General features: G+C 35.3%; 2 protein-coding genes and 1 long non-coding RNA gene across 4 annotated transcripts; 2 read left to right on the forward strand and 1 right to left on the reverse strand.

Moving 5' to 3' along the window:
• The first annotated feature begins 218 nt into the window (after positions 1 to 218).
• Positions 219 to 34665, forward strand: fam149a (family with sequence similarity 149 member A). Its single transcript, XM_056472302.1, has 15 exons — positions 219 to 490; positions 6442 to 6534; positions 6657 to 6777; positions 7658 to 7800; positions 8653 to 8781; positions 19170 to 19334; positions 20545 to 20729; positions 23134 to 23276; positions 23360 to 23454; positions 26622 to 26801; positions 28306 to 28429; positions 30361 to 30489; positions 32522 to 32600; positions 33656 to 33799; positions 34186 to 34665. The coding sequence occupies exons 1-15, from the start codon at positions 285 to 287 to the stop codon at positions 34260 to 34262; spliced, it is 2013 nt and encodes a 670-aa protein (XP_056328277.1). The 5' UTR covers positions 219 to 284; the 3' UTR covers positions 34263 to 34665.
• On the reverse strand, positions 4330 to 17441 carry LOC130240682 (uncharacterized). Its single transcript, XR_008838792.1, has 3 exons — positions 17264 to 17441; positions 8611 to 8755; positions 4330 to 4628 (listed from the first exon to the last, which is right to left on the reverse strand). It is a non-coding gene; the product is annotated as an uncharacterized LOC130240682 (long non-coding RNA).
• A 2485-nt stretch (positions 34666 to 37150) lies between the features above and the next one.
• On the forward strand, positions 37151 to 49979 carry LOC130240747 (cytochrome P450 4V2). Of its 2 annotated transcripts, none has more exons than XM_056472379.1 (11): positions 37151 to 37504; positions 37574 to 37686; positions 37793 to 37878; positions 39558 to 39748; positions 41288 to 41357; positions 42529 to 42655; positions 44786 to 44956; positions 45060 to 45162; positions 46636 to 46770; positions 47180 to 47359; positions 49497 to 49979. In XM_056472379.1, exons 1-11 carry the CDS (start codon positions 37312 to 37314, stop codon positions 49658 to 49660), a joined length of 1533 nt encoding a protein of 510 aa, XP_056328354.1. In that variant the 5' UTR covers positions 37151 to 37311; the 3' UTR covers positions 49661 to 49979. The 2 variants fall into 2 exon arrangements, with proteins under 2 accessions (XP_056328354.1, XP_056328355.1); XM_056472380.1 differs by having other exon boundaries at positions 37574 to 37632.
• Positions 49980 to 72089: the final 22110 nt, after the last annotated feature.

Consider the following 72089-nt stretch of genomic DNA (forward strand, 5'->3'; position numbering starts at 1 on the left):
ACTGCCAAAATGAACAGATTCCTTACTGTACTTTTTCAATGGACAATCAGTTTAATCAGTAATTATTATTTTGAGAGTTGCCTTCATCTATTTATCTAGACTTCAGTTGAGCGGTGCAAACTTATGACAATTTGACAATTTTTCACTGTTGTAGTGCCCGGTAAGGTATGCTAATTGAAGACAGTGACGGAGTTCCGTTCGGTGAGTGACAGCTCGTCACCTGCTTTGTCCGTATAGTGCGGCTCTCGTTGTCAGCGCGGTCAGGCTGTCGGTCACGTTTATTAATGCAGGTGACCGTCGAGCGCATCGAGCCGAGCGGCGGCTCTACCGGCCCAAACTACCTGCACGCCTTTCCGGTCCGAAGTGTTCGTTGTGGTTTAGAGTTCGAGAAGTCTTCGCTTGACTCGGAGCGAACACTTCAATGGAAGAAGACAAGAGCAGCTCAGGACAGGATGAGTCCGGTTCGAGAGAGGAAGGATGACAGTTTGAAGTAAGCGTTTTGTCTGTCGCCTTCATGCCTAAGCTAGCATTAAATGACGTTTTAGAGCAATAACCTGTTGATACTTTAGTCTGTATTTTCGGTCTGTTTAAGAAAAAGTTTTGTCTGTTACCTACACTTGACAACAGGAGACAACATTTATTGTTGTGAAGTTAAAATGAAGCAGATAATACAGTCAAAACTGTGTTCTTTCATGGCAAGACCTTCAATATTTAATTGAATTGTGCTCACTACTTGATAACTAATTAATACAAGACTAATGTCAGGGAATCAGGGTGTAGTCTTTCCTCTGGCACGAGCAGATCTAATTGCTCAATCTACACCAGCAGTTAGTTGCGACTGAAGTCTCTCACTAGAGCTGATCTTAGAAAAATTATGGATCTTATACAAACTTTAAAATGTAAGGCTTTGGAAATAGTTTCTTTGCTGAGCTTTATTGGGCTTAAGGTGAGTTTAAATGTTTGTCATGACTATACCACGTATACAATTGAAATATGACTAGTATAGTACTGCTCTAACCATTATATAGATTTCCTCACTTCACATTTTAGTGACTGACTTAAATATAAAACATTTTATTATTTTATTAACAAAGGAATAAATATAGTCTTTTTGTCCAATTCTTGGGATGCCAGCCTTTGTTATGGTCACAATTTGGTGCATGATGCAACAAGTGATGCTGCAAGTTGTCCATACAAACTGATACCATTAAAATATGAAATTACCATAAACTAACATTTTGTATATAAATAACTAAGAAGCTATTTTTTTATACATTTATTTTTTAAATAATTTTTTTAAGTAATTATGTCATAATTAATAAACTCAAAGGTTGGCACAGTGACTCCTCACAACAAGAAGGTCGCTGGTATGAGTCCCGGCTGGGACAGTAAGCATTTCTGTGTGGAGTTTGCATGTTCTCCACATGTTAGCGTGTGTTTCCCCCACAGTCCAAAGACATGCGCTATAGGTGAATTGGATGAGTTTAACAGGCCATAGTGTATGTGAATGTTCATTAGTGTGATTCATTTATTGACAGTTTTAAATTGAATGACCTTAGTCTCAGCTTAGACAACTTTTGATGTTGAAGAGTTTAACAAAGTGATATTTATTGACATTTTTATAATTGAAACAATATTTCATCTGATGTTTCCTCCGGGTGCTCTGGTTTCCCCCACAGTCCAAAGACATGCGGTATAGGTGAATTGAATAAACTAAATTGACTGTAGTGTATGTGTGTGAATGAGTGTGTATGGGTGTTTCATAGTACTGGGTTGCAGCTGGAAGGGCATCTGCTGTTTAAGACATATGCTGGTTAAGTTGGCGGTTCATTCCACTCTGGCGACCTCTAATGAATAAATGGTCTAGGCTGAAGGAAAATGAATGAATGAATATTTCATCTAGGTTGGCCAAGTAAATTATGAGCAACTGTTAATTAATATGCAGCACTTATTTTCATTGTCCAATGCAGAAAATGACAAGGGATGTTGAATGTTATTCAAGTCCTGCAATGGTGTAAAACTTGACATGGTTGTCCTGAATGAAATCACTGTCTGGTCGTGCTTGGTGCTAAAAGGCAGACAAGAGAAAGAATCCATGTCAGTCAGCCGAGGCTTTCTGCTGCCATGCTGGTCATACATGTTTCATTGGGCCCTGGCGGACGACCTGCTGAAATTATTTGCTGCTTGCTCTGTGAGAGAAACCTGAGCTCCTACTGATGTTGGGCTTCCTCAGTGACCCCTGCCAGCCGTTAAAGCCCTCACCCACTGCTAATTAGTTTTTTCCTTTCTCTGTGCTACTTCTTCTGTAGCCGTGGTGTCAGTTTGTGCTCCTGTGCACATGGAGAGGTTTTGTTTTCTTGATCTGTTGACTTGACGTAAAATACTTTTTTAAAGCGGTCATGTCCTGTGATGACACTCTGCGCACAATCTAATGGTGTGTCCACCCATTGGTTTGATTTAAATAGTTCAATTGAATAAATGTGAGCACTACTGATTCAGTAGTACTGAACCTTGATGTACACCAAACAAGAAGTTCAAGATCAATGAAAATATGGATGTAGGTTCTAGAGTTGCTATTATATTGAATCATTCGGTATGATCTCCGCAGTGGAATACGCATATAGATATTGAAATTTTTTTTGGTTTGCATTTAAAATTTAAAAACTGTATTTTACATTTCCCTCGTTCCTTTTATTACTTGTCCATGTGCTGAAACAGGGCTACCCACGAGTAAGTGCCCCATCATTGAGCACTAAAGTAGCAAGATGCTTTCACATGAAAATTAATTGCATTTCACAATCTTGGAAAGTAAATAAATAAACAAACAAACAAGTAAATAAATAACAGACATGACAATTCGATATCAGTTCAGTAATAGATCATAACCGGTTATTACTGTCACATCCCCGGCTCGTTCCTGCTCACCCAATCACCGCTCTCCCTCACAAACCACCTCCATCCAATCCCGCAAACCCTCACCGGCATTCTAATCACCTGCACCTGTTCCCCATAATCAAAGGACACTAAATAAGCTCACCTCATCCTCACATTCCTTGGCTGGTATTGAAGTCAGATGGTTGTCCTCCCCTTCGCTCCTTCGTCTTCTCCTCTTCTTCCATGGATGTTCCTCATGTGCTTTCGGATCCTTCACACTGATCAAGGGAAGTGTTTCTCTCACATGGTGTTTACAAGAAGATCTGCCATTTACCTGATGAACTGAATGTCTGTATTTCAACTTGCTGATGTTCCCAAGAATGAACTATGTATGAGATTGCTAACATCAGATATTTACATTGCAAGCTGTTTGAAGAAGATTGCTAACAGCTCTAACTCCACTCTCCCACTTCCTCACTGACAACTGACAAAAGATAACCTTCCTTGTCTACCAGCGTGACAGTTACGTACTGACGTCATTTATCTCATGTGCGCTATATTGTGGTAGCTTACTTTGGCGAGGGAGGCGAGCATGAGTAATTAAAACACTGCAACTACTTAAACAGAAACTCTGCACAATTCACTGCGTGTGTGCTTGTTGGACAGTCTTTCACGGACACGGAAGTTACAGCAGAAGCCCCTATTTCACTGCGATTGAGAAAATGAAAGTAAACTCCATTTCTTTCTCTCACTGTCGCCCTTTGACCTGCTGGCCTGAATTGTCCTCCTCTCGACTGTTACAGTGATACTTCTAGATACTGACATGAGCGTGTCCACAAAGCGAGTTTTTTCCACTGCCTCTATCATGGATCAGCTGTGATCACCACTGCCATTTAACAGTGTCAATCATTGGTGAACAGCACCAGAGCATTGTAGCCAATCGCAGCCTTTCCTGTTGAGCGCGTGACCAATCAAAGGGGTATAAAAACTCACTCAACATCGCTCATACAGTGAGTAGGATATTTACATTTGTTTATTTGCTATAAATGCTCATGTTGTTTTGCGCATGTACTTGAGTTTTTAAAGGGACAGTTATTATATCTGACTGTATTAAAGGACAAAATTGTATTACAAATATTATATAAATATATTTATACATTTTATTAAAAGAATTGTTGTGCTGTGAAGTAAAATATAAAATTGGGTATGGAAAGCATCATCAATGTACCGTGATGCACTGAGATATCGTATTGAACCGAATCGATGGCATGATAATTGTAACCAAACCATGAGACCAGAGTAGGTCCACACCTCCAATAAATAAATACATAAATAACACATGAAATGATACATATTTCCAAATATATAAGCTGTAGCTTACACTAAAAAATGCTGCTTGTTCAAAATACATATTTAAAATGAGCTGAATAAACACAATTCTTCAGTTTTTCGAGACAACTTAATTATTTTATGTTCAATCCACTTGAATTGTGTGGAACCCAGCATCTTTTACAGTCTGAGTAAGCTTATTGTGGCTTATTTAAACTTTAAATAAGCTGCAGACCAAGAGTCTTCTTTTCCTGGGAGGAGCTTATTCTGCATTTTTATTATTGTTTAATATTCAAAAAGGTCAGACGTGCATGGATAAGGTACACCTGTGAATCATCCAGGGGAGGGTGGGGAATATCAGGCACCTGTACTGTGCTAATGTAGTGTGTCCAAACACTCTCTTGATGGAGCTGAAGGAACAGATCCTGGAGGAAGACAAGGACATGTTGACCCTCAGAAGACGACAAATCCCACATGTTGCTGATTGGTTCGGTAACGACTGATAGGAAAAATTTACACATGCAAGGTGCACTAGGGTTGGGTTGGCCCTCATCTTTGGCTACATTACCTTCTGTCTTCACTTGCTACAAAGACAGCTACAGGGCAGCCTGTCTTGGCAGATATGCTGAACTCATTGTGGTTGGGTAAGTTTTTTTGCAGGGTTTTTTTTTTGAAGGAAAAATGATTAGAAGTGTTAACATTATGCTTGATTGGAAACTTGAAAATGTGTTTGTTATATTAGCAATCTTACTTGTATGCTTGCTAGAGCTTCAATAATTCTATAAAAAGCCTCACAGGTTACTGTCATTTGATTTTAAATGCTGAAATGTCCAGTAAAGCAACTTTTTTGAAGATGGGTGGGTTATAGTTATAATCAGGACCCATTTTGTTGTCAGAGGTCTGGACGAATTATGAAACTATGATGGATTTTAACACTCTCAAATCTTTATGTTATATTAAACAATGTAAAATATACACTGACAGGCTTTGAAGAATGAATCATATAAACATTATGTATTCTTGTGTAAATTTGAAATGTCTTTTTTAACTTAGTAATGTTTGTATAATGTATGCATGTGAGAAATTCAGTAATTCCATAGCAATCATCATTAATATGCCATATTGCTGCCATTTGTTTGAAAATTTTTTAAATATATTTAGTTTAAACTTTATTTTTGTGGGTTACAGTTATTACAAACACCCATTTAATTCTCAAAGGTCTTGATAAATTATGAAACTAAAGCTAGTGAATTCTAAGACACACAAAAAAATCTTTCAATTACACAAAACAATGTACTTCTTTTGCCAAAAAGAACGGTCTCATTTCCCTATATCCTTTACCCATAACGTTTCTTGTTGTCATAGTGATAAATGTTACACTCCCAAATGCTTGCATGCATTGTTCTTTGATGTTGTACTGTTTAAAATATTCATGGCATAATTGTCAGATAGATTAGCAGCAGTTTGAGACAAAGAGTGAAAGCTTGGAGGCGACAGCATCATGTGACCTTGCACAGTGCCTGATGGTGGATATGCTTTTCATAACAAAAGCCCTTTTCACTCTTTGACCTTGATTAGTTTCATTCTCAATGGTCTTACCATGCACAAATATAATAAGGTTATAAAAGCTTTGCATACACTGTAAAAAGCAATTAGTAGAGTTATTTTGAAAAGTGAGTAAACCTGTTGCTTTTAAAGCGATTAGTTGACTTTACTTAAAAAAAAAAATAGTGAAACCATTGTCTTAAAACATTTAAAAACTTACTTTTGCTTCTTGTTTAAACTACTTATTTAAACTGAGTTGAAACAAAACAATTCTGAGGGTTGTTTTGGGGGAATCTTAATTGTTTTATGTTCAATCCACTTAAATTTGTAAAAACAATTAAGTGAACTTAATCAATTTGTGTTGAGACAGCACGAAGGAATTGTGAGGAACACGGCAATTTTGATTAAATAAATTATGCGCATAGTTATAAAAAGTTAACACTACAGGTTTACTCACTTTTTTAAGTAAATATACATCTTGATTTTTGCAATGTTATTAATTGTAAATAAAAAGAAATGGCACAATGCATTTTAAATAGGTTTATATGGAGATTAGAGTGCTGACCACACATAGAATGCTGTTTATTGTGCTTTCAATTCAGCAGCGTCTCTGAAGGCATCACTGCAGCATAAATGGAGCTTTTCATTAACTGGATGATTGATTTTCATTCTTATTCCCTTATCATGCATTAGGAAAAAGCTGCTCAATGAACCTGATAAAAGCATCAGTTCAGTGCCTGCCCCGTTCACCAGGAGTGTCAGCAGGGTACTAAAAAGTGGCCTCAGGTAATGCAATCATTATATTTGTTTCAGAATATTCACATTGTGAGGTTTTTAGTCTGTAATGTCCTCAAGCATTAGTAACCTCTGAAAGTAGTAATGTTTTTGCCTCATTTCTTTATTGCTAGTGTCTCATCATGTGGTCAGTCATCTACCCCTGTGAGTCACCTTCCGTCCCGCTCAGGCAGTCCAGGCACTGGTCCTGGGCTCTCCACAGAGCACAGCTCCATCTGCTCATGGAGATATGATGTAATGCTATTCTGCTGATTCCAGATGCTTTGTAGTTCAGTAAAGTTTAGCTTCTGTTTGGTTCATGTATTTGAATTAGAATGACAGGGATTTTATTGAATTGAAAATATGAATTGAAATTATATATGAGTACATTCTCTTTCAATTATTTAATACAATTTAAATATTTTATAAAATAAAAATATTATTTTATGTTATATTGACTTATATTATATTACATTATAAATAATTTCAAGATTCAATGACGAATAGTACGTTTTAAAATAAAAATCCTTTTCATAAGCATTTATAATTAAAATTTGTTCAAAATGTGTTTATTTTTAAAAAAAAATGCTTTTAGAAATTAATACTTTTTGCCAGCAATGATGAATTAATTTGATCAAAACTGACAGTAAAGATGTGTAATCTTACAAAATGCTGTTGTTTAATCTAAAAAAACTAAATCTGTTCATCTTAAAGAAACTTAACATTCATAATCATTAGAAATGTTTCTTGAGCAGCAAACCAGTGATTTCTACAGGATCATGTGACACTGAAGGCTAGAGCAAATAATGGTATTAAAATTCATAATAACAGTGTTCATTTCATTTTAGTTTGACTTAAAATAACATTTTAATTAGAATATCAAATCCTATTTCCTCCATCAGTTCTAAAAAATTCTTGGAAATGGACTAGAATGCAAAATAAGTTAGCTGAGAACACAACATGCTATTTACTATACTTATAATGTACCACATAAACACATAAGAGACCTAATCTATAACAGAATTTTTATCTCTTTATCATTTTTTAAAACTTTTCTGTTTTCAGCGTCTGTGTCTAACTGTTGTGTTCCAGCTGTGAAAGTTAAAGTGTAGTGTCGGGTTTGGTTGGTGTGCAGGAGTTTGAGCGGGCGAATACACAGCATGTGCGGCAGCTCTTTAACTCTGTGGATGAGCTTCTGTATGAGGGGAGAGTCAGCAGCCGCTCAGAGTCTCTGCAGGAGGAATGTGAAGAATGGAACGGACACACTCCACATCTCAGGTATACAGCTCATTTAGGTGATAAACGATTTGTGAGAGAACAAACCTGACCACTCTTTAACTTCTAAAAAAAGGTTAGGCAAATTTTGAATTTGAAACCTCACTTAGTTAAATATTAAATGTAGATATAAAAAAAATTACATTTTGCAAATTATCCTGGTTTCCTAAAAAATATTTAACAGCACAACTGTTTTTATTTATTTATTTTTATTTTTTTACATTAGGAAGGTGGCAACAAGTCAAGTTTTTTTTATGATTGACACCCAGAATCATTCACTCAGCTTATTTAATCAAAAACACTGATTCATTCTGGAATCATGCAAGTAATATCATGAAATACATACATTACAGATATAGACAAATGTACTGGATTTTAGAGACATGGTTTTGGGTAAAATAATATTTGTTTTATTCTATGAAGGTCTTAAATTTAAAATAGGAATATTGTCATTTAGATCATTTTATTTCATTGAAAATGTGTCAGAATAACAAATGTTTTCATTTGTTGGGATTAGAATTTAGGTAAATTCCACCAAATACTGTATTTTTAGCTCTTCAAACACTGTAAAAAAAATACTGGGTTCCACACATCTGTGTTGGGACAACATGATGGAATTAGGTTATCGTATTAAGTTTTACAGATTTAAGTGGATTGAACATAAACAAATTACGTTGTTGCAAAAAAACCTTAATAATTGTGTTGTTTCAGCTCATTTTAAATTGAACAAACAGCAAACATCATTTTTGAGTTAAAACATTGGTATTGTATAAATATTTATAGAAATATTTCTGAAAACATGGCATATCATACAGGACCAAACCATTTGATGCTGTGTTTCCCCTTTGACCACAGAATTTTAGGCAATCAGTTGGAGGCTCCCAAACAAGAGGGTGTTCAGTACATCTGTAGACGAGAATCCAGTGCCAGAACCTCCTCCTTCACCACTTCCACCTGCCTGGACAAGAAAGAAGACCATAGCAAGTAAGCCCTTCAATAATAAAGCAGTTTAGATAGAAGCTTAGAAAACAAAAACAACAACACAAAGTAATATGAGTTAGATTTGCTGTTTACTTAGATTTAACCAGATTAGCTTTTGAATTGTATTGGTTTTAACTATTTTAGTTGCCAACAAGTAAAGTTTTATGGTTTAAAACCACAGGTGTAAAACTCAATCGCCACAGCTCTGTACAGTTTAGGTCTTACCCTAATTAAAGACACGTGATCAAACTAATTGAGTCCTTCAAGCTTGTTTGAAACCTAAAGGTAAGTTTGTTAAAGCAGGGTTGGAATTAAACTAAACTGCAGGGTTGTGGCCCTTCAGGAGTTTGACACCCCTGGTTTAAACAGTTAAAATAGATTTCTCATAGAAAACAGAAAATATTTGCATCCATTAAATTCTTTGACAGCTATTTTGAAGTTTTACTTGAGTGTTAATAAGTAGTTAACAAGGCTGACTGCCCACTTCAGTCTCCTCTCATTGCATTGAGCAGTCTGTCTGTCTGCCAGTAAAACTTGTCAAAGAAGAACTGAAACAAACAGCATTTTTCCTCAATCACTTGCAGTCTTTTTTACTCCAAATATTTGTTTGAGCCATGTGTCACATGCATTTAGCATATTAAACACATGAACATCAATGATGGATGATAGGAAAAGTCTAACACAGGCTCATTGTGAAAACGCAGCTCTGCGGACGTTTCTAGAGACAGCAAATTACGTAGGCGGAGGTACGTATGGCTGCATTTCATTTTTTTAAATGAATGCTACGGGGCGGTGTGACGCCTTTTGCGCTTACTAGCTGACTGCTTACCTCCGTATGGACGGCATTCCGGCTGCAACCAGTTTGTCCCGTTAGCGCGCCACGTACGTCGGCGGATTTGAGATGCAGAGAGGAGTTGACCACGAAGACGGGGGTTCAAGTCCGGTGAAGAGCGGTTCCAGAAAGCAGGTAAGACAAAAACAGAATCCAAAATATAAAACAAACAAGTGAATAGCAGGGTGAGAATGTGGTAAAATCTAAAATCTTGGTAAAAATCAGACTAGGGCTTTTATTTTTTTGGATTGCTTTTAAAACGTGTTGGTTGGGTTTAGGGAAGTGGGTGGGCAAGTCAATTTAAAAAAATGGTTGGGTTAAGGGAAGGGGGAGGGTAGGTCAGCCGATCGTCCGCTCAGTCAGTCAGAAAGTCTGTCAAAAAGTGAGTCGACAGCGGCCTCTGGTGGGTTTACGCAAGAACAGCAGGCGCGAATGGCACTTGCGAGGGAAATTTGAGATGTCAAAAAGCATACACAGCGACCTCTGGCAGATTCGCGAAAACAAAAACTGCAAAAAAACGTGCTGCCAGGACGTATTTCGCAGTCTCCAGAAACGTCCGTGGAGGTACATTTTCAGAATGAGCCTGGGTTGGAAAATCTCATGGCCTTCCTTCATTTTGACAGATTACATTGAAGATCTTTCACACTGTTGTTTTGCAATAGATTTTTTAGTAATGGGCTTATAATAATACAGTTTTTTTTTTGTATTAAAAAACCCCCCAAAAGATAAATAATGTTAAAGGCTACATGGAAACGTACCACAATACATGCTTTTAAATGCTTCATGTTCATTTTTGAATTTGTGATCATAAGAACTTTTTACTTAAAACCTGGCTCAGACAATGTTTGTTTTTATTAATCCTATAAAATTGTATCTTATCAGACTGTGCCAACATGATCCCCATGTCACACTGTATGAACTCAGTTGTCATAATATCAGATTGAATGACATTCAAAATGCATCAAAACACATACACACTTGAGACTCGTCTGTAGACAGAAGTCATCAATCTGTGACATGTTCATTAACCAGCGTTCTGAAATCATACCATACAGCAAATATAATCAATCTGTAGAGTTAATTTTACTCATAACAAGCCTTGATCATAAAAACCATTAAAAAAAGCTGTTTCTACATTTCCTCAAGGTGGCTTAATTGTCACGCTGACTGTCATCAGGTTCAGTGCTTTTATTTGTTCTTGGTTTGACTTTTGCCTTAAGACAGTCACACTGAAGAAAAATGTCTGAAATATTCTGACAATGCTAAAACTTCATCGATCACACTTCGACTTCGATCAACTTCATTGATCATTCATTTGATCACAACTGACATTAATTGGACTGTCAAAAACATTTTAAACCAATGATTAAAGACCACTGATTTGCATAATCTGAATAATTTGAATTTATAAATTTTTCTCTGAAGACCAAATCTTGGACAAAATTGTACAGTGTGAGGTGTGCTAGGATGTCAAGTTAGCAACAAAACATGAATCTATTGGATAAAATCAGATATCAGGTTTTTTCCATTGAGCAACTTAAAGTCCTAGTTCCCCCCAATTTAAATTTTAAAAACCTTTTTCTACCTTTATGAGATTCTTTCTTATGTTGAACCCAAAAGAAGATATTTTGAAGAATGCTGGTTGCTGGCACTCATCGACTTAAGCCCCGGTCAGATCACACGATTTTGGCACGATTTTATTCGTAAACGACAAATAGGCGGCGTGACACAAGATTCAATCGTTTCTTCTTGTGTAATGTGGCATAGTTCACGACAACCGATAACATGCCTGCAACGCCTCACGACACCGTCGCAGAAAGTCTAGCATGTTTAATTTTTTTCTTGTTCTTTACGACGAGTTCCATTACGTGTGTGACACTGCCCAATAGGAGCACATAATTTATCAGCTATCTCAGTGGGTGCTGCTGTTAATGTGCCGGTCAGGTAATCAAAAATAGGCTGCATATTTACTTATGGGTTGGTCATGGGTGGATATGACCAGCCATTGGCTATGCAAACTTTAACTACTTTCTCTAAAATATTAAACTGTTTTAAGCTATTTTATCTGACAGACTGGCTCAAATATGCAGACATCTCCATTCTCACGAGTTTCTGAGTTCTCTCATCCAGGGGCACCTGCAGGATTTTATTCAAAGTTACGCACATATCCAGCACCACCCCGCCCCATCATCCCTTTATTTCAATCTCAAAAAACACTGATGCTTGCTGTCAAAGGCTACATTTATTCATTGCCATGGGTGAGACTGAGAAAATGAAAGCACATCATTGTATTTTAATATAATATAAATATAATATAAAATAAATAATTAGGCTATTTTTAATATATTTTTGTTGGTCAGTTATCTACAAGATAAACAAGAATAACATCTGAGGTGAAGTGCTTCAAAACCAGTCCGCTATATGCTTCAGCGCCAAAACACGAACTGATTTGGTAAATAAAACAATAATCCAGCCTAAATTTAATTTATGTGAAATATTCAGAAGTCTAAATTAAACCGTTTCCCTGTTAGTGACAAAACCATCCGTTGTGCTGGTCAATTACAATTTAATTAGTTTAATCAAGTATTTTTTCTTTACATTTCCCACCAAGCAAGTACATACACTCTTTAAAACACACAAACGCACACCTTTATTCATCCTCATTCTTTCTTGCTTTGTCAATGTATCGTGTATACTGTTTAGTAATCAATGTAAATTAATATTAAAAAATTAAATAAATAAATAAATAAGCGTCATTAATTCGCTTCCTCTCATGGTTGGTACACTCAAATGTACAGCCGTATGACTGCAGGCGCCACTGCTCTCATTCTTCTAACAGTTTGTTATAATACATTGTAAAAGCCTGTCCTGCTTATCCAAATGTGTCATTAATAGTGAAAACAGTTTGATATAGGCTTCTCTGAAACTGTGAATATTTAACTTTAATTTTATTTAGGCTAGATTATTATTTTATTTAACAAACCAACACAATCTCAGGACAACTTGTGTTTTGGCGCAGAAGCATATAGCGGGCTTGTTTTAAAGCACTTCACCCAAAAGGTTATTAGTTATTCTTTTTTATCTAGTAGTTACCTGACCAACGAAAAATACATAACAATTAAGATACAAATTATAGCTAACGAAATTTGTTTTAAAAAGATATTTTTTTCAAAAAACATATACAAATTATATTTTTGTTTGTGCCCGTCCAACTTTGCGGTGATGATTTGTTCCGCTCTGTGAAAAGTAAGGATTTAAATAATGCTTCACTGCTTCAGAGCTGCTGATGTGCTTTCATTTCATGTTCAGGCAAGGGAGTGTTTAATAGCAACATTGGCAGAAAAATATACATTTCAATTTCAAATAAAATATATTAATATTAAAAAGGAAACAAAAAAGTTTGATCCTATCAACGTCATAACGAATGCCTTTAAATAATGTAGTTATTAGTTGTCAGCCAGCATCAGTGTTTATTTATTGTTCGGGACTACTTTGGGAAATAACACTCATCGTAGACGTCATGGGATGACTGATCATGAAGGAACGTGTAGTCTGGCACGTTTGTTACCCATGACAAGTCAAGATTTTATCAAGAAATAAACGGCATAATCTGACATAGTGATTTTTCTAACCGACATTAAAAATCGTGTGAACTGACCGGGGTTTTACTGTGGAACTCAGTTGGTGCCATCTACAGTATAAGCATTTTTCAAAATAACTTCTTTGTGTTTAACAGAAGAAACTTTTGAACAAATTTAGAGTGAGTAAATGATGGAGTGGATTTTGTGCGAACTATCCCTTCATCATTTTTAGTCATTAAAATAAGAGTTAAACATCATTTGTTACGTAAAGGCTTTATTTATTTGTGTATACCTACAATAACAAAATATTGCTCACAATATGCACTTTCTGCCATCTCGGTTTTCTTGAAGTCGTGGAGTGTCTTTACCTCGATTACTATTCACGTCCATTAATACTTAATTGGCAAGATGCTGGTCTGCTTTATCCAGCAGTGAAGCGTAACGTAGGTTGCGTATCATCTGGCCATGCCGAGCTGGGAAGTTCTGATGTTCTGTTCAGCTTGTATTTCATACAGAGGGCTCACACTTGTCAGAAATAATCACAGAATATGGCAGAGCTTGTGTTTTAAAGCAAAACACCCTCTGGAATAAATAATTCACTAAAAACTGGTTGCGAGCAATGTTGTATGTAATTAGTTACAAAGTAGCTAATTACACCCAACACTAATTACTGTAAATTATTAACACACTGAAAAAAAGTAAGGGATTACTTTTCATTGTAAGTAATTCAGTTATGGTTACTTGTAACATACTTGCCTTAAATACTGTAAATTCAACTGTTTCAACAAGAGAAGCAGTGTAATTGTATTTGTTTATTATACAAATATATTTAGCAGACTTTTCTTTAACTATAGAAGATTATATTTATCAGGATGATTAAACATGCTACTGTCAAGAAACAATGAACTGAGTAATAAAATTAATGTCAATATTTGGTACAGTATGGATAAAATATGTTGTCATTGCTTTGAAACGTTTCATGTTTTGATACATATGAAGTTTAACCTATAACTTTTCCCTGTTTGATTCAAATTTAAACAATTAAACATTTAATTTAAATTGCCTATGCATTGACATATATAGGAGTTTGAAGTAGTCAGGTATTGAGTCAAGTAATTGAGTAATTAAATTACTTTACAAACATAGCAGTTAGGAAAATTATGTGAAGGGCACCTTTTTTACCCCTTTTACACGATGTAGAATAAGCCTTTCAATAGGAGAGGATAGGAGTTTCAGCTCAAAATGCATTTTGTGTCTGTGTACATTGTAGCTGTTTTAGTAGCCTGTGGCTTTAAATTCCAATCTCTATGCCTGCTCACCGTTCACACGTGCGCGTCTGCCTCATGGCACCTATCTATCAAGTTGGTGGATGGGGAAAACCGCACTCCTATGTCACGTTGCGGTGGGACTCAAAATCACTGGCATTTGGATCCTATTTCAAAAAAGAGACTTGTTGGGTTTCTATCAATCCAGTATGACTATGGATGCACAATACCTACACACAGTTCTGTTCAAAGGCTTACAAAAGATGATTTTCATCATAGGTGCCCTTTAAATAAAATTTCTGTGATAAATGTAATTATTTAATAATTGTAAGTAACTTAACCAATTGGTTGCAAGTTACTTATTTTCTGATGGTTTTCTTTAGATGAGGGTTGTATTGGACCAACTGTTTGGATAGATTAAATTTATTGAACTGAAAACTTTCCAATGTTTACTGACATTAAAGCAAAACCAAGTTAACAATATGCTTGTACTTTACAAAAAAATGGTTAAATTGTGTCCCACAAACCACAAAAATATACTTTAACAGCATTTGACTGCAGTTTCTATAAAATGAATGCTAAGAGGCAGCATGACACCAACTTTTGGTCCACCAACTTTTGGTAAATTACATTTACAGGAACATGTTATCGATGAACAGGGCCGCTACTGGCCAAAATGGTGCCCTAAGCAGAATTTTGCAGTGGTGCCCCCACCAAAACCACACAAAAAAAAAAAAACACATACACAAAAATATGCATTGAAACATGTATGTATTTATTTATATGTATTATATATATATATGTATTATATATATATATATATATATATATATATATATATATATATATATATATATATATATATATATATATATATATATATATATATATATATATGATAAAATGTTTGGAATGGAGTTTTTCTTATTTTCAACCATTTACAAAAGGTCATCAATAAAACAAAAATTATACTTAAACATTAAATAAAATCTTTACATTATAAGATAATGCTTAACATAAATAAACAGACATGTCTTCTGAAACTAAGCTGTAGGTTGTGTGATTCCTTCAAAAGGCTAAAATTAATTCTATATTATTTATCCATTATTCATTCATTCTTTTTCTTTTCAGTTTAGTCCCTTTATTAATCTGGTGTCAAACCAATACTGGAAAATATTTATCCATTATGTGTAACAATATGATATACATTTTGTTGATGTGAATTTTCCTGAATTCAGCAGCTATATTCATTTCATGTTGTAAGGGTGCCCTTACAAGGGAACTGCAGACATATGTATTGTACATAGAAATATGTCTATGGTATCATAGATGACGCAACACAGTGGTTGCTATGATACATGATGCACACTGTGGATTCTTAACAGGAAAAAACTCTCAGAATTCTGACTGTTTATATTAAACAATTGCAACATTATATATCAGAATTGCATGACAGGATCTAAATTCTGACTTTATGACTCGGAATTGTGAATTTATATCTCAGAATTTGAGTTTTAGAACTCGGAATTTTTAGTTTTTCTCACGCAATTCTATGAAAAAATGTTGGAATGAATGAATGAATAATGGATAAATAATATAGAATTAATTTTATCCTTTTGAAGGAATCACACAACCTACAGCTTAGTTTCAGATGGTCTGTTTGGTGCTTTATAATTCCCAATGCCTTAGTTAAAAAGAATTATAGTCTCCATAACCCACTCAAACATCTTTTTTTCTCTTTTTTATTCAAAGTTGGGAACTGGCTTCTATAGAAAACGGCTTGGTTTATTATGGAAAAAAAGTATTTTAACAAAAATAAATTAATGTCTTACCATAGCTCAAAAACAATGAATGGCAGCAAAGCACGAAAATTAATTCACATAAACTGAGTTTACACTGCGAATCAGGCAGATTGGTTGGAGTTGTGGCGATGTTTAGGGTTAATTAATTCGCCTCGCTAATGTAATGTTACTTCAAATAAAATATGATTTTCAGATTCACAGACAAATTATGAACATACCTGAAAGGGATGCACGGGACTCATCTTGTGCTTTTTTTCTTTTTCTCTTCTCAGCCCCAGACTGTTGTTGTCTTTTCCCGAGAATTGTATTGCAATAATCTATCTGCTAGCAGCCGCAAAGGCGCGAACACAGGTGGACCGGGCCGCGTGAATGCGCGTACGCGCGCATGCACGCAAAAAATGTCTTGACACGTGTCACGTTTTTTTGCGTTCATCATAAAATGCATTTAAAATATATATATTTATGATTTTTTTATGTATATTAGTTCTTTTGTTAATATTAATATACAAGGAATAGATTTTTTTTTTTAGCACCGGAGATGGTGCCCCCCTTCGGAGGTGAGGCCCTACGCAGCCTGCGTACTCCGCGTATAGGGAGCGGCGGTACTGTCGATGAATAAGGGATTATTTTTATGCAGTTTTTGCTCAGCACCAAACAAATACCACAAAACACCTTAATGATGACAACTTTTCTGGTGTGGTCAGTTTGCTCGGTATCCTACAATTTACAGAGCTGTACTTATGATGCAGAGCAATTGATTCTGAGTCTGGTATAACTCGCCATTTCACACAAAACCATGATCACAGTGCACTTTCATCTTATGTTTGAAGGATTGGATGGGTTTAGGGAACCCAATCTTCTGGCCTAGGTCATCTGACATCACAGTGTGTACTTTTGTTGTTGGGAAGTAGCCGGGCTTCTTCCCTGCGTCTCTGACGACCGCACTGGTTCACACACACACTCATACACTCACACACACGCACATACATACATTTGTCTACTCACCCTTCCTTTTCCTCTCGGTACGCTGCTAGTGACGAAGGGCCTTGTCATCTCGCACGCATCCAGTCATTCATTCCAAATTTCCATCTTCCCTCAGGTTAACATTAAGCATACATTTACACACACCTTTGTGTTTGTGTTTGTCTTTCGTCATTTGTCCGGGAAAGTTTGTCTTCAGTGTTGTGCCGGCCAAACCGAGCGAGAAAATGGCGCCGGCTTATGACGTCACGGGCCGCGCCATGGCGGCACTAAGCGCTGAAGCGCCCACCGTACCAATTGTTTTTTTTTAGGGTACAGCCAGCGTTGTAGAGGGGTGATTTTTTTTTTTGGCATTAAACCTCTCTTGTTTGTTTATTTATGTATGGATGCCAGATCTTATAAGTAGCTGTGTGCTTTATATTTAGGAAAGCCACATTTAAATGTTTAATGTGGTAATGTAGACATTTAACTGCAATTACCCGTTTATGGTATGCTCCAATAAAGGGGGCGGAGTCTAGCCTTTAAGAGGAGATGGCAGACTCGGAAACGGAGTCAGTTTACCTGGCTAGCGAGCGTGTAGTGGCAGAACCGTAAGCAATTTCCCCCCTCTGTTATCTAGTGTCTGTGTGACGTAGATAAGTTTCTCTCTAATATATTGTAGATATATTGTTTTATTTATTAGAGTTGTTACTTTGATTTTTTTTGTTGTTGTACATACCTTTTTGGGAAATAGGGTCACTGGACATCTTCACTGGACTGATACGTTATCCTTGTAATTAAACCATCCTTTTTTTTTTACACTTCCGGGACGAGGACATCAATTTTTAAGAACTTGTGGGTCACGGGCCATCGCACACATCCTAAGTAACAAATTTCCGATTTGCAAAAATGGAGACAGTGCCCTCTAGTGAATTTGTTCTCAAACGTAACTAGCGCAGCAACGTATTTCAGGTTCTCAAAAATGTAGGCCACACATACTTTTAAGCCATGTGTTTGCTACAAGGGTTTGCATCTTAGTTGATACTCAGTTCCTATCCCAAAATCACCCAAATTTGACATAGTAAACTATATTGTTAATATTAATATTGCTTCAGTATTTATTAATTTTTGTTCTTAATGAGTTAATGATTAAGTATAGTGACCATGAAATAAAAGTCAAGATTGTCCATTTTTTTCATACCATGAAAAAAAAGTAAGGTGCTACATTGTTTCAATTGATTGTATTGTTGGAAGATTGCTAAAAAAACAGTAAGAAAGATTGACGAATGAATGATGGCAGAGCTTAAAGACATTTCATGTGACCAGAAGTGAAGAAAAGTCATTTCGAGGGGGCAGAGAAGGTTATGATGTTTGATAGATTATGAGGGCAAATTGATTTGTACAAAATACTGAACTGCACAGACACATCATTTATAACATGCACTATTATATAAATATAAAAATAAGATAATTTCATGGAGACTTTAATAATCGGATGCATTAAAAGTTAAAACTGACAGCCTTTTTAGGAAGTGATGCTAGTACAATTTAAACCAATGTTGTTTGACATTTGTTGGGCATTTTATATAATTTATCAGTGTTTTGCTTATCACTGAACTTAAGGTCGGTCTTATCTAACAACTACGAAAAAATTTTTGTGGGCTCTTTATCTTGATTAATGGGTTCACTCTATTGATTGGTTTCTGGGCTTAGCTTGACTGCACTTATCTATTGTTTTGAAATATGCACTGAAGCCTATCATACATTATACATTTGATATACCACATAAAATCAACCCTAAAGGATGAGGCCTCTCACCTGATTAAAAATATGCAATATGTTATGAAGACACTGCACTGAACGTGTCTGCAGGCGATGCATTTATCAGTCTGGTCTGGCCATGGTAAGACTTTGCGTCCTTCCTCATTTCTCTCTTTCTTTCTGCCTGCAGGCTGTATGTTGCAGGTCGCAGTTTGGCTTTGGGCCTTTGGTGTGAGCCGTCGGTCCGGAGCTCCAGCTCTCCACCATCTGAGGATTTACTCTGCTTTACTGAAGAGGAGGTGTATGAAGCAGAAGGCAGCATCGAGGAGTTTCTGGCTTATGATCGAAAAGAAATGTACATCATTTATTGACTTTCTCTTCAACCTTTTTTATATGTAAACGCAAACCATTTGCGTATATGTAAACTGTATATTTTTGGACATTAATACTAGATTATATATGAAAATATGTCTCAATTTGTCCAGTGTTAAGTTCACAATGGAACCTGGTTTTAGATGCATTACATTTGGTAGAAAAATAAAATAATAAGAAAATTGTAAAATATAATTGAGTTTTTTAAAGATTTGTTTAAAAGAAAAGGTCTTTCATATGTGCTGAAACCGAACAAAAAAGCATTTAAAACTTTTTAAAAGTTTACTATGATTTAAAAATAAATTTAATAAAAAGCAAGAAAAGCTTAAATTGAAAAGGTGTCCGATAAATGTTTATTAAAAAGTAATTATATATTTAAATACTTTTACAACAGATATTCAGTTACATATAAATGGTGTTCTTGTTTTTTATCTTTGAATGAAGCAGTTTATGTATCAAAATAAATTTTTAAAAACATATATTGAAAGTAAATAAAGTAAATATAGATTTTGCCCTCTCTAGCATGACACATTTAAGATCTTAGAAAATGTATATATGAGAGGGTCTGAAATAAGTATTCATAAAATACTCTGAAGCTTTCAAATCTTGTTCTTCTGAAATTTGAACAATGATCCCGCAAATATGTGAAAGATAGCATACAAAAATGATCAAACTATGAATTCTGACCAATAAATCTTGCCATAAAATATATAAATGTAAACTTTTCATGAGATTTATAGCACATATGACAACTTACACAATAAAATTAATAAAATGTGACATCTTGTTCTATAATATGACAATGCTAAATTATTCATTTTAAAAATAATAAGTTAAGAAAAATGTTTTGAATAAGAATATAAATTAATTATTATTTATTTATTGTTTGTTTGTTTTTTAAAAGCAACAAACCAAAACTCTTGTAGGAAAAAAAATCTAATAATTGAATATATGCATAATATCTACTGTGCAGTAACCTAACTTGCGTTCTATAAATTCCATCAAATCAAAAACAGTAATTTAACAGCATTTCAATAGTTATTCAATAACTGGTCACGAAAATTTAGTAAAAGTTAAACTGTAAATTCATAGTTTTTTTTTCCCCACCATGAACTGTTAATAGTGTGTAGCTGTTTTAAGGCATCAGAAGGAAAAGCTGAATCATAATTGTTGCGTAATTCTCTCAACTGTAGGGAGGAAGAGGAGTGGGGTCAGAGGGAGTCTTCATCTGTGGCCCTCAGGAGTGGAGTTCCTCCAGTGTCTCCTCATGCCTGCATCCGTGACGCAGTGGCAGACGAGCTGTTTGATGACGTGTGGAGGGAAGTGCTGGGTCTGCTGGAAGAGCTCGTACACAAGTACTGGGAAAAACAACTCCCTGGTATGTGTCTCTGTTGCTTAAATCAGCACAATTAGCCAACAGTGCATGTGTGTGATTGGGAGATAATGGGTGATTCAAGAACACAAACAAAGTGCTTTGTGGCCTTTACTCTTTACTGTGCATGTATACTTCCATTTAAAAGTCTTGAGTTAAGTTTAAGTATAATTATATATTAATTAGTCTCATGCTATTGGAGAAAATGAAACGCCATTAAAAGATGTTTTATTAAACATATTTACATACACATACCGGCATCAGTACTGCTTGATAACTACCCAGAAATATATTTTTATTACATTTCAAGGGGTCTAACCTATTAAATTACTTTGTTACTCTATTAAAAATTTGTTCGCATAATGCCACTGTTGTTTTTTTTTTAATGACATTTTCATTTATTAATTTTGATTATTAAAGTCTCAAATACCATACCAAGCACCTAATTATAATTGCATAATTCTAATTTATTTGGCCCAAATAAAGCAGACAAAGGTGATATGTGGCAACACAATAATTTTAAAGTAAAATGGAAGCATATTAACAAGAATGTTTGACATTTTGCTTAAATGGCACTGGAATGAATTATTGGAGATTTTATTCATTTTAATACACAGACGTTTTTGTCCTGCAGGCTCAAGAAAAATATTTTGTGTACCTAAAACCAATGCATGCATTAACATATCCATAATGATTACAAAAGCTAAAAACCCTTCATTTAATTATTTAAAGTATATTTTGGAGACTAAATCTAATATATTTAATAAATATAATGTCATCATAATTAAACCCAAGCTAGTGCTTTTTCAGCATTTTATTACTGGCATTTTAGTAGTCTGGACATTTTTTTCCTCTTTAGTAGTCTGGACATTTTTTTTCTCTATCAAGATTTGGCAACACTAATGGGTAAAAACATTTTTGCACTTGTACCACCAGTGATGCATGCAATTTTTTATTAATTTTTTTTGTATTGCGCACGCACACATATGATCTGATACTTATTTAAATACATCCTAAGTTTAGCTCTGTGCTATCAAACTTTTGAAAAATGTTGTTGTCACTATACAGTTTTAGGAGTCAATTTGGTTGTAGAATGCTATTATTATTCCCATAAATTACCCAACTGTATGGATGTACAGTTTAGGTCAGAATTATTAGATAAATTTGAATTCTTTTCTATTTTTTCCCCAATTTCTGTTTAACAGAGAGATGTTTTCAACACATTTCTAAACATAATAGTTTTAATAACTCATTTCTAATAACTAATTTATTTGCCTTGATGACAGTAGGGCGTCACGGTGACAGTGGGTAGCACAATCACCTCACGGCAAGAAGGTTGCATGTTCTACGCGTGTTTACGTGGGTTTCCTCTGGGTGCTCTGTTTTCCCCTCACAGTCCAAAGACATGCGCTATAGGTGAATTGGGTAAGCTAAATTGTCCATAGTGTATGTGTGTGGATGAGTGTATGGGTATTTCCCAGTGATGGTTGCATCTGGAAGGGCATCTGCTATGTAAAACATATGCTGGATAAGTTCGTGGTTTTTTCCGCTGTGGCGACCCCTGATTAATAAAGGGACTAAGCCGAAAGGAAAATGAATGAATGAATGATGACATTAAATAATATTTTACTATATATTTTACTAGAATATTTTATTAGATATTCAGCTTAATTCTGCAATTTTATGGGTTAATTAGGTTAACTAGACCAGTTTTGGTAACTAGGCAAGTTCAAATAATCATATTAATAAAGCCATGAGAAAAAGGATAATGAGAAAAGGATAAACGTTGATCCTTGCTGGGATGAATTGGAAAACAGAAATCCGAATCCATCAACTTTCTCTAGAAGAATAAATATGATAGGAAATACTGTTAAAAATTCACAAGAGGGCTAATAATTTGGTCACACTTTATTTTGATTGTCCATTTGTTGAATTTAAGTTACATTGCATCTACATGTCAACTAATTCTTATTAGATTATAAGTAGACGGTTAGGTTGGTATTAGGGTTAGGGTAAGCTGACATGTACTTGCAAAGTTTCTTATAGTCAGTTAAATGTCTGTTGAACAAGCAGTATCAACAGATATTAAGCAGACAGTATACTAATACTGAAATGGACCATCAAAATAAAGTGTTAACAAAAATTTTGATTATGTATGTACATGTGTAAAGAACAGGAATAACTACAATAAGGAGTACTGACAACCAAATCTATATAGAAAAAAATCATAACTAATAAACATAAAAGATAAAAACTCACCTTAAAATGTGAATAAACTATATTTGACCCTTAGTCAGTTTGTGATGCTGTGTGGTATTTTGAAGTAATACAATAAAATCCACTTGCTAATTTGCCAGAGGTTAAGTGCAGTGCTGATTTCCCTCAATCCCTGATGTTCTTTTGGCATCAGATGAAGCAACACAGAGGAGAGCGTTGGAAAGCTCCAGTCAAGCACCTTCATCCCAGCTGCCCGTTAAAGCACATCAGCTACTGTTGTCCAGAGGATCCAGCAGCAGAACCACATTCCTGTCAACATGCAGCAATAATGGACAGGTAACAACCAGAGTTAAATGCAAAGATAAGATCCTATCTGCTACTTTATTGCCATGTAATGAATTTCCCATTTCTTCTTTCAGGACTCAAGTGCCTACAAGATTAATTTAAATGGTGTTATGACAATCCAAGCAAAGCCACTGCAGCAGAGACATCAGGGATTTGGTGAAAGAGCCATGTAAGCCTTTTGGTGTGATCTAACTCTATAAAAACAAAGCAAAAAAGCTATTTATTTTCTTTAAAGACTGCTTAATAATGAACGGAATTAAGAAGTATTTTAAAGGGTTAGTTCACCTAAAATGAAAATCATGTCACTATTTATTCACCCTCCACTTTTTCCAAACCTGTTTGAGTTACTTTTCTCTGTTGAACTCTAAAGATACATAAGAATGTTGAAAACTGGTAGTCATTGGCCCCTTTCACACAGTGATACCGGTAAATATCCAGAAAATTTACGGAACAACCTTACTTTTATATTCAAACAAGCGCTGTTCACACAGGCACGTACATTCTGGAATTTCCCACATCATTCCAAAATACTGGTAAATTCTGACATCATTAGCCAGAAATGACCTCCTAAGTGGCTGTGCTTGTATTTGTAAACACAGAAGAGGTCGGCCTTTTCTTGATGGTTTCACTTTTATTTAAAGCTTTCGCATTTGTCCCAGAGACATCCAAAGACATCCAAATGCAGAAGCGTGAACCACAGCTAAATGTTTACAATTTGACCACATTATACATTCTGTGGATGGATAAGTATTGTGAGCAACTTCAATGAAAACATATGGAGGAACTTTGCATGTCGAGATAATATGTGTGTGCTGGCGCTCACTGAAGCACACATCAAGTAACTGAAGCAGAGCTTGAAGGTAAACAAACAGCGGTTTATCATAAGCATTTTACTGATAATTTTTACCCTATTGGCATTAAGAAGGAGCATAGAAACGTTGTCTGACTAACATCTAGCTCCTAAATGTGTCTGGAAAAACATTCAAAGGGTTTTATTTTCATGAACAGTGCGGATGTGAATGCGTCTGAATGTTCTGATTGGCTGGATTAGACGTCACACGTCAGATCGTTCTAAACATTAACGTGCTCTTCCTGGCAATTTTCCTTTTGCGTTCACACATAGCAGCATTCTGGAAAACTACCAGAAAAAATTGCTGTAACGAATTTACAGGTATTTTCAAAAAGGGTCTGTTTATGCATGATTTCTTTCTGGATTTTGTCTGTAATTTTCCAGAAAGGTCTGTATGTGTGAAAGGTACTTGACTTCCAATATTCTTCAGAATGTTGTAATTTTTTTTATAATGTTTTGAAACTACTTCAGAGTGAGTAAATAGGGAGTACATTTTCATTGTGTGAACTATCCATTTACACTAGAATGGCTAGAGATTGCTCTACACCTAAAATCACCAGTGGGTAAAATTGACCCATGCACCTGACTACGGTCTTCATATGGCTATAAATATTTATGATGTTACTGTACCACTCAACTTCACAAAATAATGTTTTGAGCCATAAAAAGATTATTTGTATATGCTAAGCTGACCCAGGACACAGAACTCATTCATAGGGCCAGACGGAATCTACTGACATTTTTTTTCTATTTCTGCAGAAAATTTTATAAAAAATCTGCAGATTTATGTGGAATGATTTTAGGAGTATCATAACTAAAGACAATATATATATATATATATATATATATATAATTTTATTTTACAAACTGTATTGTAAATAAATCATTTGAACATGTTAATATTACTATTATTATATCACAATAATATTAGTGAGATTAATTAAAAAAGTGAATGCATATAAATTTACACACATTTACATAATTAATACATAGACTCAATGATGAGCTAATAATCTGTGGAAAAATGTGTATTTCTTCGCACGCAGATTCCGTGTTTGCCTACTAATTTAGAATACCAACTCCATCATCAGACTATTACTCTCTATTATCTGTTTGGCATGCATAAATCCACTATGCTTGCATCTAAAACTGGTTACCGCTCTCTCAGTGGATGAAAGACATTGGCTAGCAACATAAATTGCTTATTCATGAGTTCAAAACTAAATTTAAACTGTGAAAATTGACCCATTAGATCTGCTAACTTAGTTTAATTAAATTTTCACTTACAGATTAAGTTGACAACTTGACTAGTTTAAGTTGGAAAATGTAATTATTTTGGGTGATACTTTACTTTCTACAGCAGAGGTTCTCAAACTCTGTTCTGGAGGACCGGTGTCCTGCAGATTTTTGCAGAATTTAGAGCTAAAATCTGCAGGACACCAGACCTCCAGGACCAAGTTTGAGAACTCCTGCTCTACAGTGTATGTACGGTAATTATGATCTTTTGGCAATTACAGGTATAAATGCACGGTTTTTTATTCTACTTTTATCTGTATTTTATTGAAAATCTGTTGTGTACATTTGAAAAACAACCATGCTATCTTTTCACCTTCACTGTAAAACTATCTGAAATTTGACAGTTTTGCATATTTTGATTTTTTTTTTTTCACTTAATTATGCTTTTGAATTGCATTATGGGTAAAGGAGTGATGTATTTTCTGGGTTGGTGTTGTAATTTACTGTACAAAAACCTGACAATAAGCTGCCAGTGCATTTTCTGTTATTCTTAAAGACTTATTTCTCTCTATATTATTGAGAACACTTTATTTTGATGGTTCCTATTACACATTTTGTTGACTAAAATTTGCATTGCATGTACATGACAATTACTTCTCATTTGAGTATTAGAAGACTGTCTGCTTAATATCTGGTGATACTGCTCCTTCAACATTTAACTGACTATAAAAAATACTTTGCAAGTACATGTCAACTGTCACCTAACCTCAACCTAACAGTCTAAATATTATCTATTGAGAATTAGTTGGCATGTGGATGCAATGTAACTTAAATTCAACAAAATGCATTAAAGGGACCATCAAAATAAACTGATACCATGTAATTTCTTAAGCAATTTGTCATCTCAAACTACTAAAATGTCAATAAAAGTCACTGTGTTAACTTCAGTTGATTTTTTTTTTTTTTTTTTTTTAACATCAAAAGTTAGCAAAGCAGAAGTAAAACTGCCATAATTAAATTCACAACCGTAAATAAACAGAAAACACATGTAATCTTGCAGACACTTATTAGCATGTTCAGGTGTGTTTGATTAGTGTTGGAGTTAAACTCTGCAGGACATTGGCCCTCCGGGACCGAGTTTGTCCATGAATGGTTTACAGTGTATGGTAGTTCTATAGTTAACTACAGAAAAATCACCATGAAAACTAATGACAATATATATAACGTGATCTCTCTTGGCTCTTCTTAAGGTATGAACCAGAAGATGGGGCGAGTGTGTTGACGTGTATGAAGACCCAGGCTCTGAGAGCGTCCGGTTTACTCATGCAGAAACCCGCAGTTCAGCGCAGACTCCCCAGAATCAGCGGCAGGGTTCGCATGTATCATAACATCACTGGAAACGGGAGTCAACTCCTACGAGGAACGAGACTGTGAGCTGCAGTTCACCACGCATTATAAACATCTTCTCAAGTTTGTAATAAGAATGGTTTATAAATCTGCATTAATCAAAAGAAGCATTTAAGAATAAAAGCTTTGTGATTTAATGTCTGGAAGCAAAGATAAATAAAAAATAAAGCAACCATTAATGTTATTTATTTTATTTTATTTTGTAATAGTAATAATAATAATAATAATAATAATAATATCTTTTATAATACTAGTATAGTTGTGCAATAATGTAATACTGCATTCTTTTTGTGAATATTCGAGTGTATCAATTAAAATTAAAATTATTATTGTTGTTATTATTATTATTATTATTATTATTAAATACTTAACAGATATTTTAAATATTGGTATTATTATGTGATTTATGTAACAATTTGTTTTATGGTTTAATGTTTGAGACCAAAGAAACACAACCATTAAAATTAGTGTTTTAGTGTTTTGTTCAATTTCAATTAGAATTAACTTGAATACAATATTAAAAATAAACTAACAAAAGTCAACATGCAATGAAAGAATTGCATTTAATTATATTCATTTTTCCAATTTGTGCTTCAGGTTTTTTTTTCTCAATTCCATAATATAATTATTTAAAGTTTTATATTTAGGCCCTGCTTAAATAACTTTCTTCTGTGTAATTTACTTTAAACAGAGAGCTTTAAAATAACAAAAAAGCACCCTAGATGTATCATAAACGTTGTCCACATGAATTATGAAGCCTTTGATATCTTTGTGGAAAGAATTTTTTTATTCTTCGTTAGTTATTATTGACTGATAAAATGAGTAAACAATGCTCCATAGGTGTTCAACTGTTCCTTAATAGGTTTTTACAGTTCACAAAACTGTTCAATTCTGATTCAATTCAGTTTGGATGTTCAGTTCACTGACTCTGTGATTCACTGCAAGAGTTAACAGCTCCCTGAATAATATCAGTGAATAATGGTGGCCTGTTTTTTCATAAAATCTGTCGTATGGTTTCAGAATGACTGGAAGGTTGTGCAAAATGATACTTTTATGCAATTTTAGCTTCTTGAAAGCCATAGAGTCAATTTAATATAATTAAATGAACTGAAATATTTCTGTTTGGGTTCATCTGAGAACAGTTAATAGGTAAAATATGCCTATGTACGCAATATTTGATGGCTTCACAAGTTTAAGATAAGGAATGTGAGGTTAAGTTGCATGAACTCCTTTAACCGTGATGCAAGTCTTTCGGAATATGTGGCTGCAGATTATTGAATGCAAGGTCTTCCGGGGTCCCCTTATAACTAAGTAAGACCTTCTTCTGAAATACAGACCTCATTTAAAGTGCTTGCTAAATTAGTCCCTCAAGCTGCATTGCAACTTATTAATTGTAACACTTTTAACCTTGTCATCACTTGAAAAATCAAAGAAGAAGCCTGGAGCATCTGCATCAGAATCAGGCAGGAGGAAACATGCAAACTGCTAATTAGAGTATGTGTGTGTTCTTGGGTTTGTTTCTTGCAGATCCACTGTGAATGAAAGCCTGCCCCCTCCACCAGTGAGTGCTGTACAGAGCCACAGGCTTCCTCAGATACACTCCGAGTCTCAAGAGCAAGAATACTACGCACCTATTTCTAGGCTTGTGCAGGTAATAAGCCACATCGGTGTCATTGTGGCCTGCAGACTATTGATTTGCTTTATCTGAAGTTAATCATGCTTCTCCCTCTATATTTATGTCATCTCTTTGATTTATTATATTTTTGCTATTTAATTCAACCTAGTTGGGTTACAGTTCTAGCAATTTATTTGGATATTTCACAAATATGCACTAACTTTCAAATACTTCAGAACAGGTTTTCCTTTTATAAAGCAGATATTTATACTTTTGTTTTGCAAGGATGCAATAAACCAATTAAAAATGTGAACTGTAAACTCTGAGAGTGAATACATTAAATTTGCTGTATGTAAGTTGTTGACTTTTCTAAAGCATAAAAATACCATAATATGTTTTGCATAATATGCCAATTATATTTGAGCACCCCGGGTTGCCTTGTTGGAAAATCGCATATTTCATTCATTCAGTCAGTCAGAAAGGCTCTCAAATTATGTGTCCACGACCAAAATGCAACCTCCAGTGGACAATAGCAGACTCCGAAATGAGATGCTGATTCAAAATCACACATGAGGTTATGCATTAGCAAATAATATAAATATTACAAGCGTAAACATTAGGTGAGCAGGTTACATTGTAACCTTGTGTCCTAACAACATGTTAGTGTACATGACGAGATTTTCTGTAATAAGCAATTTGGACCAGAATAAACACAACAGAAATTTAAATACGGCCATTCAGAAACACAGAATATGCACTCACTCATGAAATGGTAAGATTTATAATCTAATTAATACATATTAAACCTCTTTAACATTATTAAATGTACATGCTGAATCATTGATACTGTGTGTGCTGGTTTTGAGTCACAGTTCTAAAGATCAATTTCAAGGGGTTTCTTTTATTTTCAAGATCTGAGGTGAACTATCTGCTGCTGCTTTCAGTAGTAGGTAAAATATTATGTAAAATGACATTCAAACTCGCATACTTAGCATTTAACACCGAATAAAGCGCATGGGGTGTACCTGAGGTGATCATTGTCAGTTTTCTGTTGTTCAGCTGCAAGAAATAGAAGCCGTTTCTAATATATCAATTCGAGGAGTTTGTTAAAACAAAAACTCTTTTTAATATGGAAAATATTCCTTCTATCATGTGCCATTGCTTTTATTTAGAACACAATTTAGGTCAGTTGGCATTTCTGTGTGGAGTTTGCATGTTCTCCCCCTGTTCATGTGGGTTTCCTCTGGTTGCTCATGTGGTACAGGTGAATTGGGTAAGCTAAGTTGTCTGTAGTGTATGAGTGTGAATGAGTGTGTATGGATGTTTCCCAGTGATAGGTTGCGGCTGGAAGGGCATCCGCTGCGTAAAAAAAGGCGGAATTAGTTGGCGGTTCATTCTGCTGTGGTGACCCCAGATTAATAAAGGGACTAAGCCGATAAGAAAATGGATGAGTGAATATTAACTGTTCATCATTTAAAATGAATGTGTATTTGATTTTTTTTTTTATGTTTATGTTGTGTATAAAGATTCTTATCAACATTGATAATTACCAGAAATGTTTCTTAAAATGGCATGTTGGAATAATTTCTACTTAATTTTTTTATTTTTTTGGTTCTCTGAATCCTACAGTACATGAACTCCTTAGAAAGGTTTACTTTGGTTTTGGACACCATCAACAAGCTGTTTCAGCAACCCACAAAAGGAAAAGCTAGCTTCACAGACTTTGATCTCTGTAAACACAGATACCAGCAGCTTTTTAAATGGGTGAAAGGAGCAAACTGACTTCATAGTGTTGTTGACATGACACTGAAAACAGCAAACATGTTTGCCCTTTGCGCTTTTATAGAACCTACCTTAAACTGACACGTTTTAATTGTGAAGAAAATGGCAAACATGTCTGTGTAAATAAAGATTTTTTGGTTTGATTTTCAAAGTCACAGCTGTGATGTTCTCTCTCTATTTCTTAGCTCAGGGGGAGGATCCAAAGAGGCGGAGCTACCAGTGTCAACCACACAGTAAACAACCTGCCACCACTGAAAGAGCCCACCCTGATGCTGGAGTCGCTCTCTCGACCCAACACTACTCACACTTTCAGAGTAATGATATTCTATACAGTCACACTTTACTTTGGAGCAGTATTTAACCACAGATCGCGGTTACATTTCACTAATAATTACAAAGAAATGGCAGGTAGTATTAACAACTTTATTTGACAGTATTTTAGACATTTTCTTGATTAACATTAGCTTTGCAATTAAATGTTATCTACCAGTCATTAGATCATTAGTAGATCCTCTGCTTGATGTTGTAATTACTGTAATATTCAATGCCCTCCAACAGACATTATGTTGGCTAAACTGAAAGAAAATCTAGGTGTATGATTCTGGGGATGGAGTCCTAGTAACACTGCCGAAATCAGTCACAATTGTGCATTATGTAAACATATGGATGCTTCAGAACATATGTTATTCATGAAGTACACTTAACTTGCCCCTGTTAGGGATTTTTAAAAATGATATTTTTTGCAGTGAAAGATCACACAGCTCTAATGCCATGGGCTATTGTTTTAAAAAAAAAAAAATCTGTCAACGTGAAAATGCAAAAACATACTGTAATGCAGTGTTTCTCAACCACGTTCCTAGAGAAACACCAGCTTTGCATGTTTTAGATGTCTATTTGTCTGTCACACCCATTACAGGTCTTTCAGTCTCTGCTAACGAGCTGATGATCTAAATCAGGTCTGTTTGGTTAAGGAGATGTGGAAATGTGCAGAGCTGGTGGTCCTCTATGAACATGGTTGAGAAACACTGCTGTAATGCATTTTAAAAGCACTCCGAACGAACAGGCGGAAATAATGACACTTTTATGCTGTTTTCACTCTAAACGAGGAATTAAATATATTTCACAAGTAAATTGCATACAAGTCATTGCAAACATGAAAACAGAGGTGCATTATCATCCTGCGTTCAAACAAAGTGATACAACAATACATTTGCTACGAATGTGGGGAATTTGCCTCAATTACATTTTCAGTGTTTGGGGTGAACCCGGCCGTGTTGGACAATCTAAAAGGAGAAAACATTGCATGCTGATGTCATGTGAAAACTCCAGTTGTAGTATCCAAACAACCACACTGTACCTGGATTTTCAGAAAATTTCAGTTTCAGTCACCCGATAATGTGCGAAACCACATAGAAAAACAGTGTGGTTTTGAAAATACAAATCTTCATGTGGACAGGGCCTAAGTTATTGAAAAAAAACTAGCTGAGTTTTTAATTTTAAAAGTGCATCATGTATAAAGTCATTGAGTCTAAAAATGAAAGAGTCTACTTAGATGTTGAAAGATCTATGCTAAGAAAACCCATTCATTTCAATGGCACACAAACAGCAGAGTGTACCTTCGACAAGCTTGCACACGGTCAAGGGTTCAAAATTGTTATTTTTCTGCATTGAGCTCACACATACTTTATACTGTACCAAGGCTGCTTGCCTCAACACTTGATAAGCTGTGATGGGCATTTTGTTTCCAACACCAATCACAACAGACACTGTTATCAACCCAATCACCACAGATTAGTGTCTATCAAAGGAGGGTTTTTAATCTGTGAACACTTCATTTGGGCATTGTTGGGATTATTAGGTAAAAATAAATGCATATTATAAGACATTAAAAGTGTTTTTTTGAACCTGTCAGCCTGTAGTTAGGGACTCACAAAATCAATATATGATTGTTATGTACATGATAGAGGCATTTTAAAATACTATTATATACTTATGTCAGATTAACATAAGAGAGGACTAAACATTGACCTTGAAAAGTTGTGGGTTATTCCCAAATTTTGATCTCCACTCCACATACTTTTAATAGAAGTCGTGACATGACTAGTCATTATAGTATCAAATGTTAGGCAGTCATAGCTGTACTGTACTGTAGGCAACCAGCAGTTTAACATGGAACAAAAACAGAGTAAAACTGCATTTTTATACAGCTTTCTACAAGCCTACAGTATACAAGGAAGTGATATTGATACTTTCCTGATTCAGAGACTGCTGTGGTAACAATGCTTGAAATCGTTGGTAAATACAGAGTCTGTTGTTAGTAACTCATGCTATCTTTTTGTTCACCAGTCTGACACCCCTATGAAAAGATCTTTTACACCTATGGATTTTGCCTGTACCATGAGGACAAGTCGAGGACTTGTTAAAGGTGGTTTGCTTTTGCACTTAACCATTGGTGTAACTTTATATAATTATGCCAAATTTCCACATAGGAATTATGTAATTTGAGCTATTTTAATCCATTAATTTTGGCAATCAAAACACAAAGCAGTAATAATATTGAAGCAATGAGATTAAATCACATTTATATTAATTAACTTGTGAATATAACACAGTTTAAACTTGTTAAACAGTTCATTTTAAAGAAATAGTTCAACAAAAAATGTACTAACCTTCAAGTGGTATCAAACCTTTATGACTTTCTTTTTCCTCTTGAACACAAGCAAAAATATTTTGAAGAATGTTAGAAACTGGTAACCATTGACTTCCATACTAGGAAAATCAAATAGTGTGGAGGTCAGTGGCTGCAGTTTTCCAACATTGTTCAAAATATCTTTGTTTGTGTTCAACAGAAGAAAGAATCTGAAACAGGTTTGTAACAAGTGAAGGGTATGTGAATGATGATATAACATTTTAGATTTGGTGAACCACTGTATCTCTTTAATCACTTTATTTTGACAAGTAGAGTGCTCTTTTAACTACTGCAGTTCACATTAAACAATTTTGTTTTGTTTATTTTTTTTATAAACCATTAATTGGTTTTATAGATAACAAATGGACTGCTCAAGTAAAAAGAATGGTCTCAGTGCTAACAGTGCTATTAAAGCCATTGTCACCCTAAGCATCATTATGAGTGCTGCATTTTTGCACAGTATTAACCTCAACACAAACTCTTCAAATTCTCCTAAATAAATGAAGAATCAACAATATCAAGTCTTTCTCTTTACTAGAAAAATTAAGATTACATTTTTTGTCTAAATGCAGTTTCTCCCAAAGCATGCTGAGAACTACACATCCACTGCCTATTAGTTGTACCTACAAAAGGGATCCATGTTGTCCCAAAACAAAATGATTCACACATTTAAGTGGATTGTACTTCATAGAAAAATACTGTCAATTTGAACAGGCAGCAAAAATATTGTATGGTTACACTATGGCTTTCTATCATTTTACTTCAAATGAAAACTTCTGCATGTCACTTAGGTGAAAGCACGCCTATGGGTGTGACAGGATTCAGCATGGGGATCACCAGCTCTACTGCTAGTGGCTTTTTGGAGTGTGTGACTCCTAACAGGAGGCGTCTGCCCTGTGTTGATGGGGATGGAGGGAACATGATCAGCTCTATAGGTCAGTGCACTACTGGCTTTTTTCATTTATTCATTTAAAATAAGATGGGACCTAAGTTGGGCACAGTTTAAACTTTGTTGATATTTTTTTTTAATGCAATATACTATTCTGTCTCTGAAGCCTGAACCAATTAACTGTTCAGATTATACTCCATGGGTTGTGTAGAATCAACAAATGAATGATCCAGAGAAATATGCAGTGACAAAGAGACCTTAATTAAAAGGAATATGTGCGGGTTTGTTGTGAGATATGGATATTATTTAGCTTTTCAGACTCTGGAGATTAATTAACACTTTCAAAAAGGCAGAGTCCTGGTAGTGAAGAGATTCTCACAATGAAAACATTTCATTAAGCCCGAGTAAACCATCGATACAATCTGCTTTCAGGTGGCCAGAATCAACGGAAACAGTTGAGCCGGTTTCCAGTGCATGTGAGGAAGAAATTTCAGCCTGTCATGCCATAGCAGAAGGTTCATTTTGGAATTAAACGAAGAGGCCTGACTGGACAGACACTATGAGTGCACTGATATGGTATCACTGCTATCATATGATTTCAATGTGATTCACTTTATGGTTTGTAACATTCTGTATGCCCAGGTACAAACTGACACATGAAGTGCCTTCAGTTTAAGGACTTGGTGGTTTTTGCAATGACTTCAACAACTAATAGGACAAATGACCTCTTTAATTCTAGTTTTTTTATTTATTAAGAAAAATCTATGCCAAAATGAATGTTTTGTTATTGTACGTCAATGCATGTATCATGTAACTTTAATATGAATTTGTTTTTACTGCTTAAAACAATGTCTGAGGCCAATGGGTTAAAAATAACTATTTTACAGAGATGGCTGATAATACTGATTGAACCAAACCAACCTGTTTGTTTCAGTAATGTTTTGTTGAGACTTTCACCTCTTAGGTGGAGTTATTTGCAATAAAATTGTTGTATAATTTGCAATGGTTCAGTAATATATCACAGCACTTAACAGAGAACATTAGATGTTTGTGATGTTTACCATTTGCACACAGTTGAGATCAGAATTATTACCCCCACCACCCCCCCCCCCATTTGAATATATATATATTTTTTTTTAAATATTTCCCAAATGACGTTTAACAGAGCAAGGAAATTTTCACAATATGTCTGATTACATTTTTTCTTCTAGAGAAAGTCTTATTTGTTTTATTTCGGCTAGAATAAAATCATTTTTTAAATTTTTTTAAAAAATACATTTTAATGTCAAAATTATTAGCCCCTTTAAGCTCTATACTTTTCAAAAGTCTATAGAACAAACCATCATTTACTTGCATCGCTTACAATAAATTGCCTACTTACCCTAACCTGCCTAGTTAACCTAATTAACCTTGTAAAGCCTTTAAAGGTCATTTTAACCCTCCTGTTGTGTTCACATCCTGTCCTTTACTTTAGTGTTCCCGGTCAAAATTGACCGATCTGTTTTAACTGCTCTTATATTAGCACAAAAATCATTTTGTCCACCAAATTTTTATCCAACATTCTTTTGCTGTGATGAATGTCTCAAAGTAGTGTTTTACATGAATTTACAGAATTCGACATAAAATAACTGCAATGAAAATAAAATTACGTGCTGAAAATATATTACAAAATGAACAATAGATGACAAAAATCTAATTACTTTGTTTGATTACTAATAGACAGCTCGCTAAAATAACTATCACAGGGGGTGACCAAAGAAATTGAAATTTTAATCCATCTGAATGATTTATCAACCAGCAAAGCATAAACAAAATGCTATCCTTTTCTATGTTCTGAGTGATCGAATTTTCAGTCATTCAAGTCTACTAACATAGGGAATAGTGACTGAGGGTATATACGGTGAGCATGTACACAGAACTAGCACTAGTTATCCTTTGGTCATTTTTGAGCAAGATAATAACAGTCTAATATAATAAAATAATTGTTGCTAAGCTAAACTAAAAGTGCTCCTGCTAGACTGGATGAATGGAGATTGGCAGCAAGGAAGGAAGGAAGCAAGGAAGGAAGCAAGGAAGGAAGGAAGGAAGGAAGGAAGGGAACAAGATTCCTTCTCTGTGCTTCTTTCCAGAGAGAGAGAAATACATTAATAAATAAACAATAAGAATAAAATAAGAAAAGAAAGAAAGAAAGACACAAGCAGATGGATTCACATAACAGACACCTGTGTGTGAAGATATGATACAATGTTTTATCAGGAAGTTGATTCACAGTGGAGGATCCAACACCTTAATGGCAATTCATAACTTATTGGTCTAGTATCTAATCCCTATGAATTTGTATGATCTCATTCATACAGTTTTGTACAATTTGCTTATCCCCAATGATGATTGGATTAAGGTTTAGTGGTGGGGTTGGCTGCCACGCCTCTTTTTAAAAATCATACAATTTTGTACGACTGAACTCATATGAATTAGCCACTAAACTGACAAAACGTAAAATAGTTTTGTTTCCTTGTGAGATCAGGCTTGAGGATCTGCACATAAGTGCGTAAAAGAGATTTGTACCTGCAAAAGACATTGTTCAGTCTGGAGTGAGTGAGTGAGTGAGTTAGTGAGTGAGTTGGGGTAGTGTGTGTGGGGATGTTTTCTGTCTGGTTGATACCCATTAATTTCCTAAGGCGGTCACTTTTGACCGGGAACACCACAGGTGTTACAAGGTTTATTAAAACACTCAAAATTCAATGAAAGAGATGATCATCACTTTTATATGTTCAAATGCATAGTGTGGAGGATATCATAAGATCTTGAGGCAATCAGATGTAAAACACAATATTTATGAGTGATTTAAGTTGTAAATCGGTCAGATTTGACCCGAACACAACAGGAAGGTTAAGCTGTAGAAAAGTATCTTGAAAAATATGTAGTAAAATATTATGTACTGACTTCATGGCAAAGATAAAATTAATCAGTTATTAGAAATGAGTTATTAAAAGTATTATGTTTAGAAATGTGTTGAAAAAAATATTTCCGTTAAACATAAATTAGGAAAAAAAATAAACAGCGGGCTAATAATTCAGGGGGGCTAATAATTCTGACTTCAACTTTAAATTTATAGTTTCATCTATGCTCTGTTTTACAAGCAAACGTTCACACTTATAAATTGAAGGAGCATGAGATGGCTAAAAGAAAATCTGGGCCATTTCTGTTTAAAGGTGCTTTTCTCTGTTTAACAAAAGACTTGGCAAACCTCTTCCATGAGAGAAGTTCAGCTGAATTTGTGCCAGTTAACCACAAAAACCCACCAATAATAGGGCAGATTATTATCTATTGCTTCATTTCCTCTGTTGTCTGTTAATGTTTCAGCGAGAAGCACTATAACCACAGATAACCCGCAAGTGTCCCAGTTATATATCATAACTTCATCTGTTTGATCAGTCCAGGGTGTTTTTCTCTCTGTTTGTACGAAGCAGCTGAATGTGTTAAGTCTGAAGTTCACAGTGAAGCAGCCTGTGTGCCTCTTTTCAGAGTAATAGCTACAGCCAGCTTCATCCAAACAAAATGGGCATCCTTTTTGGATTATACATTCTGGGGATTTTATTTACAGCTGTCCTTCTTCTGCTTTTGGCATCCACCGCATATAATCCACTAAAAAATTATATCGGAAAATGGAACGAAATGAGACCAATTCCGGGAATGGCGGGTGCTTATCCAATCATTGGCAATGCACTGCAGTTTAAAACCAATGCAGGAGGTAAGGGATCTTTTTTTATTTTTCAATGTAATAACACTGCACAATTATAAGTGTTATTTTTTTCCAAAGATTTTTTCAACCAGATTATCGAGGGCACAAATGAAAACAGACACCTTCCCCTCGCAAAGGTGTGGGTGGGTCCAGTCCCTTTTTTGATCTTGTATCATGCTGAGAATATTGAGGTACCCATTACTGAAGTTTTATCCAATCACATGTTTATTTTCTTTTATATAATTCAGTTTTTTGCACAGTTGGAAGTTCATTCTCAAGCCTGAGTTTTCCCATTAGGTAGTCCTCAGCAATTCCAGACACCTTGACAAGTCATACTCGTATAGGTTCCTGCACCCCTGGCTCGGCACAGGCCTGCTCACCAGGTACAGTGGGTTTTATTTCTCATTTACTACTTGTTATTATCACTTTTAATATATTATTGACTTAGAGAATTTCTTTTCTAAAGTTCTTCTATATATATATATATATATATATATATATATATGTTATTTATAAAGGGTATCCGCAGGGTTTTCAGTCTTAAATCTCAAAAGCAAATTTTTAGGCCTTAAAAAGTCTTAAATCTACTGAAGTATTGTGTTGTAGGTCTTAAATCTTTTTTTAACAGGTCTTAATTTTCCTTTGTTTATGTATAGCTACCCAATCTGGCCATTAACACCCATACAATCACCAACAATCCATCTCAATAAAACTTAACTCTTTATTTACAAATAGCATTTAATTACTTTCTTTACAGTAACATTTATTTAAAAGTTCTCCTTTTATTTGCTGTTGAGGATACTGACCTGACCTATATTCTCTTATTATTAAATTATTATTATTGTATTATTAAATGTATTAAATTATAGTCATTTTTAATGGGGCAAGTAAAAATCTTTTTCAACTGGGATATTCGTAAAAATCCTTAGCGTTTAGCCCTGTATAAGTCTAAAATTTAATTCATAAAATATCTTAAAAAGTCTTAAATTTAACTTGGTGAGACCTACAGAAACCCATAGGGGTCAGAGGTATTTATATTAAGTTCTGGGACAGCTTGACCATATTTGGATTTGGCAAATGTTTTTACTAATCTTGAAATTAGCATGTCACTTTGACCCCACTACCTTCTGAAAGTGTTTACATTTATACAATTGGCAAATGCTTTTATTTGAAAAAGCACTTTGTATAGAAGTTCTAAATCTGTGGTGAAGCCAGAAGTAGACCAGAGTGAAGTGTATAATCAGTTTTAATCCAATCTTATTTTGTTTTTTAATTTAAAATTCATTCTGATACAGTATTTTTCTTCTTTATTGAGCTAAAAACAATATGACAGTAGGTGTTTTTTTGCTTTATCACAGGCTATGGTAAATGTATTATCAATGAAATCAGAGCCAACCATAATCCATGCGAAGAGGTTATATTAGCTAGTTTGAGCAACTGTTGATTTAAATTTGAATTATTTAGTTTAATAAAATGATATTTCAATAAATATATCCATTTAATAAATCTGTTTTGTCTAAATGCATCAAAATGTATTACCTTTATTCAATGAGAAATTGATAAAAATGTTCATTTTCAACATGGTGTGTATGCTGAGCACTGTATATATATATATATATATATATATATATATATATATATATATATATATATATATATTACAAGTTACGGTTGGAGTACATCTATCTGATTAAGTATATTAAGTTTGTATCTGTTACCTAAAAGCAGCCACGTGTCCTTCAAAGCTCAAAACATTTAAAGTCAAACTAAACTGGGTTTCACATACGGTAAAAGGACCACCTGCCAAACTGGCAGATCTCATATCTCATTCAAGAGCAGCTTGCATCAAGAGCTGCAAACAAAGTCTATCAAAAGCACAGTAGTTTATAATCGGCCACACTGGACACAAGGTCACCGGCCATCTGTCCAAACACAGCAGAGTCCAAAAAAACTGAGAAATTGACTATAAATTCATTTCCAGAATCACTGTTGGCCTTTACAGTGTTTAAGCTGTTAACATTGAGGTCACCGGCTTGACTCTTCCCAACTTTTCTTCCCACAGCACAGGGGAGAAATGGCGTAACCGGCGTAAAATGCTGACTCCGACCTTCCATTTCTCCATCCTCTCTGACTTCCTGGAGGTGATGAATGAACAAACGGATATTTTGATTCAGAAGATGCAGAAGCTTGAAGACGGAGAGCCGTTTAACTGCTTCAACTTCATAACATTGTGTGCTTTGGATATCATTTGTGGTACAGTACAACCATTCTTTCAGTATATGTGGCCATATTTGACTTACAGTGTCTGATCCTCAAGATGAGAAGAATGAATAAAAGAACCAATATTAAAAATATGCCTTCTTATGAAAAAGTGTTCCAGTGGCTCAGTTTGCTCCAGATTAGGAGTAAATTAATCCAAATCAGAGGGTAAAGTGCACTGGCTCATGGTAAACTGTCAATCTAAATAATTACAAAAACCTTTGAGAAACTTTAGAGTTAAATCATCCCTTTTATACTTAATTATTAAAATATGCACTCGTCTGCCACTTTATTTAACTGCTCGTTAACGCAAATTTCTAATCAGCCCATCACATGGCAGCAACTCAATGCATTTAGGCATGTAGACATGGTCAAGACGATCTGCTGCAGTTCAAACTGAGCATCAGAATGGGGAAGAAAGGTGATTTAAGTGACTTTGAACATGGCCATGGTTGTTGGTGCCAGAAACTGTTGATCTACTGGGATTTTCACACACGGCCAGCCCTAGGTTTTACAGAGAATGGTCCGAAAAAGAAAAAATATCCTGTGAGCGGCAGTTCAGTGGGTGCAACTGCCTTGTTTATGCTAGAGGTCAGAGGAGAATGGCCAGGCTGGTTCGAGTTGATAGAAAAGCAACAGTAAATCAAATAACCACTCATACAACCGAGGTAGAGAAGAGCATCTCTGAACACACAACACGTCGAACGTTGAGGCGGATGGGCTACAGCAGCAGAAGACCACACGGGTGCCGCTCCTGTCAGCTAAGAACAGGAAACTGAGGCTACAATTCACACAGGCTCACCAAAATTGGACAATAGAAGATTGGAAAAACATTGCCTGGTCTGATGAGTCTCAAATTCTGCTGCGACATTTGGATGGTAGGATCAGAATTTGGCATCATGAAAGCATGTTTCCATCCTGCCTTGTATAAACAGTTCAGGCTGGTGCTGGTGGTGTATTGGTGTGGGGACTTTCTTGGCACACTTTGGGCCCATTAGTACCAATTGAGTATCGTGTCAACACCACAGCCTTCCTGAGTATTGTTGCTGACCATGTCCATCCCTTTATGACCACAGTGTACCCATCTTCTGATGGCTACTTCCAACAGGATAACTTGCCATTTCATAAAGCTCGAATCATCTCAGACTGGTTTCTTGAACATGACAATGAGTTTAACGTACTCAAATGGCCTCCACAGTCACCAGATTTCAATCCAATAGAGCACCTTTGGGATGTGGTGGAATGGGAGATTCGCATTATGGATGTGCAGCCGATAAATCAGCAGCAACTGCATGATGCTATCATGTCAATATGAACCAAAATCTTTGAGGAATATTTCCAGTACCTTGTTGAAATACACCAATGTTGTACACTTCCCAAAACAGACTAAACAGGGAGCATTACATTAAAAATAAAAAAACAACAACATTAGAATGAAATTATTGGAAATTGTGCTGCTGTTTTGTTTACATACTGATTATTCATGTTTTTTGTGTCTGTAAAATGGCAATTGTTTTGTTTTTTCTGCAACAGAAACTGCAATGGGAAAGAAAATCTATGCTCAGAGTAATGCTGACTCGGAGTATGTCCAAAGTGTGTATAAGTAAGTGTTGTACTTAAGTTATAGTTCTTGTGCATTGCTTATGAATTGAGCAGCCATGTTGATCTCACTAGGGAAAAACAGTGGGTGCTGCTAATATTCTTTCTCATTTCCTTGCTCCTCCATCCTCTGTCTTACAACCCGGAATGATCGAGCTCAGCTATCTTGTAGGACATCTCAATCCTCTAATTGCACCTCTAGGATTGAGGGGAGAGGAGTTTTTTTTCCTGAGAAGTCATGAGCGAGGATATACAGGTGGATCCTTTGCGGTGTTTTATTGATCAAACGTGATGTGCATGTGAATTCTCTTCCTCCTTCACATCCGTGCCAATAATCACTTACTACAGTTAAAAAAATCAAACACACATCAATGTCAATATGTCAATATTTTAAGCATACATTTATTGTAAATGTGGTTTGTTTTCACAGTTCCTTTTATTTTGACGTAACACACTTTTCAGAACAAATAAAAAGCAATTAATAAGTAAAAAATAAATAAATGAAGACTACAGACAAACATGGTTTTGTGGAGATTGAAACTATTACAATGTAAATGATTATCTGTAATATTCAAGAATCCGGATGTGCAAACAAAATCCGTGATGTACAGTATTTATTAAATGATGATGATTTGAAAGTATTAAAGTATACGGGGATATATCATTTCATTCATTCATTCATTTTCTTTTCGGCTTAGTCCCTTTATTAATCTGCATGTGTTTTATGCAGCGGATGCCCTTCCATCTGCAACCCATCAATGAGAAACACATACACACTTATTCACACACACATACACCATGGACAATTTAGCCTACCCAATTCACCTGTACCACATGCCTTTGGACTGTGGGGGAAACCGGAGCACCCGAAGAAAACCCGCGCAAACGCAGAGAGAACATGCAAACTCCACATAGAAACGCCAACTGACCCAGCCGAGGCTCGAACCAGCGACCTTCTTGCTGTGAGGCGACAGCACTACCTACTGCGCAACTGCGTCACCTGGATATATCATTTCACTTTATTTAATTCCTCTGTCCTCTGATCTTTTTCTTGCATCTTTCTCTGAAATCCTGAAGGGGTGGGGCTAAGACACAAGAAAAAGAAGTGAGGAGAGGAAATACAGATGCACAAATAAGAATTGAGAAGCACCCAGTGTTTATATTTTTTGTTGTAGAATGAGTGACATCATCACTAAGCGACAGAGAGCACCATGGCTGTGGCCAGACTGGATCTACAACAAATTAAAGGAAGGCAAAGAACATGCAAAAAGATTGAAGATTCTTCACTCTTTCACTGCAAGTGTAAGTCATCAGCTTTATTTGTGTATCATTGTAATGGATATATATATATATATATATATATATATATATATATATATATATATATATATATATATATATATATAATATATATATATATATATATATATATATATATATATATATATATATATATATATATATATATATATATATATATATATATATATTCTTAAAGAGTTGTTGACATGGAATTGAGCCAGATTTTGGTTAAAACCCAAACAATACAAACATAAAAATATAACAAAACAATAAAATCTGAAAAAATGTTACATGTAATAACAATAGAATGACACAAGGAGAATGTACTGAACTAGTGAAATGTATTTAATACTTTATATATAAGGCTTTTTTGGTAATAGGAGCTAAAAAACACCTCTCATATGGAGAATGAAGTCATGCAATGCTCAGGTGTGATTTTTGTTTTCACAGACTCCAACAGAGTGTAAAAATTGTGATGGTTCTGCAGGTCTCGTCTATCAAATCTGACTTTTAATTTGTATTTTAGATTGGATTCAAGTCAGGTGATTGGCTGGGCCACACTACAGCTTGATTTTCTTTTTTGAGAGCATTTGAGTTTCCTTGGCTGTGTTTTGAATCATTGTCCTGCTGAAATGTCTACCCTGGTTTCATCTTCATCATCTTGCTAGTGTAGATGTTGGACTAAAGCAGCTGATATTAATTTATACTGACAAGGGGCAGAGGATTGGTGAATAACTACTGAGAGATTTCAGATGCTGTCTGGCCTTTCACTGCCTTTCTACACCTCCCTTCACATGTTCAATACTTTTTCCTTGTGTCATTTCATTTTATTACACATAACTTAATTTGTAAACTAATTAGATTTGATTTCTTTGCATATATGGATTTCTTTGGTTATTATCAACAGCACCTTTAGAATTATGTTTTCTGAGAAAAACGGTGATGTGTTGAATAATTATTTTCCCCACTGTAATTATATATATAAATTTTCATAACTTTTTCAGTTCAGTTTCATATTTGAATTTAAGGTTTTTGTACTTTTAATACTTCAAGGTACATTTTTTCAGTTACTTGTCAAGGAAACACTTGCAATTTTCTTAAATTTTCTTTGTTTATTTTTTGCATTATGGAACCTTGATTTCCACTGTGACAGCTTTTGATGTTGAAAAATTTAACAAAGTTAAATGTACTGTTTATTGATTCTTTTTTTGTAATTTGAAGCAATATTGTTTATTGTTTGGATTGACCATGTCTATTATAGTGCAGAAACCAGATAATGGACAGCCAGTGTTCTTGTTTCTGTTATTGCAAACATTTATTTATATGTTTTTAAACAATATATTGTTTTAAACCACTAAAAAATATATAATACTATTAAATAAAGTCGCGACGCAGTGGCACAGTCGGTAGTGCTGTCGCCACACAGCAAGAAGGTCGCTGGTTCGAGCCTCAGCTGGGTCAGTTGGTGTTTCTGTGTGGAGTTTGCATGTTCTCCCTGCGTTCGCGTGGGTTTCCTCCGGGTGCTCTAGTTTCCCCCACAGTCCAAAGACATGCGGTACAGGTGAATTGGGAAGGCTAAATTGTCCGTAGTGTGTGAGTGAGTGAGTGTGTATGGGTATTTTTTTATTAAATAAAGTCACTTATTTAATGTAATGTAAGATTTTCAACATAAAAAAAGTTGCTGGAGTAGAGATCAAGGTCCCATAATGCAGTTTAAAAAGTGCAAAAAACTAAAGGAAGACATGTTTTATTCAATTTGAAAAAAGTTTTTACTTTTTGTATGTACAAATCTGTTAGTTAACAGGTGCACATTGCTCGAGATTCAAGGATGTTTTCTGTATATGAATGCTTTCAAATTATAAGACCTTGATCTGTGATCTGACAACTTTTTATGTAGAAACTTGAAATATGCATCTGGCTTATAAACTGCATTTCATTTTTCAGCATCAAAAGTTGTTGGAGCACAGATCGGAGTCCCATAATTTAATTTAAAATAAACAAAAAAACAGCCACTAGACAACTGTCAATTAACACTACTTTTTTAAAGTTTACATACCAACAAAAAAGAGAGATGAGTATCAAACCTCTAGATTGTTCATACATATTTTTCTCTGTTTTCTTGTCGTGAAGGTCATCAGAGAGAGAGCAGAGTTCATGAGCTCTGAGCCGGACAGCGATTCTGACCAGGGTGAGAGGAAAAGACAAGCCTTCCTAGATATGCTGTTAAAAACTACCTATGAGAATGGACAGAAATTGAGTCATGAGGACATTCAGGAGGAAGTGGACACCTTCATGTTTGAGGTACAGATAAAGCCATATGAATGGATGGATGGATGGATGGATAGATAGATAGATAGATAGATAGATAGATAGATAGTGTCACTAATTTAGTTCTTTTTGACAGGGTCATGATACCACAGCAGCTTCAATGAACTGGGCTTTACATCTCATTGGCTCCCATCCTGAGGTGCAGAAGGCAGTGCAGGCAGAACTACAGGAAGTCTTCGGTATGCAAGTCTTTCTCAAACGCTTTCATAAACTGACTGGCCAAAAATCTTACTCTTTGGATGTTTATTTCAATCTTTGGGTGTGGATTCATCAACATATTGTTTCAAAAACATGTAGTGTTACAAAGTTTTTTTTCCATCAAGGGTTTTCAGTTTTGGCAGACTATAGGAGGACCTCCAATATCTGGTCCTGAGAATTTGATCCTCTACTACAGGATATCTCATACAGTAGATGTTCAAGGAGCTTAAATTTTAAAATGATCCTTTTTTCCATATGAAATCAATGACAATTGAAGGATTTCTTTTCTTTTAATGAGTTCATGCATACAATTTTTTCAGGAAATCAAACCCATGATCTTAATCTTGTGGAATTTCCATTATAATGTTAGCATCATGGCATTCTTTAGACAACCTGAAATGTCACAAAACTGATTTGCTCTGTATACTCCAGCATATCTCAAAAATGTTCAGTGTAGTTACTTTAGTGGTCCAAACATACACTCACCAGCCACTTTATAAGGTACACTTGTCTAACTGCTTGTTAATGCAAATTTCTAATCAGCCAATTGCATGGCAGCAACTCAATGCATTTAAGCATGTAAACATGATCAAGACGATGTGCTGCAGTTCAAACCGAGCATCAGAATGGGGAGGAAAGATGATTTAAGGGACTTTGAACGTGGCATGGTTGTTGGTGCCAGACAGGCTGGTCTGAGTATTTCAGAAACTGCTGATCTACTCGGGTTTACAGAGAATGGTCAGAAAAAGAGAAAATATCCAGTGAGTGCCAGTTCTGTGGGCGCAAATGCCTTGTTGATGCCAGACTGGTTTAAGCTGATAGAAAGGTAACAGTAACTTAAATAACTGAGACATGCAGGAGAACATCACTGAATGCACATCACGTCAAACCTTAAGGCGGATGGGCTACAGCAGCAGAAGACCACACCGGGTGCCACTTCTGTCCAACCCGGTACTAGTAAGGTGTACCTAATAAAGTGGCCGGTGAGTGTACATCTTGGTTAAATCATACCTTGGCTAAATTTGGGCTGGCAGTGAAAATTTAATAATTAAAGTCTTACAAAAATTCCAGAAATAGACTAGTCACCAAATAGACAGGAATGAATAACAAAACATGTGTCATCATGGAAAATGTCCATGTAAAACGTTTTGCAAAATGGTTGTTTAAGAAATGGAAAGCTACACAATGGATCAGTTGGGGTTAAAGAATTGACGCATAACAAGTCAGATCCATATTAATCATAGAAGTACTATAATAGTAATCACAAACTCTTTTTCATTTTCTTGTATCCAAACAGCCACCATTTTTTTCAGATCATGCAGTTTACATTTCATTTAGCATAATGCCCACATTAATATGTTCTCAACAAAAGCAGTTGTTCAGTTTACTCAGTATTTAAAGAAAGCATCTAGATGCTCGGAAATGGTTTCTGACAAGCTGGTTTTGATTGGCAGGTTCATCAGAGCGCCATGTGGGGGTGGAGGACCTGAAAAAGCTGCGCTACCTGGAGTGTGTGATCAAGGAGAGTCTGCGGATCTTCCCCTCCGTGCCTCTGTTTGCGCGCAGCATCTGCGAGGCTTGTCATATCAGTAGGTGGCAGCAGTTTGTCACCTTGCCAAACAACGAAGCAAACACAGCAAGATCAAAGATGTGCACTTTTTCATGCCATTCTCATTATTTGCATCTCAGCGTAACAGCAGATGTCACAGCTTCTATTTCCATTTCCCATTGTCAACCAAGAGACCTGACTGTTTCTTTCTACTGAGGGCTATGAGTCTTTCATGCCAAAGTTAAACGAAAGAGCAGCTGGATGGAAAAGAACAACTTTTAAGACAGAAAGTGTTGCAAAACGCAGCAAATGCATTGGTTTATCAATTATTTATTAAAGCTTTAGTAGTAAAGTTTGCCATGTGCAAACTCAAATGTGCCCTGGATCCTGTTTAATTCTGAAAACTATGACATGTATGACATAACAGTTGTTGTGTTGCTCGCTTGCAGATGGGTTCAAAGTCCCAAAAGGAGTGAATGCTGTTATCATACCATATGCTCTTCACCGGGACCCGCGCTACTTTCCAGAACCTGAGGAATTTCAACCGGAAAGGTTTCTGCCAGAAAACAGCAAAGGGAGGCATCCATATGCGTACATCCCTTTTTCCGCTGGGCCAAGGAACTGCATTGGTAAGAAAAATTACAAAATGACAAAGAATAGATTTTTTTGTGGCTTATATTAGAAATGCTCATGCTAAAGGCTTTTCATTATAATAAAAAGTAATGTGCAAAGGAACACGTAGGTGCTGATGAAAGTTTGGTGGAGATGTTTGAGCAGAAAAGACAGAAGGTTAGGAAGAACACAATTGTGCTGTATAATGAGAGACTATAGATGTACAAAGAAGATTCACTTGCTTTACTATGGAATGAATGAGGGAAGTGTCTTCATTGGGAACAGAGTCTGTACAGATTATTTGTTTTTTATGGCAATCTCTTTTGTTTGGCCACAACTGTGTGCCTGTGCTGCTTTTGAGCAGAATAATTACATCAATGCAATCGCATATCATATCTTCCAGTGTCATCCACTGGTCTAGGCTCTAGGTTTTTTCTCTGTTCTTCCAGTTTTTGAAACCTCTTACTCTGATTACTATTGAAACCATGAATGAGAATAGTGTCATGAAACACCAATATTTGTAAATGCACAAAAGCTAGAGCAAACTGGAAATAATTATATACATAATTAGAGCTTAAGCAGCTAAAGTAATGGTTTACATCAGATTTTGTTGCTAATTTTGAAATATGTAAATTAATTGCAAGTTCAGGAAGCAGTTTTTTGATCTCTCATAATTCCATGTTTCATTTAGATTCATTCTGCCCAGAGTGTGTATGACTACAGAGTAAAGAGACTTTTTTGAAAGAGACTTTGACATAACTTTACCATACAAAGTAATGCATTTTATAAGATTAACAAATTGTAAGGGGTGTTAGTAACAAATAATAATATTGACTGATTCATTTAAAAAAAAATGGCTTTTGAAAATCATTTGTTCAGGAATCAGACTACAAAAATCAGATGTTGCAGTGTTTGATTCACTGAAAAGAATTGACTAGTGAGAGTCATTTGCTCTGTAATCTGACTTCACCAGTCAATAATAATAATAATTCATTACATTTATACATCGATTTTCTGGACACTCACAGCGCTTTACACATTTTTGAGGGAGGAATCTCCTCATCCACCACCAGTGTCAGCATCCACCTGGATGATGTGACAGCAGCCATATTGCGCACCACACACCAGCTGATTTGTGGAGAGGAGACAGTGATATGGGGATGGTTAGGAGGCCATGATGGACAGAGGCCAAATTTGGCCAGGATGCCAGAGTTAAACCTCTACTCTTTTTCAAAGAACATCCTGGGATTTTTAATGACCACAGAGAGTCAGGACCTCAGTTTATTGCTCATCTGAAACTGAGCATCATAGAGTCCCCATCAATATACTGGGGCGATAGTATCCACACAGACTACAGGTCGAGCGCACCCTGCTGATCTCACTAACACCACTTCCAGCAGCAACTTAGCTTTCCCATAAGGTCTCCCATCCAGGTACTGACCAGGCACAGACATACTTAGCTTCAGTGGGTGATCATGTGAGAGTTGCAGAGAGCTAGCTGCTGACCTTGTTGCAGTTGTTTGCTTTCACTAAATAGAGCTTACAATAAGAGATAGTTTCTCTGTGATAAGACTAAACTTTTTTTCTTTTTTGCATTGTGTTTATTACACCCATTAAAGAGTTATTTTCTCCCGTAATCTGACTACACAGACTGGTTAGTATAGTTGCTTCAGTTGCGTCATTGGATTGTAGTACTGTATTTTTGTCAAATTTGAACCCTAACACTTCTGGCTTCCCATCTGTAACCATATGACACCCTCAAAAGTTGGTAAAGCGCAGTGTCTTGTTGGATTCGCACACAAGTTATTTGACGTATTCAGCATGTCTAGCTGAATGAGATGTGCAGTGTACTCATCCCCAGTGTTTGGGCCTCTGTCCCACCTCTGAATGAGACAGATTGTTTCCCAGCGAGCGGTTGCTTGCAGGTTCAGGTCACTGGCCACACACAAGGAGAAGCTTCTAACAAAACTGAATGAGAGCCACATACCATTGGAGATTTATTATTTCAGTGCTCAACTCATCTCCACTGCCTTCCAGGAACGAATGCACCAAATAAAAGCGTTTGTAGAAATTTACTTTACTCATTTTTTTGCCATTCCGAGATCTTATTCTTCCTTCCCCGCTTTCTCTTTGTTTGTGTGTCTGTGGCTCCAGGCCAACGCTTCGCCATGATGGAGGAGAAGGTAGTTCTTGCTACGATCTTGCGTCACTTTGACGTAGAGGCGTGTCAGAGCCGTGAGGAACTGCGGCCTCTGGGGGAACTCATTCTGCGTCCCGAGAAGGGCATTTGGATCAAACTACAAAGAAGAAGCAAATAGCTCTCACCATCAATATAAGGTTGCTTCTGTTTCTGTTTTGCTTCTGCTTCTAGTTTTGATGCTAGTTTATGGAACTTTTTTTTCATTTTGTGTATGGCACATTGTGGGAAATGGATGAAAGGAAGAGCTGTGAGAAGCTGAAGGCATAATCAAATTAGTAAAATATGTGAACACTTTATTTTAAAGGGGACTTATTATACAAAAATCACTTTTATAAGTGGTTTAACACAGTTGTGGGGCAACAGTCTGCATATAATCAGCCTCTAATGGTAAAAATGTATTCATTATAATTTTCACTTCATAAAAACAGTCTGCAGAAGCACTTTGTTTGACATTCTCCCTTTTTACACATCATTAGAGGGGGAAAGTCCCACCTGTTAGTGACGTTTTGTCCTTCATTAGCATAAACAGCGCTGAGTGAGAAGCAGCAGTCTGTCGTTAAGAGTTTTCATGCCATACCTGCTGAAGATACTGCCAGCGACTAAAGCCCTGCTCACATTGAGATTTCAGCCACGATTTTTTTCATCTAAGACAAATTTGAGAAATCCTAAAAGATTCCTGAAATCCTGGGCTAAAATCTGTGGTCTTTGATCGTTGGTTTGACATATTCACAGACAGCCGCTTAGTGCCCGTTGCGATCAGATTTTCCCTCCGATGAAGCTAATAGGAGTCAATAGGAGCGCAGAATCTGATGACGCAATCCAAACGACAATTCAAATGACCATGGAGAAATGTCAAAACAGTTTTTTTTCTTTCTGGTTTTTTTATTGAGACACGCCGTGTGCAAAATCGCCGCTACAGATTGTTTATGTTTGCTGTAAGGAATCATTTCAGAATGCAGGATAGTGAAAGTGTCTCGGGTGGATGACGTCAAACTCCGGGGGAGTATTCTTTCGTGTTTGACGCGTCTGTTCTGACATGCTACAATTGTTCAGGATTATAAAAAATCACACAGTGTGAGCCGGCCTTAAGGCTGAATTTACACTCCATGGTTCAAATGACCCAATTCTGATGTTTTTCTCCCATGTGGCACAGATCGAATATGGCCCATGTACGAAGGATAAAAATTGTATGGTTCAGATTTACTCAAATCAGATTCAGGCCTTGTTCATATGTAGAAATTTATCTGATATGAATCTATAGGGTGTCACGGTGGTCCAGTGGGCAGCATGATCGCCTAACAGCAAGAAGGTCGCTGGTTCGAGCCCCGGCCGTGTCAGTTGGCATTTCTGTGTGGAGTTATTTGTTCTCTGCATGCTTGCGTAAGTTTCCTCTGGGTGCTCCGGTTTCCCCCACAATCCAAACACATACAGTACGGGTGAATTGGTTAAGCTAAATTTGTCTGTAGCGTATTTGTGTGAATGAGTGTGTATGGATGCTTCCCAGTGATGGGTTGCAGTTGGAAGGGCATCCGCTGTGTAAAACATATGCTGGAAAAGTTGGCGGGTCATTCCACTGTGGTGACCCCAGATTAATAAAGGGACTAAGCTGAAAAGAAAATGAATGAATGAATGAGTCGGATCTGTGTTCTCATGTGTGCAGTGTAAGCAGGTAGATCAGATTTTTTTCACTGATAATGCGAGTCACGCATCATTAAAAACCGTAGTGAATGACATCAACTCTGACTTCATCAGAGTCCTAAATCTTAAATCTCATATACTAGGACAAAAAAGCTTTTATATTGTCATGTAGCACAAGTATCTAAGCGTGTTAACAAGAGAGAGACAACTTAAAACAACTTTAAAACAACAACAAGAGCACTCTTTTATTATCAGCTGTTAGTCAGCGCCTGCTCTTTTTTTCCCTGGTCATTGCGTCTTTGTCGTGTACAGTGTAAATGCAGCCAATCGAATAGAAGGCATGTTTAAAAGACAATGTAAGCGGGTTGTCAAAAAAATCGGATACAGTCACAAAATCAGAATTGACCATCAGGATCTGCAGTGTAAATGCAGTCTAAGAGGCATCATAACTGTAGAGTTTTAGGATGCACCAATGAACACTGGAGTCTTTGGAAAAGAGGGTTGGGAATACAATCTCATTTGAATTTAAAGTGACAGTCACCAAAATGGCACAATTTGGATCAAAACCTAAAAGGGGCAGATTCAAACTGTTGTGAAACATTATTTTGCGAGCATTTCTAGGGACATTAGAGACTCATTTTACAATTTTTTTAAAGGAGACATAACAGGTCCTCTTAAATGTACAATTCACGCTATTAAAAAAAACTATTTACTATTACCAAGATTTGAGCTCAATAAACTACTAATTAGCTGCTTAGTTTTAGTTAGTAAGGTAGTCGTTGGATTTAGGTATTGGGTAGGATTAGGAATGTAATATAAGTATCATACTTTATAAGTACTAATAAACGGTTAATATCTTCATAATAGGAAGATAAAAAGCCAGTCGTAATACAGGATTTTTTAAATGGTTGTAATTGTTACTTAAACTAACGTGTTACCATATATGTTATAAAAAGACAAGAAAGAGGAGCCAGATTTTTGATTGATAAATTGTGCAGAAATTCTGATTATGGACTTAGTTATAAATGAGAAATAATGGACCTGCTTGTCTTAAGTTAAAGTTTTTACATCATGCTTACATTTAAAGACCTTCCTTTGCTAAAAACCTTTAAATAATGTCTTTATATATATTTAGAATTATCATAATACTATCCCTACATGTTCACCCACCCTAACCTTATCCATATCTCACCTCAACAGAAGCAAATTTGTTTTGGAATCCAGCATGAAAACAACAAGTACATTGTACTTAACACTTTTACTTAGTAGTTAAAGAAAGTTAGATGGTGTACTGCCAGATAGGGTGATTAATTAATTCTTAATATCTTAATGAATACATCTACTTTAAAGATTGATTTGATTTGGAATGGTTGTAGTACTCAATATGAAAGGTGTAGAAGTTGTATACATTAAACTAGCACAGCAAGTACATTTGTTAAAAAAAAGAAAATGTGATACTAAAATATGGCCAAAGCTTACGTTAATGTATTTTTTTTTTACTTTTGCCGGTAAAAAAGTGCCCTGTCCCTGATACCCAACATCCAATCTACAATCCAGTGTATTAATTATGCTTTAATTCACTTTTTAATTAATACTTTTGCTGAAGCAAACATCAGAAAGGTTCCATTCAGCTAAAAAGACTGTAGATTTTTGCAAAATGGAGTAACAATGTTGAACATTCAGCTTTGCCACTGTAGGAATAAACAACTTCTGAAAAACAAATATTAAAATAGAAAACATCTATTTTAAATTGTAATAAAATGGCTCTATTCATTGTAATTTTCATCAAATAAATAAAAAACTTGATGAGCATTTCTCTGACAATCACCACTTTTAAGTTGCAAACATTTGGTGAATCTCAGTTTCACAGATCTGTTGAAGATCAGGATTCAAATCACTGGATGAAGTGTTTTCAAACTAAACAGTGTCTGCACTTCCAGACGTACCGAATACCATCAGCATCTTATCCAAATACACAAAATATACAGGTTGAATGTAAGTCTTTAATTAAACTGTCCTTCAGCATGCTGAAATCCTTAAGGGCTTTCATTAAGCAGAAATGTTTTCTTTAATTAAAGTGAGAAATATATGTCTCCAAGTCAACAAAACACTTGAATGAAAAACTTGAATGATTTCCATCAAAAGATCCTGTAAGTGCAGAGATGGTAATATGAACTATGGCATACCATTCAATTAATATTGCTATAGATTTTGCTAATTATAAGAGTTTGCATGATTAGGTCCTCGGTCTGTGATGTTCAGCCATTAAGCTTTGCTTAGCAGTTTCTGTGAGCCGTTTCATTTGATGCCGTTCGACTTGTAGAAATTTGCATTTGTTCTGAGCCAATACATTCTCACTCCCAACTCATCAGAGTTTGATGCTTGGCCAGAACCCTTTGGCATCGCTTTAACACTCTGGGTACCCTGTTGGCATCATTTTCCAATGTGCAGGGAACTCTGTTGCTTTCTGTGACTAACTTTTTTCCTATTACTTATGTAATAGGAACTTTGTCATCAATAAATTATTTATTGGAGTATAATACTAATATTATAACATGTGTTGTGGGGTTTTCTGGTTTAACAGTAACACATTTATTTCCATTAGACCTTTTAAACATTTTTGAGCACCTAGCAATGCCCAAACACCTACACCTATCCATTTTCAAATTTGAAATGACATGGCAGATACAAATACAGTTAAAATGCCTTCAGAAATGAAAAAACAGTTATTAACTTTATTTAAGAAAACACCAACCCGAACATTATGGAAGGTGATTAGAGTAAAAACAATGAAATTTAGTCCTACAGTTTGAATAAATTAACGCATCAGTAACAACCAACTAAAATGTTATATTTTAGACCATAAGACTTCATGTTTATTTGTGAAACATATCAAAACAGCAGACTGACATAAACTTATTTCACCTCCTATGTAATGGCTATCTCAATGTAGTTGAATGCTTTGTGTCTACACATACATATACATGAAATACATAAAAAATTCATGCACATTCATACGTTTCATTTAAAATGACCCAGTTTTATGGAAGAAGGGAGAGATCAAATGTGCCACAAGTTAGGACAAAAAATAGAAATACAAAGCAAATAGAAAAACTCTTGCTTATTCAGAAAACATCTTCATCGGTTTGACAACACATGCACTGCCAACAGGGCAGACCATGACTGAAAACTGTGTCAGGGACGCCAAAAATTGATGAATACAGCAGTATTGTTGAAAGGGCACCTATGATGCAAAATCTACTTTTGGAATCTGGACAGAACTCTGTGTATGCATAGTGTCCACAGTCATATTGGAGTGATTAAATTATTTAGTTTCTTGACATTCAAAAAGGATCTAAATCCCAGTGTTTTTGAGGCTTACACTGCAACGTGACTTAGGGTTTTCCCCAACCACTGAATTGATTGGCAGGAATGTATTAATGTGTGTCCCTAGTAACGAGTATAAACATGTCCACAAAACAGGATTTGCAAAGAAAATGGGATTACAAGATCTGTTCCAACTCTCTGGGATCAGCTACACCTCAAGAATGAGTTTTAAAAGTTTAAATGTTTTTAAAATGATGCATATTCGCATTAAACAAAGAAAAGACAGTAAAATCACTATATAATTTGTAATTCATAAAAGGTATCACCACAGCTGTATAGTGTCAGTGCGACTATATATTTTGTCATTTAAATCTGGTTCATTTTGTAAAGTAGCCTAATGGATATGTACATTTGCTGCAAGTAGAAGTGCAAAAACAGTGCAAAGTTAAACGTGTGTATATGGGTACTGTGAACATTGAAATGGCATCATTGCAGAAAGGCTTGAATGAACTCCACTACAAATTCATCAAATAGACAAACTTAGTATTTTGACTCAAACTGAATCTCTGCTTCATTCGCGTCTGTCTCTCACTGACTGCTTTTTGTCTGACGTGACGCAAAAGAAACCAACATGCAAGTGGGAATGGTGGGCGGAGAGAACCAACTCATTTGCATTTAAAGACACAGACAACAAAAACAGCTACAATGTCCTCTAACTTTAAAATTCACATATTCAGGAGGATATACGTATTAAAGGATCTGATCTGATCAGATTTTTTTTGCTGAAACTTTACAGACTCATTCTAGAGACACCAAAAACATATTTAACATCTTGTAAAAGGGGTACAATAGGAGCCCTTTAAGTCATAACATCAAAAAATGCAGCCTGAAAAAATTATAATAACTGATTATGAGTTTGATTAGGAAATTATTATGCTCAGTTTTAATTATGCTCAGTTTTAATGTATTTTGTTTATGTAGAGGACATTTTAGTTATTAAAACTTTTAATAACTAATAATAAAAAATATAAAAATAAAAACACTAATAAAAACCTTTTGAAACCTGAGTTTCATTGTTAATCACATACAGACATTTATTGGCTTTAGTTTGCAGTACTTTTATTCTGTTGTCTTGACAGTTTTTGTGACCATATACTTTTATTGCTTTGAGAAGAAGTACTTGGCTGCTCAAATATATCTATGACAGATCATAATGTCTACTTTTACGAATGCGAGCATGATCTGAGACATAAAGCAAACAACAAAAAGCACTACAGTACCCTGCACATTGAAAAAAAATGAAGTGACAACTGTGAGAATGTGTTGGCACTTCATTCGGATCATTTCATCCATTCATCCTTTATAATCCTGCACTGTCCGCTCATGTGGAGTGATTTGAGGGCTGATGGCTGATGATGAGCAGGTCTCCTCCACAGAGAGGCAGTATTGCTCCTCCTCATCCCTCATCTGCCCCGAGAGGACACCAAACACCGCCAGACTGATGGGAAATTGACCCAGTCGAGCCCCAAACCACTGGTGTAACTCCATCAAGAGTAAATCAATCAGAGAAAAACAGCCACTTGATGGAAAGAGAATGGCACAAACCCATAGTTAGGTAGGTTTATGCTGTAATTGAGATTGAACTTTACTAGCTGTTTGGTGTGATTGTAATCCAAATTTTGCAGAATTGTGCATCACTTGAAGTCCATATTGTGTCTGCTGGCATGCTGAAAGAAAATGGAGCATGCTGGTTCTACATATTTTGTGTAGAGAGATGATTTAGTTGAAATAAAATTCAGTCATATTATTTACTTAACATTCAATAATTACTTTATTTTATTTGTCTTGGCATTGTTCCAATGGTACATGTCCTTCCTTATGTTCATATCAAGGAGAAAATGTCACATCCGCTCACATTTAATAAATACAAACATATTAAAGAATATGCAGTGTGTTATAATGCGTATGTTCATGCACAGGTATAGGGATTAGTGAAAATCAAAACAAAATCTGATTTTTTTTTGAAATCTATTCTATTTGATTGACTATTTGATTACTATTTGATTGTCTTTGCACATTTATGCATACTTTTGTGCCTTCTTTTAGACATTTAAGGCTACTCAATGTCTTTACTGCATATTTAAAACATGAAATTGTATTATTTTTTTATATTTGAAATTGATAAAACTGATTACTGAGGGTAACTGTAGGTGAAAATGAGCATACATGTGAGATAAAAATCTGAGATATCAAAGAGATTTACATTCCGTCTGTTATTAGATCTCGTTCACTCCACCCTCAGAAAGCAGGAAATCATTTACACATTGTTGAGTCTTAAACTATCTGACTTGAACCCACCATATGGTTTTCTATCTGATCTTACCAAAAGTAAAAACATTAAATAAAATAATATTATTAAAATAAATAAGATTTAGAAGAATAGTATACTTAAATATTTCATTTTCCATCATACATCTTCTTTGTTTTAAAAAACTAAGCATTAAAATTCCCTGTTCTGTTTTCCATTTCAAGGTTTAATAATAAATAAATAAAATATTCACAGGTTTTGAGTATGGTCTCAGACTTCTGGAGCCCACTACTTCTAAACATATGGTAGTGCCCACCTGTACTAACTGTGCAGCAGGAAGGTGACTATGTGCCCATGTTTGCTTAAGCTGGAAGTCGGAGGGAGATTAGAGCAGATAACACAGTCTTAAGTGTTCCATTCTTCAAAGGACACATTTCATCAAATGCTTTTACCAACGTCTGCAGTACAGAGATCAATGCTATCAAAAATGTAAACCAGTTATTCCTTTGTCCATAAGCAACTCCGATTTCATTAAACACGGAAAATAAGTCTGAAAAACTGAGAGAGGGACTGCATTGTTTCTATAAATTAAGCAATTATTCTATTAATTAACAATTTACTTATTAAGGCGAGAAACTGAAAGCATTTTTTTGTTTCATGCATCGTTTTGTTTCGAGATTTGAGGGTTTTTGGCTCATAAATGAATCATTCATTCATTTATTCATTTATTTATTTACTCACTCATTCACTCGTACATGTTTTTAAAATCATTTCTGTTCAACTACAATACTTTTTTAATGCATTATTTTTCTCAAAATATCTTTGTCCTGTGTGAGGCCACAAATTTCAACTAATCTTCACAGCTTTAATAATATCCAAATTCTGAATTTTTTACAGAGAATAAACATTCATCAGAATTTGCATAAGTACATACAATTTATTCTCTTCTATTTCCCCCCCGGCCCTATTTCTTGAATTATAGTGTGAATTCAAGGGCGCTATTATAGACCCGGTGCAAGATGCATATGGTGCGATTTGTTGCTATTTTCAGACCAGCACAACCCTAATTTTCATGTTTTTTTTTTTTTTTTTAATATTTTATTTAGAGTTTTTCACATTTTAAAGAACAAACCCCAAAATCCCTCCCATGCCAGCAAATAAAAATAAGTAAACATATTTGACATGTAAATACATATGCACATACACGTCCACAACTGTACAGATACTTAATCATATTCCTCCATGAGAAATCTATACCTGCCCATATTCACAAGTCCAGTCTAATTTTCATGTTTTGTGCTACGCTGTTTAAATACGCTGTTTGGCGCGTTGCTATTTTGAGGAACTAAACTTGACCGCGCCACTGACCAACTGAAAGCTGGTCTAAAGTCCAGAGCAGATTGCGTTATTTATGTGCCTATGCAGGTCCAAATGCTTACACATTCCTTAATACACATATGAAAATTAAACTAAAGGATTAAAATGTTACAAAAATTATTATTTTGTACATAAATATAAAAACCACTGCCTCTGCCTCATCTTGGGGGGGCTTTTTTCAGTTTATTCATGACAATTTGTATTATGTTATTATTAGTAGTATCATTTATTATAAGCATATTTATATTTGTTTTAATTAAGATTTAGATTTGTTCACCTGTAATGGTTTAGAGATGTATGCATCACCATATGGGGCATAAGAGTAGGACGTGTGTTTGGATATAACTCTTTTGACCACACTTCATTGTTATTCTACATTTATTTGTTTGCTGCAAATTAGAACTAAGTTTAGAAATAGTTTTGAAACAAATCTTTGTGCTTAACAAACTAAATTAAATATGTAGGCTAATGGATATCTTCAGTGGAGTGCGTGCAACACTGTTTCCTTCCTTAAGTAAAGGAGTAAAGTAAAAAGTAGAAGTAAAGAGGCCAAATGGAGGAGGCTGGCTCTTTATCCTCGCTCTGCAGATGGTCTGTTTAACAGTTTTCTCGCTAGTGAATAATTCAGTTTTTCCACTTACAAAGTCCACCATGTAAATAGCAAATGTGCCATGGTGCGATTCAACTGACTCTTAATGGGAATGTGAGATGAGACTCTGATTGGTTTAAAGCATGTTATGCTCACACACTCCTAACTCATTAAGAGAATAAGCACAACCCTGTTAGACCGCTGGGGCGCAGAGCGTATTTTACCATCCTCAAAATAGCAAAAGTGGATCCGGACATGCCCCCTTAATGGTTTTGTGCCATGCGCTTTAGACTATGCGCCTAGATAATTAAAATAGAGCACATAGTGTGTAAAGTGTTATAGTTTTAAAAAATGATAAAATGGTTTAAAAAAAAAATTTAAACTGCTTTTATTCTAGCCGAAATAAAACAAAAAAGTTTTTCTCCAGCAGAAAAAAAATATTATAGGAAATACTGTGAAAAATTCCTTGCTCTGTTAAACATAACTTGGGGAATATTTTATATATGTACAGATATACCGTATATAGACTTCTATATACTGTATATAGCTTAACTCAACGGTACTGTCTAATCTTAAAGTTGGCTTTTCTGCACTCTAAAGTCTGGGTTAAACCAACCCAAATTTGGGTGAAATATGGACAAACACAACTGCATATTTGTCTGTTGAAGTAACACAGCATTTTTTAGAGTGTATGTTCACCAAAACTGAAGAGCTACCTCCACTGACGCACGCTATACACGCATGTTTCTGATTGCTTCTTTGATCTTCTTCCTGACCTGAGGCCTGAACAGGTCAAACGGGAATAAAAGCGGACATAATTGCTTTCAGAATCCATTTGCAGTGGGCAAAAGGCCAACTTATTTTCAATCATCGAATCGTTTTAGAACTTATGAAAGCTGCCTTTGTTTTTTAAAAATACTTTGAACCCAATAGAAAAATGTTCTGATGTCAACAATTAGTACAAGTTTATTGGTGTCCGGCAATTAGAATATAAAATAAGCTTTAAGTATTGAAGACGATTAAACCAGCCTCTTGCTATTTGTATATGACTTTGTGTAAGACTTTGTATGGGAGGTTTTGTGTAAAATCAGATTATAATGGTCAAAAGTGTTGATGAAGATAAAGGATACTGGTGACTAATGAGAATTTGTTATTTGTTATCTAACAAAAAAGGTCATTTAAATGTAAATAAATAAAAGCAACTAAAAAAAAAATTAAAAGTTGTGTTTGTCCATTTTTGATCTGAGTTTTTAAGTCATATGAATAACAAGATGCTGAATATATTGTTAAAGATGTGGGACTTTTTAAATAACTATTTTTTTTAAAGTGGCCGAGATGCAATTACAAAAACACCAGCAAATTAAGAAAAGATCTTCATCACGGACGCTGCTGTGCCGTGACTATTGCTCTGTGAAGTTGTAGGTAATCTTTGAAAGGTGAGTTTTTTGTTTGTTTATTTTAACATCCTGATTCCCTTGTCTTTTGTATTTTATTATAAATAACCATAACCTTAATAGCTGTATCCGTCATGTTTTAGGGTCCCTTAAAACATTTCTGTTGTGTTCTGTGCTATTTTTTGCAAGTGTTGTGTGCAATTGCAGCTGTTTTCATAAATTGTTTGCATTGTGAGAAAATGCAGCACGTTTTATTAATTTGTTTGTGTTGTGAGAAAATGCAGCACGTTTTATTTATTTTTTTGGCTTCTGTGACTATTTGGATGGAAACGCTGCTTTATTTGCTTGTCTTGTATGTAATATTCCAGTTATGTGCATAAATTTAATTCGCATCTTTGGATCGAACATAGCTAATGTTCAATAGACTTGAATTTGTTTTGTTAACTTAATCGATTCGTGTTTGAACAACCTGAGTGAATTGTGTGGCATTTTTTTACCGTACCACTACATGAAACATGTTTGCTTTTTGTCCTTGAAAGATCTATCACTATATAATTTTCCACATTTGTACTTTAATCTGCCATTTTCCATTGTTTCATAATCAGCGTTTTTATTATACAGAGGCAGCAAAACTGAGCCCAATAATAGTTTTAAGTGGGCTTTTGTTAAGTACCACATTGATATCTTTCTTTCGACCATTAATAGATCTCCTCTATAGTTGTAACCATGTGCTTTTTGAAGTGTTCATGGAACGCTTCAATATCCCTCGCAGACACTGAACCGAGCCAGTAATCCAAATCCTGGCTAATTGGAGTGTGACTTTAGGTCACGCTTTCAGAGGCGACCTGGACTTAGATTCCCCTGGAGCTACATGGATGCTCTCCATTTCAACCTTAATTTGGGCTTCAGTGTGGTGGATCTGCACAGATCTTCAACATGAAAGTGAAGGGAAATTGATTTTCTGGAGCCTGGTTTCCATGAGCTGAATATTTAAATTCCCCCAATCCCTTCAACAGCTCCAGGCTTTGGAAGATACCCAGTTCCTTATCGATGTTGCGGCCGAACTCATTGGCTTTTCATTGGAAAACATCAAGGGCGTGTTGTGAAGAGCTGTCAAAGAAGATTTAAGATAAAATGTATTTTTCAACTTGATACACACTGTAAATGTCTGTCTAAAGTTGGGTTTGCCCTCATCCTGACACAGTTAAAGAAGAAGCGCACTAATGAGACGTCTGTGAACAGGAGCGCTTCACCTTTTCAATGCGGTGCAGGAGGCTAATACAGAGCTCATTACCTTAACAAATGTTACACTATTAATATGCCAGAAGTCCTGTTATTGTTAGCAGTGCCCTGATTTACATTACTTGCATGATTGAATGAGCTGTTAGCTGGGTATTTAAAAAACGTCGGCCCTTCTGTTCTGTACAGTTTTGGAAAGTTTGTCTTAATGTCATTTAAATAAATCTATCATCAACATTTGTAATTAAGACTTATGTTTATAAAGAATCAAGGTTGCGTAAATGTGTTAAAAAAAAGTTTTATTGTGAAACATTACTATTTAGTAGAGCTGTGATGGCAAAGCTTATAATCAGCAGCCATTACTTCAGATTTCAGTGACTAATATGCTGGTTTTCTCAATGAATATCTACAACCCTGGGCAAAAAGTATGAAATCGCCAATCTTGGAAGATATTCATTCAGATGTTTAATTGTGTATAAAAAAACAAACACATCCATGCCACAAAACTATTTTCGTTCAAGAATTCAAGGTTCTGGCTGTATGAAACACTTTAAAAAAGCAAAATAAAGAACACTGTAGTCAATTGACCCTTTACTAAGCTAAGCCCGTCCTCCTCAGTTACTGTTGTCACGCCTGTCAAGCTTTCATGCCTGGCACGTCTATTACAATATGTATGCGCCAGTGTCAGACATTTCCAGGGATATAATTAGTCATTTTTGGTGAACAGGTGAGATATCTGAGAAAGTCAGGTAAAAAAGGACTGCAGTATGCATTACATGGGTATATTCACGACATAATACGTAACTGATTCGAAAATAATTTAATCAAAATTAAAGCTAAAGCCTAGCTGCCTCATACACTGACCATTTAACAGCTTAGTTCATGCACAGAAGAAGAGGTGAAATTTAAAAATAATTTAGTAATAACAAATGAAACCGTGATTTCTCTTTTTTTAGCCAAAAAGCCTGATAGACTTGTTGTGCAATGAAATATAGCGTTACTAACCGATGAGGAAACACGCATGAACAGTGCTTCTACATAATTAATTCATAGAAATAACAGCCAGAAAAGGGGAAATTGATGGATTTGTGCCAAATATTAGTATCATTGACCCATAACAATGTACAGTACCTATAACTGTCAGTATATTTGTGTGCTTTTTATAAATTTTCTCTTCAAATTTGCAGTTAAGTGGAAAAAATAAATAAACTGAAATGCAAATCAAAGTATAAATAGCAGAAGTGAACAAAAAGATTTTCCATACCAGCAAATATTAATTTGACACCAAATATAAAAGCAGAAACTAACCCGCTATAACGTCGTCACCAATGACTAAATCTCCAAAAGACTGTCAAAAACATCTGTGAATTAGCTCTGACATAGACATGAGTATTATAAACGACTGAAAAACAGCTACGGGTGAAGTATATTGATCGCAAGTGCTCAGATTGTGATCATTTCTGTTTTGTTTTGTTGTGATCCAAATATTCGTTGCTTGAAACATGTGGAAATATGAGTGGATTGTGCTGCGTTTACAGCCCCTCACACAGCTTGATCCACACTGGCATTTCTTCCCTTGGGTTTTAGGTTATGGAAAGGGAAAAAAAATTCCACAACCCTGTCCAACCTTTTAGGATACCGGGTATGAGATTTGCACAATCCATATGCACACCGCTTTGTCTTGTTTCCTTCGCTCGAAAGCTTGACAGACCTCCCGCACAAACTGTAGCTATGGTTGCTAAGCCACGATTGGTGTTTGGCGGTTGTGGCTTAGCGAAATGTTTTTACAGATCAACCAGAGGAAAAAAATATGGAATCACACAAATCTGAGGAAATATATATGGAATCACCATGCACTTTGTAGTTTTAAAACAAACAATCTGATTAACCCTATCTGATTACAACTGCTAATTAGTCTGCAGTTTAAAAAACGAGTGCTTGCACACCATAGTGAGGTGTTGAACCAAGCTGATTGACATAACTCATGGCTCCAACACGAGAGATGGCAGTTGAAACAAAGGTGAGGATTATCAAACTTCTCAAAGAAGGTTAATCTTCAGAGAAAGTTGCAAAAGATGTTGGTTGTTCCCAGTCAGCTGTGTCTAAAATCTGGACCAAGTACAGATCAAATGGGAAGTTTGTAGAAGTGAAGCGTACTGGTAGACCAAGGAAGTCATCAAAGCGTCAAGACAGAAAGCTTATACCTTCAAAACAGAAATTGCACAACAAAGCAAATAAGGAGCAAACAGGTAGAAAGTGGAGTCGATGTCTGTGACTGGACTGTAAGAAATCACCTCAAAGGAATGGGATTTACATACAGAAAAGCCAAACAAAAAGCATCATTAACATGTAAACAGAAAAGAACAAGGTTTCAGTGGGATAAAGAAAGACAATCTTGGACTGGGGATGACTAGATGAGAGTGCTATGAATCACGAATATGCATTGGGCAGGGTGATGATGCTGGAACTTTTGTTTGGGGCCGTTCCAATGAAATGTCTGATGAAAGCTGCCTGAAGAAAACATGCAAATTTCCTCAATCATTAAGAATATGGGGTTGTGTATCAGGTAAAGGTATAGGAGAGCTGACAGTCATTACATCCTCTATAAATACACAAGTTTATAGTGAGATTTTGGACTCTTTTCTTATTCGATCAACTGAAAGGATGTTTGGTGATGATGGCATAATTTTTCAGGTTGATAATGCATCATGCCATAAGGCAAAATCTGGGAAAACTTTCCAACAGGAAAGACATATAATGTCAATGGAATGGCCTGCAAGTAGTCCAGACCTCAATCCAATTGAAAATCTGTGGTGGAAATTAAAGAAACGTCCATGACAAGGATCCAACCTGCAAAGCTGATCTGGCAACTGCAATAAGATAAAGTTGGAGACAGATTGATGAAGAATATTGTTAAATCCATGCCTCTTATAATTCAAGCTGTTATAAAAGCCAGAGGTGATGCTGCAAAGTACTAATTGTGTTTTTATTTGGTGATTTTATATAATTTTCTCTGTTTGATCTGTAAAAACAGTTGTAATTGACTACAGTGTTCTTTCTTTTTATTTATTTTTAAGTGTTTAATACAGCCAGAAGGTTGGACTGTTTAATGAAAATAGTTTTGTGGCATGTGCGTGTTTGTTTTTTTCTACACAATAAACATTTGAATGAACATCTTCCAACAGTGCAATTCCATACTGTTATTAATATTGGAAACGGTTGTCCATCAAAAATACTTTTACATAGATCTTGTAACACACAACCCTTGAGTATTTCAAAACTTTTGATTTTAAACCTTCCTTTTGTTACTAACAGAGTGTAAAATTACAATCTGGCATACACTGAAAGTCCTTTTCTCCCATAACACTGATGAATCTGTGTCAGAATATCTAGGAGCTCCATTCATCAATTAATTCGTGATCATATTCTGTGTTTATAATGTTATCAGTGTGAAGAAAAATGTCCTTCAAATGCCTTCCCCTGCAATATGGATCTTGCAGCATTGATTTTGCTTGCCATGAGTGGAGCCTTTGGGTTAGGTTTATTCTATCTGTGTTTGGCTGTCAGGTGAAAATATAATGATCGCAGATATTTATTTTAAAAAAGTTATATGCTAAAGTGTTTTTATCCAGCACTATACTATAAATACGGAAAGACCTATAAATGGGGGTAAGAGCATTCAGACATGTGTTGTATAATCATCGTAAGTTTGAAAGTGCTGTATACGTTGTCTTGTGGTCAAAGCTGATCTTTATTAGCTATGAAACATAAACAGAACTGTGCTTGACATTTAGAAGGTCATATAGGTAAGCATATGGGCACAGAGTTATCGTCTCTGTCAACAGTAAAGGTCAGCTATTTACTGTAAGATATACTGTAGGAACTACAGATAAATAGATTACATTTTAAATGTAGGTTTATAACTATATATACTGTACGTTCATTAGCCTATACTTTAAAGGACACAAGTCTATCCAGTAGAAATTCTTGTAAATGTTACAGAAGAAATTATAAAAACGTAATGGATTTTTTATGAGCATAGCAAAATGCTTTGCCATCATAAAAAGGATATTTATTCTTTTTCAATGAAAAGGAATGAAACACAGTGGCCGACAGAGCTCAACACACAGCAAATTAACATCTTCATCACACATGCTGCAAATCCTGACAACACAAACACAAATAGAAAACTTGTTTCAAGTCCTTACAATACATGCAAATAACATGGAACACAACAGAAATGGTTTAAGATGAACTGACAGACAGTGACAGTGACAGACCCGGCTGAGATTTGCTTATTGTTCATAGAAGGTGAGTATTTTTGCTTATTTTAACACCCTGGTTACAAGAGTCATTTGTCTTTTACATATTAGATTATTAGCCAGCAGTAACTAAATTGTTGATTACTGTGAAATGATTTTATATAAGATAGTTAACTTAATTAAGGTAAGGATGCTTCTTCATAGTTTTCTAACAAATAAAGTAAATGAGATTTCTTACAAAATAATTCAGAAATTCTATCCGGCCTGTCATCATGTGAAAAAATATCAAATTGTTCTTTTTGTGATGACTGTTTTGAAACTGCTGTTCATCTTTTTTGGAACTGTCCATTTACAAAAAAACATTTTGGAAAAATATTAAAGTACAATTTATAATGATTGTACTTTGTATTGGAAGGACATAGTGTTGGACTAAACAGTTGTATGTGGTTAACTTAGTTTTGTTGCTTGCTAAATTTCACATTCATAAGTCAAATTTTTCAAACGCCAGATCTACGTTTGAGTTTTTCTGAAAGAATTTAAGCAATACTTTTCATTAATCCAATTGTCTAGTAATGAAAAGGCTCTAAAACCTTTATCTGTTTGCAGCTCTTTTCCTATGTTTAATGAGTAATTTTTGCTTTTTCAATATGTATTTTAATACGCCGTGTTTATCTGTTTCTCTCTTTTTTTCGTTGTTTTTTGTTGTATATTTATTCATTGTTAAAGATAATTATTTTGCCTATCTGTTATTGCATGTATATGCTTATATACACTGTTTATAGGCTTAATAATAATTTTAAAAAGTACCATATACAGGTAAAAGTAGCAAGAATACATTGTTATTTCATCCCGACTTTATGCTCTTTCATGATGTAAATGACATTATACAGTAATACAAATACAACGTGCAACTTTAGTCACTAACTTATTATTTTTTTTTTCATGTGTTGTGAGAGTTTGCGCATTTTTTATCTGTGATTTTATTGTCAGAATTTGCAACACATAAAACCAATAATGCAATAAATCTGCATGTGTTTTCTTAAGTTGCAGCAATTTGAGCTCTCTTGGCCACAATAAAAATGCCAAAAAAGAAGCGATGCAAGAACTCGAGTTTAACAGAACACGCTCGCCATGTATTTGCATATACTTGCCCCTAGACTCGAGCAAACCATGGACCAAGTTTTCATAAGCTCCGCCCACCACCGCTCATTAATTGACTGACACCTGTCTGGTTCCGCTGAGAGTCGCGTTGTCTCAAAAATTACGTCTATGATGGATAAAGTACACCAGCAGAGAATTTCTGACATACCCCATGTGCTTGAGTCTGCAGACAACAAAACAAACGAGGAGTAAAATAACTTTGAACTTTAAACAGCTGGTTTCACGCAGATTGTTTTGCTCTGAAAAGATGAACCATGCGACTGGATATGACAACATCTGCTTCGCAAACTGTAAGTAAGCAGTTTGAGAATGCAGTTTGATAATGCTTTGCGTGTAAAATGTGGTTTTATAGGGATAGCTTTTTTTTCTCGAAGCATACTGTATGTACTGTAGGCAATGTGCAATGGCTTTGAATGACGTCACACAAGCCGTTCATGCCAGTGGCAATTTTCTGCCAGGCCCTCTTAAATCTAATCTATTCAGAGAGGAAATCATCATCAAACTCGTTATTGTGAAAATATGACTGCTTTTTTGTGTATAAACAACATTATCATTATCGTTGTATTTATAAATAACAAAACAACTATACATAACTGATAAGAGTTGGGGAATATCAAAATGATTATCATGGACATTCTACCAGGAACTTACATTATCATGTTTGTGAAATAAAAACGTAAATACAGTGAATAAAAAGTATTTCACGCCAGAAAACTTCTAAAATGGACTGATGGTTGATCCTGAGTTGTTCTGTAAAGGAATATGTCATTCATTTGATTCTCAGATTTTTTTTTCTTTATTAAAAACACTTTACAAATTTACAAACCCTGTCATTTTCCTTTAGCCCAATTGAACCTGCAGCTTTAATAGTTTTGTTATGCTAAAAACTGTTATACACTTCAGAAATATCAAGTTTAAGTTGCTATTATTTACATCAATTGATTAAAAACATCAAATCATAAATAAATTCTACAAATAAATACTATTTTACAATTGTCCTCATGTTTCTGTGTGTCCTGTCACATTTGCATTCAATTTAACATAAAATGTGTGCAATACACCTTTAAGTCTGTAACTCAAAGGAAGTGACATTTTTTGACGGAGAAGAAGCTGACAGTGATCAAGGGTGCTTTTTATTATTGAATTGAATGATTTTATGGTTGTTTTTGTGTGAATTTTTTAGGAGTAGGAGAAGTCAAAAGTCAGACCCTGTCACATTTTTTTATAAGTGAAAGTAAACGTTTCTGGTAGAATGCCCCATCAAATTTGAGGCATTATACAAATTACATGAATGTATAGATAAATCTGTTTTTCTTTTAATAAATCTAATCAAGTACCTACATTTCAACCATCAATTGCTTATTGTTAAGGCTTCAACCATGTGGAAATAGGTTAATGCCAGTTGCAATCAATTACAGTACTTTGTACAGGATAGTTTTGGTAATAATAATTAACTGCACAGTTAATTGTCTATCGAATCTTATATTTAAAAAAAAATTACAATTGATTCATTAAAGTTTTTTGTTGTAGTTTCATTGCAATTTATTTATACAGAAGCAATATAATCAACAATGTAATTTTAATATCATGTTTTAATAACAGTTTATCCATAACCTACAGAAAATAAAAATAGTATTTGATAGTTACATAAAAAAACAACAACATGCAAATAAAAAAATCATAAGCCTTTCAATTTTTATTTCCATTGGATCGCGACCTCTTGAGTAATTATTAAAGAGTCCCTATTGGGTTGAATCAGGTCGCATAGACGCTGTGCTCTGAAGTGTGAGGGAAAGTTAGTGTTATTTTTCCTACCTAAAGATGAGGTTGTGAAGAGTCTGTGGTTGAAGTTTATTTTTGCAGAAATACTTAGCATTAAAGCCCCAGCCTTGTGTTGTGCTCCTGTTTTTTTCTGATGAATCTACATATTTACAACGTGGCATTCATTGGTCGTTTGTTAAAGGAAGCCTCAGAAAAGACTATTGATGTATGGCATTTTGTCAGAGCTTGACAGGAACTTTACAGTACACAGTTCATGGATCAGTTTCTTCCTCCATTTCACAAGTGTAAGTAAGTGCGATTAAAATGGTTGACTTTGTTTTCTCTAGCTTGCAAATAATGTATTTAATTGTGTTTTGTTACTTGTTACCACTTGTACTGTATTTGGTTGAATCTTTATATTCTCTTATCGCATGAAAGACCACATTTATAACGCAGCGCTTGCCCCTTTGTTTACGAATTTAAATGCGTTTGTGAGTTTGCAATCCACTGCTGTTTGTCATTGCTATACCCACCATCAGCTGCTCCTACATGTGTGTGGCGGTCAAATTTCAAAATAGTTCTGCTTTTGCCACTGTGTGTATTAATACTGAATGTGTGTCACTGTTTTTACTTCTGGTTAAGAATAGAGCAATATGCTGGTGTTAAACTGCATTGCTTTAATGCACTCCTGCATTGGGCTCACACATACACTCTTCACTCTGACTACTTCAACAATGTTGGTAATCTGTGGTGGACATTTTTCTCTCATGCTGAATGCAGTCAACCAATCACAACAGACCGGGTCATCGGACCAATCAGATCAGATTAGCATCGCACTGTGGATGGGTTTGGGAACAAATTAATTACTAAACGAATCATATGGGAGTCGTTGGGATAGTTAGGTAAAAATAAATGCATATTATAAGACAATGAAAGTGTTTTTGACCATGCATGCATATCAGCCTGTTGTTGGAGACTCCCAAAATCAAAATATGACCTTTTTTAATGCATAATAGGGGCTCTTTAACAACACAGCAATAGGATTAATAGGATTTACAGCACAATGTCCAACTTTGACACCTTTGCGGCACTTGTACATTAAAAATAAAGGGCACGACTGAACATAGATGACGATTTCCAAGTGGAGGTCTCCAAAATTAAACAAAGAATAGTCTTGTGCTGTAAACATTGTGCCCACCTGCTTTATTAAGTGAGGTTAATATTAAATTAAATGAATAATGACTATAAAAATTATATGGTGGTTAGACTGTTACACTTTTTTTTGTCAATATGCTTGTGTTTATATTGTTCCTGTTGGTGACTGTGAGTCACAGGCTGAAAAGTTTGGGAACCCCTGCACTAGACAGACAGTATTTTCCCTTCTATCATATTACATATAATATAAATCCTACTGAACGACCCAAAAAATATTCCCATTCATCCCAGGGCTAAATTTGAAACTATAAAACCCATGCAGTGACCAAAATTGGTAGAATAAGTATAAAAAATCTTTATTTGAAATGGCATCTAATTTTCAAAGCCGGTAAAGACAAGATGCATCCATTACAAGTAAACAAGCAAGACTATATTTACTGTCAGTTACACGCTACAGTACATCTGCCATGCAGTAACTCGAGCCCCTCTTGAATACATGCTCATTTTCATCCTTATTATTATCACTTACTGTAAATAACTGTTCTCAGATGTGATGGAACACAGGCTGCTGTCATGTGCTACAGTACGTGTTTATGCAGTGGACATTTAAAGAGATGTTTTCCTCCAGCTAGGTAATAATGTGTAGCGAGAGAAGAGAAGTGACAGGAAGGACCAAAGTGTATTTATACCAGCAGGGGAGCTCAGCTGAGGTTAACGGCACCACACTGGGTGACACAGGACCTGCAGCCAGCTTATTGTGAAGGTTACCAGAAGCTTTTCCAGCTCGTCATTGCATCTGGATCAGATTGCCTCCGTCTGTGTTTGTAAAAGGCCTTCTGAAATAAAATTTATGTCGTTTGGGTATTAGAATCAATAGGGTATATGGAGAAGGATTTTTACTTTTCAGTAGCCCAATTAAATTGCTTCTGTTGAACTGTATGCCGTTCACAAAATCACTAGCTTAAGGTCTGTTTTCTTTAAAAATCAATGATCTTCACTGCCTGATTGATATATGATATAAAGTGGGTCTCAGAATGTACAAGAAGCACTGCATTAAACTACATTTTTATGCGATATGTCTTTAAAATATGAAAATGTATTTTACTCGAGTGGTGGCGTAGTGGGTAGCACTCTCACCTCACAACAAGAAGGTCGCTGGTTTGAGCCTCTGCTGGGTCAGTTGGCATTTCTGTGTGGGGTTTGCAACTTCTCTCCGTGTTCGCATGGGTTTCCTCCGGGTGCTCTGGTTTCCCCCACAAGTCCATAGACATGTGGTACAGGTGAATTGGGTAAGCTAACTGTAGTGTATGTGTGTGAATGGGAATGTATGGGTGTTTCCCAGTCATGGGTTGCAGCTGGAAGGGCATCCGCTGCATAAAACATATGCTGGATAAATTGGCGGTTCATTCCACTGTGGCGATCCCAGATTAATAAAGGGACTAAGTTTCAACGCCAGCCTGCTAATTCGTCCGCGTATAACGGCTTTTGATCTCATTTTACACTTGAGCAACTAAATGAATGGTTATGTTTATTAAACTGATAATATTTTAATTACATTCCAACATCATTGCTGTTGAAAACTTGAAAACTAAAGTTGAAAAAAGTCACATTAACCAATCAACGGAAGTTTATCGATAGGTGAAAAAGCACTAGCTGTGCATATACTACCCTGTATCCTAATCTTAGATGGATAGTTTGTCCAAAAATGAAAGTTCTACCATAATTTACTCACCCTTTACTTGTTCAAAACAAATTTGAGTTTCTTTTTTTCTGTTGAACACAAAAGAAGATATTTAGAAAAATGCTGATACCCATTTACTTTCATTATACTGTATTTTTTCTTTACTATGGAGGTTGATGGGCAACCAGCATTCTTCAAAATACCTTCTTTTGTGCTCAACAGAAGAAAGAAAGGTTTATAACCACATAAGACAGAGTAAGGGTGCTTTCACGCCAGCCTAATTTTAGTTTAGCTGAATCATACTTCATAATTCATTTTCCTGTTTGGTGTAGTTCATTTGGGCAGCTTGGAATGCAGAAGTCACACTCGATTGCACACCAAAAGCAGACCAAACACTCGGGAATGATTCGATTGTTGTAAAGACATGATCTGAACTTGGACAGAACTAATTGTAAAAAGTACTATGCAGTTTTTGTACTTAACCTGTTGCAATATTCAGCTGTACTGTGTATTATTTGATGAGGGCAAGTATTTGTTTACCGTTCTTTAGGAACAGCTCCATGGTTACTCATTTCTGAAGTGACTTTGGATGTGCGTTCACCATTTGTAGTGCATCAAAACATTGTTTTCAAGCTGCATTTTCAAAATGAATTGT

This window comes from Danio aesculapii, chromosome 14 (assembly GCF_903798145.1).
Source record: "Danio aesculapii chromosome 14, fDanAes4.1, whole genome shotgun sequence".
NCBI lineage: Eukaryota > Metazoa > Chordata > Actinopteri > Cypriniformes > Danionidae > Danio > Danio aesculapii.

Bases quoted from the DNA above. Each gene is read 5' to 3' on its own strand.
- fam149a (XM_056472302.1), top strand. From the start codon at position 285: ATGCAGGTGACCGTCGAGCGCATCGAGCCGAGCGGCGGCTCTACCGGC. The intron at 6,535-6,656 runs GTAATGCAATCA...CTTTATTGCTAG, and splicing joins GTACTAAAAAGTGGCCTCAG to TGTCTCATCATGTGGTCAGT. The intron at 28,430-30,360 runs GTAATAAGCCAC...TCTATTTCTTAG, and splicing joins CTATTTCTAGGCTTGTGCAG to CTCAGGGGGAGGATCCAAAG.
- LOC130240747 (XM_056472379.1), top strand. From the start codon at position 37,312: ATGGGCATCCTTTTTGGATTATACATTCTGGGGATTTTATTTACAGCT. The intron at 37,879-39,557 runs GTACAGTGGGTT...TTCTTCCCACAG, and splicing joins GGCACAGGCCTGCTCACCAG to CACAGGGGAGAAATGGCGTA. The intron at 47,360-49,496 runs GTAAGAAAAATT...CTGTGGCTCCAG, and splicing joins TGGGCCAAGGAACTGCATTG to GCCAACGCTTCGCCATGATG.